This window comes from Ipomoea triloba, chromosome 7 (genome assembly GCF_003576645.1).
Source record: "Ipomoea triloba cultivar NCNSP0323 chromosome 7, ASM357664v1".
Lineage (NCBI taxonomy): Eukaryota > Viridiplantae > Streptophyta > Magnoliopsida > Solanales > Convolvulaceae > Ipomoea > Ipomoea triloba.
The window spans coordinates 27,589,614-27,656,258 of record NC_044922.1 but is presented as its reverse complement, the minus strand read 5'-3'; the positions used below and the strand labels follow the sequence as shown (position 1 = coordinate 27,656,258).

Below are 66,645 nucleotides of genomic sequence, written 5' to 3'. Positions count from 1 at the left end.
AAAACCCCCCCTTTTTTTTTTTTTTTTTTTTTTTTTTTTTTTTTTTTTTTTTTTTTTTTAATTTACTCTATTTTTGTATAGGAAAAAAAAATTCTTATGTCTTTCTTATTCTTGTTTCGTGGTAAAATACCTAAACAAAAAAAAAAAAATCGTGGTTGGGAAGGTTAGAGTAGCAAAAGCAATTGGAATTTTTATTTTATACATTGGAAAAATCTGTTTTGTTAGTTATAGACTTATAGTAGTTGAAGATAGAGTAAATAAAATAATAGCTGAAAGAAAAAAAAAGAGTTATTCAAAAAAGTTACATTTATCCATGACCAGAATTAAACGGGGATATATAGTTCGGAGACGCCAAACAAAAATGCACTTCCTTGCTTCAAGTTTTCGAGGGGCTCATTCAAGGCTTACTCGAACTATGACTCAATAGGGAAAAAGAGCTTTGGCTTCAGCTCATCGGGATAGGGATAGGCAAAAGAGAGATTGAATCACTCAGATAAACACACTAATTCGCGAAAGAGGAGTATCCTATAGTTATAGGAAATTCATACACGATTTGTACAAGAACCAATTGCTTCTTAACTGTAAAATACTTGCAAATAGCTATATCAAATAGGAAATGTCTTTATACGATTTCGAGATCATATATATATATATATATATATATATATATATATATATATAAAAGATTGTAAAGAATCCAACGAAATATTTTCAATGGAATTCCCGGAGAATGAACTATAGGAAGGTAGAGTAGAAATTACGATGATCAAATATGATAAAATAGTAAAATGCATTCAATCCAAAAAGATTTCTGATTCATTTTCTCTTATAACACGATAATCAAATATAGATTCATGGATTTTTCGAGCAAAACACCAATCCACATTTGAGTTCGGATTGGAATTATGATTCAAGTGAAGTAAGACTATTTTTTTTATTTGGAATTTTTCGTTCTTTTGATCTTTATTTTGATTTCTAGCTTTCAAAGCATTTGTTCTAGCGGTCGACTCGCTTATTTGAAATCCTTTCCTTTTAAAGGGTAACAAAGATAAAATACGAGCTTGTTTTATCGCACGAGTAATTAATTGTTGTTGTTTCAAGGTCAATCTTTTAAAGGGTAACAAAGATAAACTATCTTATTCTGCATGTGCGATGAATGAATTTGGATTTGGGATTTGTAACAACATGACTTGGAAGGTTGTCATGTGATTAGAAATCCATTCTTTATGTTTAGAAATCCATTCTTTATGTGGTGACGAGAAAGACCAAAATTATTACTGAATTAAAAATTCATAACCAAATTATGAGATAACGAATACATTAATCTTGAAATGGAAAAAAAAAATAGAGTGCGAAAACTCTTTTCAACAACAATATTAGAGTAGGATGGCGGGCGGCAATAAATAAATTTAAAAAAAAATGGAAGTGACAAAGGAAAAGCAAAATAATGGAACATACATATACTTAAAAGAAGAAAAAGAGCAATCCAGAATTATTTGGTAACTGTTGGAAAAGATTTTGCTGTGCCCGTTGGCCTTTAGCTCCTAACCGTGAAGGATAAATTGCAATGATGTATAAACTACTATAACAAAGGGAATGTAGACAAAGAGATAAGGGAAGCATTCTCATTCATCAGTCTTCATAGTACAAGGGATGTTTATATAATTACAGATGTAACTGAAAGGAATAATAGATACATAAATACAATGGCCGTTACAACAGTTATATAATCCACTCATAATATCCACACTAAATAATAATTATAACACTTCCCCTTGGACATTATTTTATCACAATCATGCCTCGTTAAAAACTTGCTAGGAAAACCCTGTGGGAAAAACCTAGACAATAAAATATACTCATGTCTCGTTAAAAACTTCACTAGGAAAATCACGTGGAAAAAACCTAGTTGAAGAAAATAGTACATGATGTTTATAAACTCATATATAGTCCTGGTTGACTCATTAAAAACCTTATACTAAGAAAACCCAGTCGGAAAAAAACTTAGTTAAGGAAAAGAGTACAACCATAACTTTTTCTGCGTTTAATCTTCAGGATTTGGTGGTCTTCTGGACCAATAATTTATGTATGTTGTTGCTCCCCCTAAAGACAACGACCTTCCTGATTGCCTCGTTAAAAACCTTAACTTAAGAAAACCCGGTGGGAAAAACTTAGTTAAGGGAAAAAGAGTACAATCATGAGCCTTCGGGGCATGATCTTTAGGATTTCAGGTTCGTCTATTTAAGTATTTATTTGCAACTTTCTTCCCGTTTATTATATCACATTTAGCAATTATACGCCCATTTACAACTCAATAAAGAACACTTATGGTACATGTTATCCCTTCTAAATGAGGGTAATAACTCCATTCGCAATCCTCTAAAGAATTCATAATGACACGTAATTCCTTCTTCAAAAGAGAGAATTACTTAGTCAATCATTTAGGTCATATAAAGACCATAATATTTTTCATGTTGTGAATTTCACTTTCTTTATATTGTTCAATGACCCATTATCATGTGGTCACGACATTCATTAGTTGCATATCTAAGTTTATTCTGCCATTTATCTTGTATAGCGGAACTTAATATCATCGTGCATGAGAGATTTGATTAAAGTCAATCAAGAGTATCTGCGTGAACCCATGTGCTACAAACACTCGCTTATTATACCACCTTATCATTTTCATTTCTCTTTCATACAACACTCATTTGTAACCAACAGGGTTAATATTCAATAGTGTACGCTTTATCAAGAGAATCTATTTTAGCGAGTCGAACTATGCCTTAATTGCTCCTTTAAATATTAAATAATGAGGATGCATTTGGCACCTCACCTGGATCCAGTTTATTTAAATGAGCAATTATATAGGCGTGTGTTGTCGACAACTATAATATATAATAATTTTCTCCCAAATTCATGATAATTTTTAAATTAATCAGATCGTTGACATTTCCCAAATATTAAGATCTGTCCGTTCCGCATCCCTAGTATTATATTTGTTTGGTGCACCTTACTAGGGTTTCGTCGTCTTGATAAATAATTCTTTTTAAGACAAGAGTGATAATGCTTATTTACTAGATCTAGTATTCATATCTCTTAAAACGATATATCTCCTTACACTACTGGCGTCAAGGAGTATCGAGATATATATTATTTGGTCCAATTTGGGGATTATATATTGGACCTTGCCACTCTTTTTTGATCAACATGATCAGTGTATATATACGTTATCGGTATATATATTTGGCAGATTATTTGCTAATATCGCAAATAGATTATCTTCTGAACTTCTAGTTCAATCTCACTAGTACGTGGATTATAATGAAGATCATTCCATTTCATGGGATTTCTCGACATTTAAATTCGGGTACATCTCCCCCTAATGCCGTGAAACAGATCTTCAGTATGCAATCAGCGTACAAAGATACGCAATGTGGTGATATAACAATTGGATTGCACACTGAAAACAGAAACGCAGATTGGGAAATGTTTACACGTACCAGGTTTTGTGCAATTTGCCTAAATTTAAGCAGCTTGAGTACTATATTTCCCCAACAAGTATTCGGCACATTGGAGTTTTTGAAAAAATAACTAACAAGAGCGTTTGCTTTAGACAAGACATCTTGGTTGAATCATCATTGTGATGTGTATTTAGGTTCCAACAAAATGTTTCGGGGTCTGATACACATGTGACAAACGCCTTTTACACCCACACTTGGAGCATACTTGTTGATGGGCCAAAGTTAGTAAGTTGGATTATAATTTTTCATAAGGGCAAATTAAGGTTTAGTAACAACATGTGTAACCTAACAAAATCATGTTATCGTTTTGTGGTATGCAACCCTAAGAATAAGATACCAACTCTTTGTCAATATATTCGAGAAGCTCACTCACTTCATGACCTATAGCATAAGTATTACCAACGAGAAATACTATGATGGTCCACATGACCATAAATTAAAGCAAATTTGAGGAAATATATGTTCTCAAGTTTGGACAAGAGGATTGAAATTATGCAATTGCGAGCAAAAAAAAATGAGGATCTACTTTTAAAAATAATGATTTGCAGAAGACGTTTTTTGAGGACCAAGTGGGGGTCTGCTTCCATCGGTCAATCCCTAGATATAGGGGCGAGGCTATGTCGTAGTCTTTCTTTTTTCTTTCGGGTTTATACCCTCTCTCTCTATCCAAAAAAAAAAAAGAAGCTGCATAGTAATCAAATTTGATATTATGCGAATTGAATATAATGTGCAGATTGCACAATAATAATAATTAAATATATGAGTAAGTATAGATTTAAGGTTAATACAAATGGTTCAAGAATCAAAAAGGCCCAAAATTAATGGATCCAGCAAAATAATCCATCACCTTGATTTGTTAATTGAGCCTAACAACAATAATAGGTCCAATTTTGCAATTAATAAGCCCATATTTTGGTAAAAATATCAAGAATATCTTTATTATTCCACAGTTAACCTCGATGTAATATGATTTAGGAGGAATAATAGACCCAAAATAATGAATATTATAAGGGCTAAAGAAAAATAGGCCCAAGAATGCTTATCGAAATTCGAGGGCCCATTCATGTAATACTTTATAATTTACATAATCAACACTATAGATTATGCTATATGACAGAATATGCATAAGATCTATTTGAAACAAATAAATTGCATAATAATAAATTTAATTATGAGCATATTCAATAATAAAATTCAAATATAAATTGAATGGCAAATTGAAAACAATATAGTTCTTAATTTTGTAAAAGGAAATGCTGGCCCAAATCAATTTATACATGTAAGTGACAGATCCAAATAAAACATGTTGATAAATATATCACACAACAATAAAATGGCCTATGGTCCATCAAAATAGACCCAAATGCATTATTATCTTTAGATGGACCAGGTTAGGCCAAGAAAATGGGCCAACACCCGGCCGAACCCACTAAAGGATATATCCACCATCTCCATCTCACATTTCAGCAAAACCTAGCAGCCGAGAGGAAAAAAAATTATGCGAGAGGGAGACAGATGCGGAGAGGAAGGGAGGCCGGAGCCGATTCCGCGTCGTCGTTATCCGCCGACTAACGTAGGGATACACCACCGGCGTCGCCGCCGGAAAGGCGACACAGGGCCGCCGCTGCCACGGGCCTCCAGCCGTCATCACGGCCGGAGCCGTCTCCGATCGAGTCGGAGATCGTCGTGTGAAGAGGCTGAGAGGTCGCCGATCGTCTCTAGCGACGCACGGAGTCGCCTTCGAATCGCGCCGTCAACCGTCCGGGATCGTCGAACAGTGTGACCACTGTCGCCTACTGCCGGAGCGTTGTTGCGGCCACGAGCCACCGTCGCACTCTGCCGGAGTGCTGGGCGGTCTTCACCGCAAAGAGAGCGAAGAGTGATGCCGGCGACAACCAGCATCCGGGGTGCAGATCGAAGGCAGATTCGGCAAAAAAGGTTCTCTTTTTTTATGTTTTTTTTTTTCGAAAAAAAGCACATACAAATATGTTGGCACATTGTTGACAATTTTTCGAAAAAAAAAACGATATTGTATACGAGATTACATATATATGATATGTGTATGTCGAAGTTTGTGTATATATATTTATATATATAAGCATTTACATATACATAATATGTAGACGGGAAAAAAATATATTTATATATATTTCGAACAATATATTTGATCACATAAATCAACTGAAACAGAAACAATATATATTTCAGATTGATATAGACTAAAAAAATACATATAGACGGAGAATATACATATATTACAGGATATGAAAAAAAATATATGTATGTATATGTATGAACAGTAGGCAAATATATTTATACAAATATGAGCATACCGTTCGTTCGTTCATCGGAGGAGAAGTAAATTGAGAGCGTGTTGATAACGTGTTGGAAAAGATTTTGCTATGCCAGTTGGCCTTTAGCTCCTAACCGTGAAGGTAAATTGCAATGATGTATAAACTACTATAACAAAGGGAATGTAGACAGAGAGACAAGGGAAGCATTCTCATTCATCAGTCTTCATAGTCAAGGGATGTTTATATAATTACAAATGTAACTGAAAGGAATAATTGATACATAAATACAATCTTCATCTTCATAGTACAAGGGATGTTTATATAATTACAGATGTAACTGAAAAGGAATAATGACAATGACCGTTACAACAGTTATATAATCCACACATAATATCCACACTAAATCTCTATCTCTTCTCTATCTCTATCTCTATCTCTATCTCTATATATAAAATAGCAACAAGAGCAGCATTAAATGCAGTTTTCGCCAAGTTCCCGCCCACTTAGAAACGGCGACGTTTTGCATGACTATTCTGAGCAGCTTTAAAAAATTCGGCTCTAGAAGTATTAAAGGCAACAAAAGTAGATATTTAGGACAATAATCTAAAGGAATTAATTGTAATTTCTTAGGAAATCGAATCGTCAACTTCGAGAATCAAGGAAACCATTATCGGGAATTCAAAACTAATTAATATACATCTAGAACTCTTTCACTCTCAGACTTATATTACACACATTATATAAAGGCTTAACTATCAGTGTAAAACCCTCCCAAAATTTTTTATTTGCTTTCATTTGCATTATTGCTTTCGACGATGGGAATGTAATGTCTGGCGAATCAGGAGTGCTATGAAGGTTAGAGCCATACTTCGGTCGTGGAAAGGGAAGGCTCTTCCGAAAAAAGGAGCAAATAAGTCATCTTCCACGATGAACGGGTAAGATATTTTTTTTTCCCATTAATCTGCAAAGTGAAGGCATTCTGATTAATATATCAGGAGTGCTATGAATGTTAGAGCCATACTTCGGTCGTGGAAAGGGAAGGCTCTTCCGAAAAAAAGAGCAAAGAAGTCATCTTTCATGACGAACAGGTAAGATTTTTTTTCCATTAATCTGCAAAAATGAAGGCATTTTGATTAATAAATCATGAGTGCTATGAAGGTTAGAGCCATACTTTGGTTGTGGAAAGGGAAGGCTCTTCCGAAAAAAAGAGCAAAGAAGTCATCTTCCACGACGAACATGTAAGATTTTTTTCCCATTAATCTGCAAAAATGAAGGCATTTTGATTAATAATTCAGGAGTGCTATGAAGGTTAGAGCCATACTTCGGTTGTGGAAAGGGAAGGCTCTTCCGAAAAAAAAGAGCAAAGAAATCATCTTCCACGACGAACAGGTAAGAATTTTTTTCCATAAATCTACAAAAATGAAGGCATTCTGATTAAAATATAGAGACCAGCAACGTAAATCGACATTTCAAATGGTAACAATTCATATTAACAGGGCAGTGTCATTCATACTCTTATACCAAAAGATTTCTAAATGATTTGTAGAACAAAATGGAGACATCTTACGGTTTTAAATGATTTGCTTTCTGTTCTTATTTTTTACCCTATATGTTTTTAGGGTTATATTATGTGTATGATTTTTTTCTATTCTTTTTTGCAGGAATCGAGCTACATAACAGAGTAGTATGTACCAGTTGATATGTTGAAGGTTATCTCTATATTCCACAATAAAAAAGAGTATCCAGTAAAGGTCCATTGTATGTATCAGTTTCTTTGTTGAATTAAGTTCATTGTTCATATTAAATGAACTATTGAAAATATGAATATGTTCGTGATTTTTTTCTTTATGTTTTTTTTTTCTTTATGTTATGTCCATTGTTCATATAACAAAGTAGCATGTACCAGGTTTTGTTTCTTTAACTGTGTAGTTTAAGAAAAAGTTGTGGTTCTTCTCCTTTTCAAGTTTGGTTTGAACTTTAAGTGTTGTTGTAATAGCTTTAAAAAATGAAACCAGTAAAAAACACTCTAATTCACATCAAACCTCAATATTAAAGCTAACCACAAAACATATAACTGGAAAGGCATGATAAATGAATGTATAAAATATAATTTAAGTGCTTAAGAGCACATACCTACAGAATGTGGGAATGCTGGTATGTTACTCACTCTGCAAGATGTAATTAAAAATGAGCTTAAATTCACCTTTAACAGAACCTTTTATAGTGTAAAGTGATTCAACTGCATATAGTAATGAATAAGATACTCAGGTGAATTATTTTCCTATATTACAACTGCAAATGTAAGATCTACTGTACGTCTTACATTTAGTCTTAGCCATATGTCTTACATTTGTGGGTTAGAGTCAATTTTTCATAGGAATCAATTAATATGCATCCTCTAAGTTGAGGAATTATTCTAACACTTGAGTTCAATCTAATTGTTTTTAAAAAACAAACTCTGTTTGGAGCTCATAAGTATGTGGTAGTCTGAAATGTGGAGATTACAGGTACAAATAATGTGTAATGAACAACATGTGGACTATTGGCATGAACAATAATTTATAGTAAATAGACTTAATAAATGATTAACTACACATACTTGACACCATGTGGACTATAGGCATGAACAATAATGTACTGGAATTGGTATATGAAGACCTATTCTAATAGGTCTAATTTAATTTTAGCTATTTCCTTACATGTTATGTGTGTAGTTGTATTTTATTTCCAGGGATCAAGCTTAGCAGTGCATACAGGTGGAAGAATATTCAAGGTTTACATTCCACTGGAAGAAGGCATTCCTATGTTATGGGATATAGGTCACCAAATGCGTACTAGAAGAAATTGTAAAGTTTATCAAAACTACAGTTGTTAGAATTGTGTTTTCAGAAGTTATGTGTAGGGTATAATAAATTTGAAAAGTAACATGATAAAAAGCAGATTTCTAGGAATGAACGAGTTGTTTATAGATATTACCTTTTAGTCTTCCAACACGAATTTGAATTCAAAATTCCACACCTCTTGATTCATATAAAGTTTCATATGTTTTCACCTTCAGCATTTATCTCAGTTCTGAACACAAATTTCAGCATTTAGCTTTATAATTTTCATTGGGATATCTGCATTTAGCTTTATAATCTGCAGCTGCAAGTAAAATACAATATAAATACACAGTTAAAACTTTTTTAGGTAAGTAAATCAATATAAAACCCTCATCTGCAGAATAGATCAAAGTATAGTCACATTCAAATAAACAGAAATAATTAAAAACTCATCTTTCTTCAAATTTATGAACTCAACTTTTGAATCTTCATCTGTTACAAACGTACACAAAAAATCCAGAGTTAGAAATGTTCATCTAACTATAGGTAAACAAATTAATTCAATATAGTAAATCTACAACACTTTACAGTACATGCAACTCACCATTTCTTTAAAAAACCCTACATAGACGATTGACTCATTTTAGCCCTTAATTTTTATAGATATCAGTACAAAACTGTCTCTCGGTTAATAAATTGAAGGAAAATTAACAGATTATCTTAGCATCAATTCAACTAATTACATACAAAAACAAGAACACAAAAAGTAGAAACGAGAACCTACCTCGGTCGACATTGTACCCGTGCAGATGCTAAAAATTAGTGAGAGACTAGACGACGCAAATTCACTCCATCTGGAAGCCCACGCAAATTCACTTCAAAATAGAGAAAGACAAGACGACCGAGAGATAGAGAGTATCATATACAAATCTGAGTGATTTCATTTCCGGTAAGCAACACACGCGATCGGAAATTTCAGAGAGAAGCATAGCTACCGAGAGAAGTGAGAGATGAGGAAATGGGGAAATGGGAAATTGGGAATGAATGATGCGCAGATGCGGTAAGTCTACTGCTGCTTTTGTTTTATTTTTTTAATTATTATATTATATATTATTATTACATTATTACATTATATTATTCATAATTAGATTAGTAATTACGTAATTATATTATTTGCATTAACTTTAGATTACACTATATAATTAGATAAGAATATTATTATTAATAAATTTATTATTTAGTAGTATTAACATTTATTTTGCATTTATGTCTGATTTTTACTTTTAATAAAATATATACAAATTATTTGGATATTATTTAGTGTGTGTGTATGTGTGTGTGTATAATATTTCTTTATTTATATTTAATCGTAATATATAAATAGTTGTAATAATTTTTTACCCTTTCGTCTTAAAAAATGAAAATCCATAACCAATTCCCACTGTTAGTTCAACTCACTGTCACATCGATGTGCAAAATAACATTCGGGAGCAAAGAATTGTCAGCTAGGGCTTAACTGTGAACACACTAAAAAGTCAACGTAATCGGGTTTGGGCTTTAGTTTTGGGCCATTGTTGTGGGCTATATATATATATATATATATATATATTTATTTATTTATTTATATATATGTGACCGGTAACAATGCTGGACAAATTGTGTTGATACCAAGGATGTCAATGACCCCCACTAATACAAGATTGCCGTTCAAATTTCAAAGAAGACAATTCCCGTTAGTGTTGGCATATGCAATGACCATTAACAAAAGTCAGGACCAAATGTTAAAGCAGGTTGGGTTACTCCTAAGGAAACCAGTCTTTGTTCATTGTCAAACTATATGTTGCTGCTTCAAGGATTAGCAACCCTAAAGGGTTAAGAATTTTAATACCTAATGATGGTGGAGAGAGTAGTAATTATACTACGAATGTTGTGTACTATGAAGTTTTTAATAATTTGTAAATGTGTAATATTAAAGAATAAATTTCTTTTAATAAACGTTTTGCATCATTTATTCCATTGCAATTGATTGAAAAGTAAATTATTACATAATAGCATCAAATACATCCGTGCAACGCGCGGGTACAATACTAGTAATAATTATAACAGTAATCATACAACAAAAGCTCAAAACCTTTTATAAATGAAACTGCGAGTACGACATTGGCGCGTAGGGTGGTTACAATAGATCAACGTAGCAGCTCTTGCGTTGAAGCACAGTCTAAGTTCTACTAGATATGCTTGGCCTCGATGAGACTCGCATATCAAGTTGGGATTCACCCCTAGTCTATTTTCAATACAAGTAACAAATGTCCTAGGGGTTTGAAGATGATAGGAACTGGGGATAATCCCACAACTTGATAAGATATCCCTAATATTGTAGTGCTGGTAAAGGCGGAGGGTTCTCCTAAAGTAGTTAACCTGATTGAACAGGTTATTGGTAATAACGCCGTGGGCATCCCACTCGTGTTTCCACAACGATTCATCAGATCGACCCAGTTCATAATTGGGCCAATCCACGGCCAGCTGATGTTTCAAACCCTGAGACATCTATATCCAAAAAACATTATTCAGAGTATATATATAGTAATATATAAAAAGAAATTAAGAAAATAAAAAATAAATAAAAGAAAAAAAGACATACCCATCCATATTGATATTGATATCTACGATGTATTCTTGGACTTTGACCGCTACTAGTGTAGGGCCATAGTCCATGAATAGTGAATTCATTTTTGACTTTGTGTCGATCACAAATTCCTTTAACCTTACAGTAGCCAGGCGGCCACAGCATGGCTAATGAGAATCCCCGTAATGAATGACTAGAGCCGCGAGCATTGGGCCAATTGCCCACCATCGTTTTATTATTTTTAGGTACAGCTCCAGTATGTACTGAACTCATAGCTGTAATATTATTTTTTGGTGCAGCAGCTTCAGTATGTACTGAAGGTTTACTCGTGAGTAAACATATTATAACTTCATTTTTCTGCTCAAGTAGTTGGATGTATAGATTATAATGTATCCAATGTGCCTTGTATAGATTATAGTGTCTTGTATAGATTATAATGTATCCACTGTGCGTTATATAAGCATTTTTGCACCCTAAATTTAACACAATTATAGCATAGCATAACAAACTGAAATTAAAGTTGTTGAAGACGGAATGATCTGTAGACATACATAACACACACTTGCATTAAAAAATAGGAACCACAATCCCCACGTCACTGTTACGTTAAACACACAATTTAAGTCAACTTTATGATAAACTCTCCCTATGTAATGGCTCTAACTATCGGCGCACACACGATACACACACTCAAATACAAGTCTAAAATCCACTCAAAATATACTGAAGGTTCATTTTGAAAAAATATAACATTTAGTGTACTAAAATTAAAATATAATTAGTATATTTAAAATATATAGTAGCTGCCAAAGGCCTTGTGGTCAAGCGACATGAAGTGATTCTCCCAAGTGGGAGGTCATGGGTTCGAGCCTCAGTGTAGTATATATATATAGTAGCTTAAGTTTTCCGTTAATATTCCGTTAACTTTTAACTTACCCATTAATTTCTATAAGAAAGATCTTAGGTTCGAACATCATCTCAATCAAATTTGAAATAATTAAGTTTCTCACTCTATTTACTCTTATTAAATTAAATAAATTAGTAGCTACAACAAAAAATGATACATATGTATTTCTATAATTTAGAATTATGTGTCTACAATACCTTTATTTGAAAAAATTATTCATTATCAAAAAATTAAATTAAATAAGAGAAATAATTTCATTAGTTATATTGTCTTTATTTTCTCTCATGCAAAGATTCTTTACATTCAAATTTATCAATTGATATTCATTACATTGTCTATTATCTTATTTTTACAATATCTTGTAATTAAATATCAAAGTTATAGTACAAAATAATGTTATATATTTATTTACCAAGTATTTTATTAATACTATGAAAAAAATTTAAAATAATATGAAGCTAATTATATTAACTACTTGGGGATTGGTTGACAAAGATAGTACCCAAATAACCCAACAAATTGAAGCGGAATCGCTCTATTTTACTCTTATTGAATTAAATAAATTAGTAGTTTTTTTCAAAAAGAAAAATAAATTAGTAGTTACACCAACAAATTATACATATGTATTTTTTTAATACCATGAAAAAAATAAAAAAAGAATAGTTTGAAACCAATCATATTAACTACTTGGGAGATTTGTTGACAATGAAAGTACTCAAATAACCCATTACCCCGCAAATTGAATCGAGAAACTACCTGTTAATATCTTTGGAATATATAACATTTTAAATTTTCAAATTTTTATTAATTTATTTAATCTTTTTTCTTAAACTAGGGATTTCTTTATCCATAACTCATTCAACAATAATAGTTGAACCAAATGAACCCCAAGCAGAACACCTAAAGGAAAGTCCATAACTCCTATATCATAATCTCATTGCATGACGTTGTCATCTATGCTACCAACAATAACCGAATTGCAAATAACACACTATCAACAAAAAGGAATAGAACAAATAGTAAAGATAAAGACAATAACAATGTTACTCAAAAGAGAATTAAGAACACTTAGAAAAATTCTAATGAAAAGTAGTATTTATTTAGACTATCTTTTTTAGACCAAATATTTAGACTATCGATTTTACAAGGTTGCAAACATTTATTTTAGTAATAATTATAATGAATTTTCTATATTATCTTGGGTTCATATACTTTGAGTTAGATATTTAAATAAAAAAATTTGACATTCAATTACTCATGTATAAACTTTTCCTATATAATCTTGCATTGATATACTTTCAAATATTTATTCAAATATAAAGATTGGGCATCAACCCATACGCGCAATGCGCGTATAAAACTAGTATATATAATAAGATGGATGACAGTGCATGGTATAATGATTATTATATTGTTTGTTTAGAGTGCCTAATTAAAGCGTATCAAATTAAATCCTTTGAAGCCTTAACGGAATATGTTATATATACATACGTACACGGTACACACACTCAAATACGTACAAGCCTTAACATTATATTCATCCCCATCCCGTGTTCTCTGAGGTTGTTGGAGGCATAAACAACGCCAATACAAGGTTGTTGGAGGCATAAACAACGCCAATACAAGGTCGTTGGAGGCATAAACAAGCAATCATAGATTGTATTGTAAACGTAGATTATAATGAATGTTGGAGAGCATTAGGAATTTGGAACGCTTGTATTTCTAGACACTACACTGCGGGGGATTTTCAAGTTTACAACAAAAGGAATATTGATATAACAGAAGAATGGGAACACAATATCTTTAGACGGGGGGAATATATGCTCGAGTTTATGATGAAAGTCTACATTTTCTGTAAGAATGACATAGTTAGAGATTGTTAATTCAACCTTGTGCGCGGGGTTTTGTGATATTGGAGTAAGATGTATAATACTTTTTCTATGCATTATAAAAGTGATATTCCTGACCTATGATTTGTAGTTTCATTAATGTTGGTGTGATTTATTAGTCCAATTATTATTATTATTATTGTTGTTGTTGTTTTAAATTATGAACTCCCTTACCTTGAATTGTGCTTTTGCAATCTTGGAGATCATATGTTTGTTCACATCTTTTGAAAAGGAAGAATAGGAAAAATGATAAAGTATTTTATTTTATTAAAGATGGATATAATTTATATTTACACTAAATAAAATTTAAATTACCAGCAATTCAACCATCAAATTGATCACAAAATTGCACAATATGAAAGTATTACTATGATGTATTAGATGAATATAATACAAAAATTTCTCTAGCGAAATCCGTAAGTTGATGGAGGTACGTAATAGGCCGATTGACAACTTGATGAAACTAATTGAATTTGAGCTTCTTAATACTTGGCTTGATTAGCTCGCAAGTTTAATCAAACTCTTTTTTTTTAAAAAATCTATTCATCTATAGTATATATATATATATATATATATATATATATATATATATGATATAAAATGGCATAATTATATGATTTTTGTTAAAATATTTTGTTGTAACTTGATGTAAAGGGGATTCATAATTTGATTAAAGTTTGCGTAAGACAGATGGTTAAAAAAAATTATAGAGAGGTTAGGCACATTTACAAGGAGCACAATAAAAGCTACAGCCGACATGACGAGACTCTCATTTGACTAAATTGAAATAAAGTAAGAATTCAAGTTATATCCTCTTGTTATATTAAAGCCAGGCATTTTTGAAAAATAAATTGCTAAGTAATATTTTTTCTGCCCAACGACTTTGTGGCTTTGTGCATTACAGAAGTCAAAATGTTGCCCATTTAATTATGCAAGGAAAACTTACGGTATGCATGGTAGGAGCCTCATGAGCTAATCTGGGTATCCCCTCCACTGGAAGAAAAAAAAAATGGTAGGAGCCTTTTCATATTCCAAGCGTGATTGATTACATTAGATTAAAGTAGATCAATTATGGCTATTTTTTTTTTGAAAGGATTAATTATTCCTCTTTAGTTGTGCCAAACCATACTTTATATATATGAAGTGAAAGGCTGAGTGAATGGGATAGAATGGAAGAAGGAACTCCACTCATTATTAAACTCTATCATATCCCTCTATTGTGTATAAAGTTTATGGTTTCCATTGGTGCAAATCCAATTACCTCAATTGAAGATGAGAATAAATTCTCCATTGGTAGCAAATGGTTATCCATTAAGCGGAGGAAATCCTATTTAAAAAACATAACGATTAGGCTCCCACTCTGGCAAGAACGGACTAACAGGGCCAGCTACCCCAGCTAACTTTCATACTTAAATACCGTTACTTTATAAGTAGATCTCGTTGTGAAAGACCTATTACTGGAAAATTCATGGGTAGAGCCAAAGAATGTGAACTATACAAGTTCCCAATAACGTTGATTAGTTGATTAAATGAAGTGAAAGGCTCCGGTGTATAGAGAAGACCTCACCGTTTCAGAAGTAACCATAGAAACGAAGGAACCCCACTATTTCTTTATCTAGTTTTATTTATTTATTTTTTTTACTCTATTTTTTATAGGAAAATAAAATTTCTTATGTCTTTCTTATTCTTGTTTCGTGGTAAAATACCTAAACAAAAAAAGAAAAATCGTGGTTGGGAAGGTTATAGTAGCAAAAGCCATTGGAATTTTTATTTTATACATTGGAGAAATCCGTTTTGTTAGTTTTTGTTAGTTATAGTAATAGAAGACAGAGTAAATAAAAGAATAGCTGAAAGAAAGAAAAAATGAGTTATTCGAAAAAGTTTCATTTATTCCATGACCAGAATTAAACGGGGATATATAGCTCGGAGACGCCGAACAAAAATGCATTTCTTTGCATCAAGTTTTCGAGGGGCTCATTCAAGGCTTACTCGAACTATGACTCAACAGGAAAAAAGAGCTTTGGCTTCAGCTCATCGGGATAGGGATAGGCAAAAGAGAGATTTTCGTCGGTTGTGGATCACTCGGATAAACGCAGTAATTCGCGAAAGAGGAGTATCCTATAGTTATAGTAAATTCATACACGATCTGTACAAGAACCAATTGCTTCTTAACCGTAAAATACTTGCGCAAATAGCTATATCAAATAGGAAATGTCTTTATATGATTTCGAACGAGATCATATAAAAAAAAAGTAGATTGTAAAGAATCCAACGGAATATTTTCAATGGAGTTCCCGGAGAATGAACTCCGGGAAGGTAGAGTAGAAATTACGATGATCAAATCTGATCAAATAGTAAAACACGTTCAATCCAAAAAGATTTCTGATTCATTTTTTTCTTATGACACGATAATCAAATATAGATTCACGGATTTTTCGAGCAAAACACCAATCCGCATTTGAGTTCGGATTGGAATTATGATTCAAGTGAAGTAAGCCTATTTCTTTTTTTTATTTATTTGGAATTTTTCTTTCTTTTGATCTTTATTTTGATTTCTAGCTTTCAAAGCATTAGTTCTAGCGGTCGACTCGCTTATTTGAAATCCTTTCCTTTTAAAGGGTAACAAAGATAAAATACGAGCTTGTTTTATCGCAAGAGTAATTAATCGTTGTTGTTTCAAGGTCAATCTATTCACTCGTCTAGATAATATTTTTCCTTGTTCACTAATAAATCGGCTAATTAAGCTCATGTTTCTATAATCAATTCGATCCCCCGATTGAATCGGGGGCAAACGCCTACGAAAAGATCGCTTGGATTTAAGAAAAGGTATATATATATATATATATATATATATATATATATATATATATATATATATATATATTTATATATATATATATATATATATATTTATATATATATATATAAATTAGTTATGAACAGATGCTGCATTGTAACAGTGTCAGTACTAAAAAAAATTACATTTGACCATGATGGTGTAAATAGTAATATTTTCACTCTAATTGCTATTTACACCACGTATAAAATTTGTAACCTTTTTAAAATTTCAAAGTTATTTACACCCAAGATAGTATAAATAGCAACACCCTTGTATACTGCACCATACCTAAGAAAAAATGACTGAAAATTATTGTGTTTACATCTAAAGTTGTTACATTGTAAATTGTAGCAATAAATTGTTTACATTGGAAATAAAAAATAACGTTGGCTGAAAAATGAATTCAGTCTACTCATGGGTCACATTAAAGGAAAAAAATGAATGCTGAATATTTTTTCCGATCTACACGCAACCATATACCAAAGGAATACAAACAGTCATCATTAGTCTTGCATTAAATATAAACGACAACGTATTACCTTGAAAGTGTGATTACCAGCCATACTCCAAACGTCGCCGTTTTCTTGAGCGGGAAAACATTTCACTAAGGGTCCGTTTGGAAAGCAGGAAAATGACTTCTGGAAAATATTTTCTAGAAAATGAGTCATTTTTCAGAAAACAGTTTCATTTCCAGTATTTGGATGTATTATGGAAAACTGTTTTTGTGTGTTTGGTTCATTTTCTGGAAAATGGATAAAATTGTATAATTAAACATTGTAATTGTTTTATTTAAAATATAAAAAATTATAATAGTTATTAAAATAATGGTATTTAATAAAAAATATAATTTATAAAAAAATAAAAAAATTTAAAAAAATTTTAAAAAATGTAGAAAAAGGTTTTTGGTGGTTTTCCCACCTCTTTGGTCCATTGTCATGGGTGATATGGCTTGGTTTTGGTAGAAAACATGCGAAACAGCTATTCTGGCGATTACGTAAAACGACATACGGAAAAAAATTCTGGCGATTATGTATCTATTACAATTAACATATTATATATGCATGCACCATTAACATATTATGTGTCTGCAGCTAATAAATTATGTGCATGCAGTTAAATCTTCAATTTATTTATAAGTACATAATTTGTTAACTAAATGCACATAATAGATTAACTGGCACATAATCTGAACATTATTTTGAACTAACACCTTCAATGCAAAGTAGACCCTAACCATGGTATAATTTGCGCTAGCAGGCCATCCCTTACTCGATTATGGCAAATTATGCTATGGACCCGAGTCCGGCCTAGGTCTAAAAAGTGTGTCTGGAATAACAGTTGAATATAAAGTTCTGTAATTGTGAATATAAAGTTCAAAAATTGTGAATTTAGATTAAAAAATTGTGTTATACTGTTGAATATAGAATTCTGTAATTAATTGCGAATATAAAGTTATGAAGTTGTGAATAAAGAGTTCAAAAATTGTGAATATAGAGTTCAATTGTGAATATCAAATTCTGTAATTTTGTACATTGAGATATAAAAGTGTGAATATTCAGTTCTAAAATTGTACATTGGGATATAAAATTGTGAATATTCAGTTCTAAAATTGTGAATATAAAATAACGAATTACGAAGACAAATAGTACGTTAACGACGAGGAAGGAAATGTTTTTTTTTTTTTTAATTTAAATTTCAAACGGCGTTTAAAACGACGCCGTTTTGGACCCAGATCCACCTTGCAAGGTAGTCCGGGTCCATGACATAATAACCGTTCAATTGATTGGTTTGGGCCATCTTAAATTATTATTTTATATATATACATACATGCGGACACTCAAATACAAGTCTTCAACCCACCAAACATCACATTCTTCCCTATTCTCTATTCTCACTTCTCAGATCTCCGTCACCGCCAATACGAGGTTGATGCCATTGAAGTTGCTGTAGATCCTTCCCCTATTGCTGGAAGCATTGAATTGTTCGATCGTTGAAAATGGATCGGGTCCTGAAAATGGGAAATTACAAATTACCAATGGATCTGGTGATTGAGATTTTGGCGAGATTACCGGTAAAGTCTCTTATGCGATTCAAATGTGTTTGCAAATTCTTTTATGATTTGATAAAAAGTGATAACCAATTCAAGGACAAACACTATGGAATTAGCAAAGCAAAATCTGATTGTGTTGTTTTAGAGACATGAGGAGCAGATGTTAGAGAATATTTTTTTGTTCACAGAGAATCTGAGAGTAATGAGATTGGATGCACATACCTAGACATCCCAAAGAGACCAATACATTGGATTAAGTGTTGTCAAGGTATGTTATGTATGATTTCTAGCAAGACGGATCGGATTCAACTTGTTGATGTTGATTACCTGTTTTACGATATTTTGATATGGAACCCATCCATTAGGAAAGTTAAAGCCTTACCCTCTATTACTTTTCCAAACAAACTACCTAATGGTACGGTTGTGACTACTGAATTTGGATTTGGGATTTCTAACGACATGACTTGGAAGGTTGTTATGTTATTAGAAATTGGTAATCTAGGTGAGGGTGAGAGAAAATTTGACCAAATTACAATGGTTTATAGCCAGGTTCATGGTGATTCATGGAGTTTGAGACAGATTAATTCGGTTCCATTTGTTCCGCCTGTTCAAGGTCACGCTAATGATTTTTATTTAAAAGGGAGGTACTATTGGAATGACGTCAAAAGTTACTATAATCATCCTTACAATGAAGAGCTTTTGTTTGACATCGATCATTATAAAGTTCTCAATAAGCGATACTTGATTTGGTTTGACATGGACGATGAGGTTTTTGGGACGATTGAGCTTCCATCTAATTTTGGTTATAATAAGGTTCGTTCAATCACAATTATGAATGAGACTATTGCTTTAGTTGTAAGACCAAGTATGGAGGATTCCGAAGGTTATTGCATTGATATTTGGTTAATGATTGAAAATGACAACAATACTTATTGGCATAAACAAGCATGTATTGTAAACATAGATCATTGTGGTGATTATCCCAGAACACTGGGAATTTGGAATGTGGGTAGTCAATTGCTTGTGTTTCCGGACGAGGGATTGGAGGCTATTTCTTGGTAAAAGAAATATACCCTATTTCATATCTATTGATTTGGTGACTCGGGAAAAGAAGACGTTCTATATAAGTAGAAAAAGGAAAAGTATTAATAATATTGATTCAAATGTTGATGGCTATCTTCAAGTTTACAACAAGAGAAATATTCATATCAAAGAAGAGTGGAAATTTAGTATATTTATGTTTCATTCAATTCATACTCGAGTGTTCAGCGAGAGTTTATATTTACTTTAAGAAGTAAAATAATTGTTTTATTTATGCGTACTTCTATGCAAGGAGCTATGTGTCAGTAGAGTAAGATTGATGACACTTTTTTTTTAATATAGTTTCTTTTATTGGTTTCTATTTTATTATACTTTTGTTTGTTTATTTATTTATTATTATTTTTTAAAATTATGAATTCCCTTCACTTCAAGTGTGCTTTTGCAATCTTGGAGATTATACATTTATTCACATCTTTTATAAATCTTTCATAGATGGCATGAACTACTCGATCTATAATATCACACATTAAAATGAGCTTTGATATTTAGAGTATTATAATTTCAATCTACTACACTACATTGTTTTTGTTTTGGCTTGTAGTTTTATACATAAGGGTGTTTATTTGATTAATAACCAAATTATTTTTTTTTGGAAGGAATAATCAAACTAAATTAACCAAATTTGCAAAGTGACTAAACCATTAATTGATGTAATCCGAGGGCGTGTTATGAAGACTTAAGAACAATCAATGGGGTGTTGTACGACAATAATTACCGGGATGCATGTTATGTACTAGGGCTATTGGAAGACGACAAAAAATATATTGATGGAATTGTGGAAGCAAGTCAGTGGGCAACTACAGGAGAGTTAAGAAATTTATTCACAACATTATTATCCTCAAATTGTTTAAGCCGTCCGAAAGTGGTTTGGGACAAATGTTGGACATATATGTCCAATTATATTCTGTACAAACAACGGAACATATTGAACTTCCAAGGTATGGTATGTATTTATCCATTTGCTTTAATATTTTATTTCATGTCTAATATTATTAGTTCCAAGATGGTGATACTTTTCTAACATATATTGTTTAATATTTTTTAAATTTAGTCTTCAGTGTTGATGAAATAAAAAATCAAGCATTAGTTGAGATTGAGAAATTGTTGAAAAGATGTGGAAAGAGCCTACATGATTACCAACAAATGTCAATTCCAGATCTTGACTGTTCGGCCAGTTTGATGAATAGGTTGGTGTATGATGAGATGTGTTATGACAAAGCAGAACTTAAAGAAGAGCACAAAAAGTTGGTATCAAATCAATGAGGAGTTTTTTTTTGCCTACGATTATGGAGGAACTGGAAAGACATTAGTTTGGAGAACTCTTTCGGCATCATTGAGATCAAAGGGAGAAATAATTCTTAATGTTGCTTCAAGTGGTATAGTTTCTCTATTATTACCCGGCGGAAGGATTGCGCATTCAAGGTTTGCAATTCCCCTAAACCTAAATGAGGATTCAACATGTAATATCAAACAAGGTAGTCATCTTGCAGAACTCATTATTAAGTGCAAACTTATAATTTGGATGAAGCACCAATGATGCATTAGCATTGCTTTGAAGCACTTGATAGAAGTATGTGTGCTGTATTGCATTTTTGCAATCTAAAAAGTTTAGAGATGCCTTTCGGAGGGAAAACTATTGTATTTAGCGGAGACTTTCGACAAATTTTGCCAGTTATCCCAAAAGGAAGTAGGCATGATATTGTTAATGCAACAATAAATGCATCTTACTTGTGGTCATACTGTAAAGTGTTACGTCTGACAAAAAGTATGCGACTTCAAAGCTCATCCTCAAATAGTGATTATGAAAAGCTAAAGCAATTCTCATAATGGATTGCGAACTGATAAGTACAAGAGATGCTACAATTGTAAGGTCAATCTCGGGTCGCATTGCATGTATTTACTAGCATTTGAGATTGATTTGCCCTTTTATTGCATTAGAATACTTGATTTTGTCATTAAACCCCATTCCACACTTGGCTAATTGTTTTTCAGGTAAAAAAGTTGCGCAAAGTGGTGAAAAAGGGCATGGATTTCAAAGATTGATTCGAGAACCAAATTGGAAACAAAAGGACCGACCGGACGCGCCTTGGACGCGCGCCCGCCCAGGCGTCCACGTCCCAGGTCCACAAAGTGCAAAGCAGTACGCAGCGGACGCCAGCCGGACGCTACCGGACACGCCGCGTCCGAAAAAAATCACTCTCTGAAGTTTGCAAGGTCTGCTTAGGACGCGTAGAGGACGCACGTCGGACGCCGCGTCCGATTCCCACTTCCCGCGCCGAAGATTTGAACAAGCGCGTAAAGAATCCCGCTGGACGCGTAGAGGACGCGCGTCCAGTCGGGCGTCCGATACAGTTTATTTTGGCGGTTGGCGCGATTTAAATAGGGAATTGGGGCATTTTTCAGGGGATCCCCCATTCATTTTTCCAGATTAGTCTAGCCTAAAATTCTCTCTCTAGAATTAGGTTGAAATTCTCTCCCAATTCACTTCAATTCCATTCATACTTCCATTCAATTAGCTAGATTTGGAGAAGATTGTGGACAACAACTTGCAATTGATCAAGATTTGTAGAAGATTTCCATTTGCAATCAAGTAATCTTTCAATTTCTTCTATTGTTCTTCAATTTTTATATTTTTTTTTAATTGCTCTATTGTTTTGTTTAGTGATTTGATCTTGAATTTTGTCCTTGATATTGAATTGCATTTTGATTTTGATTCTAGTTTTCCTTTTTGTGTTTTGTTTTGTTGAATTGAGTAATGCTTTGAATTGAGTTGAATTGCTTTGTTGATTTGGTTTGAGCTTTGTACTGAGCTTTGCTTTCAATCCTTAGAGCTTAAATTTGTTAAGATGCTTTGAGAATGCTTAGTCTAGTTATGTGTGGCTAGTTACCTAGGGATTAGGACTAGTTGAACATACGTTTTGCTCTTGAGCTCTTATGTCTTGAATCTAGGGGAGATTAATGCCTTTTGGATAGCTTGATAGTGGTTGGGATGTTTGTATGATCTCTTTTCCGATTAGGCCAATTGGACTTGAGGATTAGTGTGTTCGCTTTCACCTATGAGAATAGGGATTGCTTGAGACCTCACCAACCTCTTTTCCTTCTCACCTTTGAGAAAAGGGAGTAGGAAGGCAAGATGCACATTAAGTGTTTGTGGTAATGCCTCTTCTAGCCTAAGGTTCACAAGTATGGCTTTATGGTCTAGTAGTGAGTCCATTGACCACGAGAGTGGCGGTGGTGCTAGTGACCTTGTCTCTTGTTAGTACGTTGAGCGTTTTTCACATCCCTAGTACCCTAGAAAATCAAGAGTTGCATGTGTGGTAGACTAGTCCCAATCCTTCTTTCCTAAAATTGTTCACAACACCTTTTGTTTTAAGGGTTTGATATATTCTTAGAATGACATACACAAACCTTTCGATAGGACTAGTTTTTGAAATCTAGGAACTCTTGTGACTATTCCCTTGTCTACCAAATCCTTTTCTACCATTCCTTGAGACCGACACTCGGGAACTTCTTCCCGTTTTATTCACCTACACTCTTTCCACCTCCCGCTAGAACACAAGTCATCACGAACATATGAGATGGAGAAATTTAGGGGCAAACAATTGGATGTGAAACCATTACTATACAGAAGAGAATTTTTTGAAATGTTCTAGAGATCCCATTGCTACTATTGTGGAAAGTACATATCCATTAGACTCCAATATTTTTTATGATCCAACATACTTGAGAAAGAGGGCAATATTGGCTCCAACACTTGATGTGGTTGACTCTATCAATGAATATATGACTTCTTTAAACACATATGAAGGAAATATATATTTCAGCTTTGAAAGTGCTTGCAAATCAGATTCAAATGTTGATCTATTAGCTTATGTGCACAGGCCTGAATTTTTAAATGGGATTAAGTGTTCTGGTGTGCCTAATCATGAACTCAGGCTGAAAGTAGGTACTCCAGTTATGCTTTGAAAATATTGACCACTCAGTTGGTTTGTGTAATGGGACAATGATGGTTATTACTAAACTTGGAAATCATGTTTTAGAAGCAAATGTATTATCTGGAAGTAGTGCATATCATAAAATCTTGATTCAAATAATGTCATTAACTCCTTCAGATTTGAGATTGCCTTTTAAATTTCAAAGAAGACAATTCCCTCTAATCGTCTACCTCTTATGCAATGACGATTAACAAGAGTCAAAGGTCAATCACTTATGCCACTTTTTGAAAAGACCATTATTTAGTCATGGAAAATTTTATGTTGCTGCTTCAAGAGTCACCAACCCAAATGGATTGAAGATTTTAATTTGTGATAAGGCGAACACCCAAAGTAATTCCACAACAAACATTGTATACAAATAAGTTTTTAAAAATTTGTAAAATGTTATTATAATATTTCATCATAGTTTCATTCATACAATTCTACAATGATTTTCCATTTTGTAAATTTCTCTCTTAACTCATCATATCATAATTGTTGCCGTGCATCGCACGGGTAAAATACTAGTTATTACTATTACGAGCACCACTATACTCGTAATAGAGGTTCGTAATAAAAAGCATCAAAAAGTCAGTTTTGCTATTACGAACTACGTATAAAAAGTCATTATTACTATTAAAGCATGTCAAATTAAATCCTTTGAAGCCTTAACGGAATGTTATATATACATACATAGTACACACACTCAAATAAAGTCTTAAATCCACCAAGCATTATATATATTCATCCCTATCCTGTAGTGTTCTCAGATCTCAGATCGCCAATACGAGGTTGTTGCCGTTGATGTTGCTGCAGATTTATTGACGGTTGAAGGCACAACCTATATATCCTTCCCCTATTGCTAGAAGGATTGAATTGTTAGATCTTTGCAACCCCATCTCGGCTGGAAAATGGAAAATTGCAAATTGTCACTAGAGCTGGTGGTTGATATTTTAGCGAGATTACGGGTAAAGTCTCTTATGCGATTTAAATGTGTTTGTAAATTTTTCTATGATTTGATTACAAGTGATCGCCATTTTCAGCACAAACACTATGGAATTAGCAAAGCAAAAACAGATTGCGTTCTTTTAGAGGTTGGTTACGATACTAGAGAATATTATTTGCTTTACAAAGGATCTGAGATTGAATGCATATACCTAGACATCCCAATAATCCCAAGCGCACAGTGGGTTAAGTGTTGTCAAGGTATGTTATGCCTGATTTCGACTAGGAAAGATATGATTAACCTTGGTCCTAGTGATGATCTTATTTATGATATTTTGATATGGAACCCATCCACTAGGAAAATTAAAGCCATAGGCCCAATTACCGTCCCTTACAAACTATCTTACCCTGCATATGCGATTAACGAATTTGGATTTGGGATTTGTAACAACATGACTTGGAAGGTTGTCATGCGATTAGAAATCCATTCTTTATATGGTGATGGGAGAGATATTGCTGACTACATTACAATGGTTTATAGCCAAGTTCGTGGTGATTCATGGAGTTTGAGTCAAACTAATTCGCCTCTATCATTTTACACTTTTCAATGGGAACACTGTTTGGAAGGGATATCGGAAGATTTTTATTTAAAAGGGAGGTACTATTGGGGGTATAAAAGTCCGAGTAATGATCCTTACTTGCTTTGGTTTGATATGGATGAAGAGGTTTTTGGGACGATTGAGTTGCCATCAAATGTTATCATTGCTTCATTCACAATAATGAATGAGACTATTGCTTTACTTGGATATTCAACTGTGGGGGATTCCAATTTCATTGAGATTTGGTTAATGATTGAAAACGACAACAATACTTATTGGCATAAACAAGCAATCATAGATTGTGTTGTAAATGTAGATAATAATGAACGTTGGAGAGCATTAGGAATTTGGAATGTCGATTATGATTTGCTTGTATTTCTAGACACTACACTTCATTGGGATCCCTTTTTTGATGAAATGGAGGTGCCATACTTCATATCTATTGATTTGGTTACTCAAGAAAGGAAGATGTTCTTTATAAGTAAAGAAAGGAAAAGTATTACTGTGGCTTCAGATCAAGTTGATGGGTATGTTCAAGTTTACAACGAAAGAAATAATATTGATATAACCGAAGAATGGAAACTCAATTGTTTTATGCGTGAGGGAATATATGCTCGAGTTTATGGTGAAAGTCTACATTCACTGTAATAATGAAATAATTGTACATTATTTACGTAATTCCATCTTTATTTGCACCTTGTGCGAAGAGCTCTGTGATTGTGAAGTAAGAGCATCTCCAACGTATCTTTAAAACGTCATTCTCCAGCGCCATCCCACCATCTCTCCATTTTTTTTGCTCCAACTAGCGGCAAAAGGCAAAATATTTGCCACGGGTGAACAGTGCCGCGTCATATATGGGAGAAGAGGAATACATTTACCATTATGCCCTTGCTCATTTTAATAATTCCAAATATATCATTTATTTGTTTTATATTTATTTTCTTATTTTGTTATATATTTATATATAACGTTTGTATTATTAAATATAAATTATGTACGTCATTGTAAAGATCTCATTGAGACGATCGACAGTTTGTTGTTCATGGCAACAATTATTTATTGTGCTCATCATAGAGTTGTTTTTTCATCTTTTCCTTCTTCCTTCTCTTAGGGCATTCATCTACCTTGTTCATTTCATTACAATGATCATAAGTTTCAAAATCATCATTCAAATCAACAGCAAATGAGCATGAGCCTAAAGATTGTGGTTGCGATCCTTCCGTACTTCTCTTCCGACCTCCAACGTTTGGCCAATTTTTCAAAATGTATGCATGTCTTTCACAATGTGCCATACATGACCAAATTTAAATCCCTTTCTGTATTTGGGTTCTTGCATTAGTAGCTCCTTTGCTTTATCAAGTTATTTTATAAACAAAATATAATTCAAATTAAACAACGCAAGTAAATAACACAAATCTACAAGATATTTACAATTAACTTTTTCATAAAAGTGTGCTTTTGCAATCTTGGAAATCATATTTTTATTTACATCTTCTTCTTCTTCGATCTTCTTCTTCTTCGATCTTCTTCTTCTTCTTTTTTTAAATATTTCATAGATGGCATCAATTATTCGATCTATACTATCTAACATTAAAGTCAGTTTCTAAATTACATCAAATATGTCATACCATAACTTAGTCAGAAAGAATGAATAGTTAAAACGATATTTTAATTTATTAAGGACGGATATAATTTATATTTACAGTACTGAATAAAAAATAAATTACCAGCAATTCAACAAACAAATTGATCATAGAACACAATATAAAAATATTACTCTGACGTATTAGATGAATATAATAGAAGTACAATTTCTCCATTTTGTACTTGGGGCATGTTTAATTGCTTTTTTTTTAAAACAACTTCAAAAGAGATTTATGTAAATACTCGAACTTGAGAAAATATAAATTTTTTATCTTATTACTAGAGAAAATAGAACAACTAGTCGATTGTATATAATAGTTTTTTTGGCCCGTATGAACAGCTCAGTTGGTCACGGAGATGAAGTTTAATTTAGAAAGAAAGATCAGCGATCGAGTCTCACCATTGGCAGTGGGGAGCATCTAGCATGCTCGAAAGAAAATAGTTTCATTTATTGGTTTTTATATATTGCTAGCATCAATATTTTCCCAAAAGGTTGAATCCGGCAAATTATTCTGTGGTGTCAGGTTCACCTTGCGAATGGTTAACATATATGTAATTGATTACCTTGTTTTGTATTCACAATTTTCTTTCAAATACTGCAGTCACACAATATTAACATATTAGGATTTGATTACGACCCTGTATTGTATTTACAAAATTCCTTTTACAGTTGTTATGTGTTTTGACTTAGAAACACAATTTATATCTTAAAAGTTCCCAATTTGAATATAAAAAATACACAATTTAATCTTTTCAAGGTGGATCCTGGGACATGATATAACTGTCCGTTGAATCTTCAACCCCACGTCCCGATCCAACAGAGCATTTGGAAGAATGTAAAAGGGTGAATTAATTTGTGTCATGCTCTGAGCCTCTGAGTTGCACTGAGGAACCTTAATTTCATCCCTCATTCAGTCCTTCAACACCCTTAAATTTAGATAAAATTATTAAGGTAAGAGAAAAGGATCAAATAAGCTCCTAAACTTTACACCAAAAGTCAATTAGGCACCTAAATTTTTAAAATGTACAATTAAACTCTCAAACATGTCAAATTGAGACAACAAAGCTAAAAAATAAGTAAACGACATGTTATTACAGGTCATTTGTATCCGTCCGACGACCGGGGACGAGTTCCGGCAAGCAACGACGAATTTCTGGTGACTACGTACCGATTTGTCGTCAGTTGCCATCTACGACGGCGGCTAAAAGGTCGCCTTCTCCGTAGAAGGCGACCAGATCGATTTGGTCGCCTTCCGCCATATCTAGTTTGTTTTATTGGTTTCAATCACAGTAGTTTCATGTATTAATAGAGTAAGATTGATGACAATTTTTGTATCTAGTTTCTTTTATTGGTTTCTAGTAGTTTTATATTTATTTATTATGAATTCTTTTCCCTTCAAGTGTGCTTTTACACATTAAAGTGAGCTTCGATATTCGAAATACACATAAAGTCTTCCGTTTGGATGATGAAAAAAATTTGACAAAATTTTCAATGAGACCGTTTAATTTCATAGATCCTCCACCATGAATGGATCAGATTTTTTTTTATAAGTTTTACACTTTTCATCATAATTGTTATAATTTTTCTTATAAGTAACTCTTCAACTCTTAATATTACATTTGGATTTAAAAATAATACATGTTTCATTAAAATGATCATATTTTTGCTCATAAGTATTACATTTTTTTTCTCAAAAGTGAGAATCAATCAATTTATCAGTGATTACATTTTTTGTCATAAATAATTGTTCAATCTTTAAAGATTACATTTTGATTTAAAATATATAATACTCCGTACATTTTTTCTTAAAAAAATATTACACTTTCCGTGATGGCGTTAAGTGTTGTCAAAGCTAAGTATGTTATGTTTGACTTCTAGCAAAAATGATTAGATTGAACTTGATAGCGTTGATTACCCAATTTACTATGTTCTGATAAGGAATCCATTCATTAGAAAAGTTAAAGCCTTAGCCTCCCTTACCCTCTATCCCCATCCATTACAAACTACCTAACAATGTATTTGCAATTAGAAATTCGTGCTCAACGTGAGGGTGGGAGAAAAATGTTCACCAAATCACAATGGTTTGTTTTTATTTAAAAGGGAGTACCATTTTTATTTTTTTATTTTGAAATGAAAAACATTCATTCTTAAGCGTCAGGTAGGGGTCGAACCTATGACTTTCTGCTTAGGAAACAAACGCTCTATCCACTGAACTACAAACACACTTATGAATGTTGATTTCCAGAGATTCTATTTAAAGTTAACAAATTAATACAATATAAATAATAGACATAGTTTATATATACTTTACAAGCTACATATTCCTGCAAACAAATACTCTTTTATTATTAAAAAAAAAAAAAAATTATCAATTTTATTCCATCCCCATCACTACTTTAATAAATGTATCAATTATTGTTATTTCTTAAATTTGTTACTCGACTTTTAATTTCTCCAAAATCAATCGTCTTTCTACACAACAACAACAACAACAACAAAAACGATAAATAAAAGTATCGATTAAACTCCCAATTAGTGTAATACACCTTACAACATCTCCAATTACAACAGCACGGCAAACGGGCTTTGAACCGAGCAATCACTTCAGAAGACGACGACTAAAATGCCAAAGAAATAGGTTGGTGCAAGAGACAAGAATACAACATTTACATATGTATGCAAGAATAACAAATAAAGCAAATACACAAAAACTTGTTACTCTCTTAGTTGCCAGCAGAAGTGCTGTTTTGGGGGCAGGTCCTTCTATTATGCCCTTCTTCTCCACATATTCTGCAATGAAGATTCTTTATCATAGTTCTCCTAGGTACAACCAGTTTTGGCCTCGGGGGCGTTCTTCGTCTGTTGTTATGTCCCGTTTCCATGTATTTGCTTCTTTCGGGACATGTTCTGCTGTTGTGCCCTTTGGTGACACACAAGCTGCAGGTATACGGTTTCTTAGTCGAGGCAGCAGAGCTGATGCTCGTGGCTGATCCAGTCGAGTCTAGGTCAGTTTTCTCAGGGCATGTCCTTCTGTTATGCCCTCTTTCTCCACATGTTGTGCAATGGAGATTCTTTTTCACCTTTCTCTTAGGTATGCTTAGTTTCGACTTTGGGCAGGTTCGTCTGTTATGTCCCTTTTCCCCACATACACGACACCTAAAACGTCGGTCCAGGTTCTTAATATCTGGACAGTAGTTGATCCTATGCCCTTCTTTCCCGCAGTTTCTGCAGAAGAATCTCGCTCCTGCATAGGAACGAGAGAGCTGTTAGGTAAAACGACACACCAGGTGAACACAAAGTGGACCGAACAAGCCCTGATACCCTGGGGCAAACCACACTAAAAGACATAATCCAATCCCATGGCCTTAGAAACCCGTATGTTTCTCTTATTTTCCAATGTAGACTCTTAACAACAACAAACAAAGATGTTTTGGTTATAACCGTTAAGGAGGAGGAGAAGAAGAAGAAGAAATGGACCTTTCATGGAGAGACTTCTCTTGCGACGGTTTTCTGGATCTCGAAAGTAGTTTTTCATAGCGTCCGAAGCACGTTTCCTAGCAGCAGCTGTTCCTTTGGCCTTCTGCATAGACAAAAGTTCTTCAAACACAACCTCTGAGGTCTGGTTCATTAGCTCGAGACAGTTGAGACGTTAATCATCAAACCTTAATAGCAGCCACTCTCTGTGCATGAAGCGTGGGATCGCCATGGATAATTTTCATCCTCTTACTAAACAGTCCAGTTTTGGCATTCAGGCTCTGCAATCATCCAGTTTTGGCTCGATCTATCATAAATTAGATATTAACAGCCAATGAACCACAAGATCGTAAAGTCTGAAACTGAAACGGCCAATAGCAATTCAAACAATCCCGCAATGTAGAAATGTAGAGTATATATCATGTAACAAAAACGAGCCAGTAACCTCACTATACAAGGGAAATGAATGAAGTTATGATTGCAGAATTTTGAGCAAGGACTAGGGTAAAGTTAAGAGGGAAAAAGTTAACGAACTTTTAATGACCGGCTGATCTTCAAATTAACTTCTGGCCTCGGAGATTGATATACACGCTTGGTTTTCCTCTTCGCGTCTAGCTTTATATCTAAATTATCTACCTCGTCATCCTCCTTCATTTTAAACGGCGATCTGCAAAAAGGCTCGTGGGAAACTTCATTCTTCAAAAGCTATGCATTCTTAGATAAACTCATCTTTCTCGATCCATGCAATACACAAATTCTGCAATCTAGTTATAGTTTAAGCGGGATTGACTTACATTGATTGAGCTTTCTCCCATGGTCTTTCATCAATAGACTCTTCCCAAATAACGCAATCCCCCAAGCACTGATGGCAAGTAATTATACCCTGAGATAAATGGGAACCCTAAATTAATCATGAGGCTCAAAAGCCAAAGATCCAAAATAAACACACTTTTATCACTACCTTTCCAGTACATAGAGAACAGTCCAGCCTAGATCTCTCGATTCCACATTCGGTACATGGGGTATAACCCCTTCCTCTGCAGCTTGGGCAAGGCAATTCTCTTATATACTGTCCATTCGGGCCAAACCACGATCTCGGTTTTGAAGCACCAGAAACAACTTCTCTGAAAGATAAAAAAGGCAAATTGAACAAACTCAACTAACTCTGCTTACATTTGTCAATTCCTAATTAAGGTTTTTTGTCAGTCCAAAACATTTCCTTCCCAAAGACTAACACAGATATAGCATAAGCCCTCTCAAATTTCCACCATGTTTGACAGAATCTTTGTCAGTGTAATGTTCATTGAAGCTGAACTAAACCTTCAACACCATAAAACTAATGGCTATCACTTGTGAAATAATTGGTCATCACATTTGTGAATAATGCTCAATAGGGGTGACAGTAAACCAATAGCAAAGACTATAGAACTAAAAACCTAAGATTTAGGACCCTGATTTCAATATAATCTTTGGCATCTTTACTTAACAGTTAACACCAAAGTTCATAAATTCAGCCCACATGGACAACTCAGTTGGTTGGTTCCTAGGCGATAGATTGTTGGCAAGGACACAGGATTGAACCTGACCACCGTAGTATAGGAGTTACACACAATTGGTACCGCCATTTCTAGGCGGTAGATTGTGGGCAAGGGCACAGATCGAGCCCTGACCCCATAGTGTTAGAGTTATATCCAGATTGTGGGCAAGAACACAGTATCGAGCCTTTACCACCGCAATATGGGAGTTACACCTAATGTACCTAAGCCACCGTGATTTACTCTTCCACTATTCCATTAGGCCGGGACTTAGGGGCGCGAGAATTTCACTCAAAAATCATGCTATAGGCCGCTAAGTCACGGTCATTTACCTTGTCATGGGTGTGGGGCTTGGGGCAACGGAATTTTCCTTTTTGTGGGCAAGAGTTCATAAATTCACTCATAAGCAGATAAGCTTCATTTTATCAAGAAAGACTAGAAATCAAATACCTTGGGTGCAAATCAGATGCCAGTCCAAAGAGCTCCTCTGAAGGATCATAGCCAGTAGTCTGTGAGAAACAACCTTAAAGATTCATCCTTTACAATCACATTGTTCAAGAATGTCATTAAAATCTTCTTTTAACTGAACTAAAATCTTTGCAAAATTACCTGGCTTTGTTTGGTGGGCGAGGGAGAATCTTCTTCATGGCTAAAAGAAGAGAACCCAAGCTTTCTCCTGGAATGCGACAATGCCCAGTAACACAAATTCTTATTAATGTGCTTCCAATGGGGTTGAAGAGCCACCATTACCCGGAAATTGAACGATGAACATACTGAAGACATGTATAATAAAGTCAGTTTCTTTGGTTGCAGAGAGGGAGAGAACAAGAGGTTGAAGAAAATGGAATTTCAAGAATTTTACCCATACACCCAAAAAAAAAAAAAAACTAAAAATAATTTGTGGATACGATGAGGACAAGAAGTCGGATATTCTTCTTATCCAGTTGTGGTCTGAAGTTCAGTGTCCATGGCGCCATGAAAGATTTCTTGGCCGTGTTCTTCGGATTGTGTAATCAAAGTCAAGGCCCAAATAAAAGCTTGAAAGCCCAATATATAGACCACTGTACATTTGGATAACACTGGGAGATCGTCTCACGGGTCTCAATCCGAGACCTGTAAAATGGGTCGAATTTAATAATTGATCATCATTAATCAAATATTCGACTCGTCTTATGGATTGAGAACCGTGAGCCGATCTCACACAAATTTTTGCCTATATATTTTTGTTTTAATGTAAAAATTTTATATAATGTCGACCCAGCATTTTGGGGAAGTTGATAAGCAAGCTATACGATGGGAGGATTGTATATATGTTGTGTTAAAGAGTCAAAGTCAAATTTTATAGGTATGGCACGAATGGTAAGTTGAATCTCATTAGTTTTATAATGGTGAAAATATCACTGCAAAATAAACTCAATAACCAAATGTTGTAATATTATAATATTCAGAAAACAAAAAATGACTAACAAGTCTTCAAAATTTTATTATTAGTAATAATCTTGAAGAAGATTAAGCAATAATTCAATTGCGAATTATTTGATATAAAAAAGAATTACAGATAGTTCAACTAAAGGAGAACATGGTGTATGCAACAACGCCTTGTGAGTCACTCTTCAATGGAGTCTGACCTAGACTCGACCGGATCAATCTCATCCTACAAAATACGAATATCAGTACAATATGAAAAACAAAACAAAAAAAAGGGTACATGATCAAACCTGGATAATGGATAGGATGGTGGAAAATAGATCTACAGGGGCGACCTGAGAACACATGATGCATTATTTATAAAAGGCCACATGTGCTCTCATGCCGACCCTATTGAACTATTCCACCTTTAATCAAATGCTTTTCCTCAAATCAAGGTAGACAATGAGGACGGATAACCTCAACCGAGTTGGTCAAGTTGACTGACTTGGTAATCACAAAGTTACAAGTTCGAATTCGACTTTGGGCTTACAATGAATATGATTCCATTCTTTCATCCAGTATATATATAAATACAAGACAGGCAAAATGATAATGGGTAACAATGTGCAGTACCATGTTAGTACATAGGCTATGCACAACATGGGTTGTGAAGAAGTACAAGATTGTACATGTGTACTCCCACACATGATATCCCTTCTGTTTGTACTACAATTGGGTGAGATAGACTAACAATTAGACAGAAGACAGCAAGATTATGACTGGGTAAGATTCCTTCTGGGATTTTTGGGTCAAGAATATGAATAAGAATTAAGAACCCAATAAAGTTTTACCTTGTTCTAAAATCAGGCCCAAGCTCCAAAAACCAGAAATAGCTGAGAATGGTCAAGATCCAAAAGCACCAGTTTGAGCCCAACAATTAGTTGGACATCATTGTTTTTTTTTTTTTTTTTTGGGTGTAGCCCAGGATTTTCACCATCAAACACAATGACTAATCCCCTCGCTGCATTGTAGACACTTCTATTGGGTGGGACAGCTGGAGATTAATCCCACCAAAAATCGAGGACTTCATACAGACAGAGGAATTTTGGTGGGTGATAGAGCTGCAGGTGTAGCTAGCTCGCCTCCTCGGTTTCTTTGATCAAGACTTAGACTTTCTGCCCAAGAAATGCTTGGTTGGATAAGTTTTTGCTGGTGTCTGCTAGAGTAGCTATCCATAGCTATCCATTGTCACAGACTCACAGAGAGACATTTGGGCAAGTCTGGTTTTTTATGCCACTCCTATCAAGCTATAGCCAGGTAGTTTCTTTAAGCCTTTCTCATTTATTGTCTCTCTGATTCTTTCAGCCTCATTCCACTTTCCTTGGCCAGCATATAGATTGGATAAGATTACCAATGGAATAGGACTCCCAGGCTCTAACTCCATGAGTTTTCGAGCCATTTCTTCCCCGAGATTTGGATGTGAATGACACTCAGAAGCCCCGAGCAGCGTGGCAAAAACTGGAGCAGAAGGCACGGGTATTTTCTGGAGTAGCTCTCTTGCTTCATCCAGTTGTCCGGAACGAGCAAGGAGATCAATCAGAATATTAAGTTGTTTGGAAGTTGGGGTCAAGCCGAAATCCATTATCATCGTTCTAAAGAGTTCCCATCCTTTGTTAGTTTGGCCGGTATGACTGCACACAGATAAAATGCAATTGAAAGTGGCTAAGCTCGGCTTTACTTTCTCCTGCAGCATCCGATTAAACGTTCCAAAAGCAGCTTCGCTTTGATTATTCGTTCCATACCCCGAGATCATCACATTCCAGAGGGCAGGGTCATCGCGCTTGTGCTCAAACTCGTCAAAAACCTTGCACGCCAAAGAAACTTGCCCGCATTTCATGTACACATCGATCACTGCTGTCGTAAGAAACGCATCTGTGCTGCAGCCAGTCCTGATGGAATATCCATGAATCTGTTTTCCAGAGCCGAGCATGCACAGCGCAGAACACGCTGTCAAAAGACTGGTCACTAGTTTCTCGCTCGGCTTGACACCTGCAGACACCATTTTTCTAAAGAACATAACAGCTTCTGCTGCTTTACCAAGCTGCGAAAATCCAATGATCATAGTGTTCCATGTTGCTAAATCAGGCTTTAATCCTTCACTTTCCAACCGTGTGAAAAGCTCAACGGCGTTCTCACTTCGACCATTGAGCATCGCTCCTGCAATCATCGAATTCCAAGTAACCAAGCTCCTTTCACTATCAAGTTCTTCAAACACTGCAAATGCACACTGCCAAGAACCACATTTAGAATACATATCCACAAGGGCAGTGGCAACCATAGTATGAATTTCATCAGTTTTTACAGCAGACCCATGAACTTGCATGCCAAACTTCAGATTCTTGAGTTCTGCACAAGCAGAAAGAACAGAAACCAAGGTCACAGAATTAGGCCCTTCATCTGATGATCTCTTCATCTCCTCAAACAAAACCAAGACAGTCCCAGACACACCATTCTGCAATAAACAGGTCAAATATGCATTATAGCAAACCACATTTTTGTTCTCAACTAACCCAAACAACTTTGTGGCTGAAACCACATCACCAGAACTGGAATACATAGTCAGAAGCGAGGTTGCAACATACACACACATCTCAACCCCAATCTTTACAGCCCAGCAATGCATTTGCCCACCATGTATAACACTCTCACATCCTGACACAACCCCAGCTATAGTAACCGAATCCGGCCGGAGATTCCAAGAATCAAGTAACCCAAACGTCCTAAAGGACTCTCCGTAATACCCATTCTGAGAAAACCCAGAAATGAAGGCGTTCATCGAATCGATGGTTGGCTCGCGAATTTCGTCGAACACCTTGAGTGCACAACCCAAGCTGTTGATTTTCATGTATAGGTGGGTGAGGGCAGTGGCTGCGTAGATATCGGACTGGAACCCAGTCTTGACGAGGTGGGTGTGGATCATTTGGGCTTGAGGAATCGCCCTAAGCTTGGCACAGGCTTTGAGAAGTGCTGGGAAGGTGAATCCATTGCGAAGTGAAGAAGATGAAGAGTGGAGGTGTGAGTAGAGCGTAAGGGCTTCTCTGTAGAGTCCATCTCTTACCAATTCTGCTATCTGCCGCCTCATGGATTGCTTTCATTCATCAGAAAACATCCAAATGCTCTTATTACAGTCCTCTGTGGGCAAATTATAGCTTTCGGGCACGTTTAAAATCAATAAAGTTCATAGTTTTGTGTAGCTATAGCATCGTGGTCGTGTTCTAAGAGTATGGTTGTGTTTGGCAGAGCTTATTTAGGAGCTTATAGCTTATTTTAAGCTACTAATAAGCTATAAGCTTTGTTTGGTAATGTTTCTAAAATAAGTTAGTAGCTTAAAATAAGAGCTTATTTTTGAACACTATCTAAGGTAGCGTTTCAAAATAAGCTAGTAGCTTCCTAACTTTTGTTCCATCTTTAACCTTATTATTTTAAAGAAATGACATCATTTACCCTTCCCAATTAAAACCTTTTTCGCTAAACCTTTTTGACTTTTTTCTCTTATGTTTGGTCGTAATTTCAATTTGACATTTGTGTTTGAACCTTGATTTTTGTATGAACTAATCTTATAAATTATAAACATTTTGTTTTACTTTATATGTTTTCAAATATATGTTCTTACTTTATATTTTATTAAAATATATTGATTTCACTATTTTATATTTTAATATATAAACAAACCTATTTAAAATTAAAACTACTGAAATTGTATGAAGATGTCCTTTTTAGTCTTTTTACGTTTATCAACATATCAAAAAGCTAATTTTACCAAACACTTTTAAGAATAACAGCTAGCTTAACAGCTCTTCAGATTTCAGCTTCGAACTTATAGCTTTTCAGTTTTCAGCTACTTTTCAGCTTTCAGCTACCTTTTCAGCTAGGTTTGCCAAACATAGCCTATATAAATCTACCTGTTTTCAAAAAAACAAAGAGTATAAATCTACCTAATACCCCAATTGGCAAACCGCCGAAAAATAAATTATGATGACTCAATAACATTTAAATGAAAAAAATATAATTTTGACACTATAGTTTGTCCTTGGCCACAATCTAGAATCAACTTAACTATTTTATATTTCTGACATTATAGTTGTCAGGTCTCAATATTACGCTCTAGGTTATATAACTTATTGTCACATATTAATATTTCTGATGTAGTATATACGAACGATATTAACTACGAGATATGGTGCTAAGGTCGGTTCCGATTGCTGACCCTTTACCTTATTTGCTTGTTGGTTTAAATTACGGAGTTCAAGTTTCGAGACAATGAGTCATAAGTTCCCAAGCTTATATATAGCATCTAGAAATAGTCAAAAGTCCCTCTCATAGCAATAAATGCGATATTATTTATAGGAAAGAAGAGGGTGCATACTCCGATCTCGCAGCATGTATGGCACGTGGAGTCCATGCTAAAGGTATTGCATTCTGCTGATGGGATTACGTTGGTATGTCAGTCCCAACCTGTAAGGGTTGGGGTGCAAATATCACAGAGGCAAATGTGTCTGTGGTCTTTAACCGAGCTCGGTTGATAAGGGGATCGAGAGAGTATGAGAGGGCGGTTGGCGTGGATCGGACCTGGTCCAGCTCGCGCATAGGGTTCGCTACCGACCACAACTCAAGCTTGATTATCAGGGATTTATTATCCCCATCAATTTCCATAATTTTTAGATTTGATAATTTAAAACTCCATATATAATTTACATAGGAAATTTAAGAAATTAAATAATTGTGAATCTAAACCAAAATCGTATACGGAATGAAAGGTTGAATAGGCCGAGCAGACGTTTTACAATGCAGTATCTGTTCATAACTACTTTCTCAACCTATTGAAGCACAAGAATCAGGGAAGGGTTTGATGCCACTAGACCACAAGATCCTTGGTTAAGTTTACTTAATATGCAGACTTTTAAGTGAAATATAATTTTCATATTAAAATATCACGAGTTCAATTATTATTAATACCTAACTTAATTTTATTGAATTATAGATTACATAATGGAATATTTTTAAAGATTTAATTAACTTGGCCTTTTAATGCAGAAGGCAAAGAGTTCCTTCCCACTAGTCCAAGTAGGGTGGAATAACTTAGCCAGGCCAACGGAATATCCAGTGCCGATAAACACGCAGCCATAGCTCCAGGACGCGCCGCCGTATATGGTGGCTCCGGTGTTAAATGACCACACTATTTCTCCGGTGGCGGCGTCCATTGCGTAAAGAGGGCCGTTGGGAGCCACCGAACCGGCGAAAAGAACTCCGTTGACTAATGTGACCGGGCCGGGAGCCGTTTCGTTGCTAGGATTCGCGGTGGTCCAGAGAATCTCGCCGGTGCTAGCGTCCAGCGCCACCCATCCACCGGCGGTGGTTGTTTGGTTCGTCGGTGCCAGCCTGAACGGAACCCTATCGCCGTTGACTATGTTTGTGTAGACTCGAGACTTGCCGTCGGTGGCTGCTCCCCATATCCCTCCTCCTTCCAAGCTGCCCGGTCCAGCTTTCTACACCCATATACATATACTCAATAGTTAATAAACAAACTTAGACTATGAATCTATGATACATATAAGTCAAACCCACAACCAGCTTAACTGAAAAGGTAGAATTGACCTGGTGACTTTTTACTATAAGAATCACGGTTTTTCGTTTTATCATTCTTTCAATTTATAGAAAAACTATCATCTTTTCTTAAATGTGTACTCTGCGTAAAGGCGTGAAGCCTATCTTGCAACTCTAGTTAGTAAAGGGTTGACAAAGGGGTAACTAATCAGCTCAAACTGAAAAGACTAATAGGTTGCTCTGACCAGCTCAATTAGAGTTGTCCACGTTTAATCACTCATTTCAAGACTAATCAATTACCTATTTTGCCCTATGATTAATTAATGTGGAGTTAACTATATTAATTGTGTATATTTATGCAATTGGTAAGCTACAATTGTACCGTAATACAAATTACGATGAGACTAATAGTATTCAGTTCAATCATAATTCATAACAGGGTATGAAGATTATATTGAATACTACTCCCTCTGTCCCGTATTCATTGTCTTACTTTGATTTTGCACGCACTTTTAGGAAACAATGAAAAGAATACTAAATTTCTTATTTTGCCCCCAATATCTCATGTGCTGATTTGACTATTCTTACCCTTTATACTCAATAAAGTAGGTGGACCCAGCATAGATATTAAATAATAAGATGTTGTGCGTGAATTTGGGCATTGGGGCAATAAATTTAGTGAAAAGTATGAAGTACATGTAAGGGCAAAATTAGAAAAATAGAATGATAGTGGTGTTTATTTTAAAAAAGTGGACAATATTATGGGACAAACTAAAAAAGAAAGTAAGACAGGTAAAATGGGACGGATGGAGTATTAACTTCTCGTGATCAGAGAAAAGGTTATGTTGTAACTTACTTTAAACCATACTATGCCACCATTGTCACGATCAAGAGCCCAAGCAAACCCACTTTTCTGCACTGCCACCACAACATCTCTAAGCCTTCTCTTCTCCCATATGGTAACCAACATTGGAGCCTCACCAAAGTCAGCATCCAAGTTCGGGCCGGGCGGGCAATCCGGGTTGTTGGGAACCAAACAGACAAAATAGAAAACATCATAGCCCCCTAGCTGCCTAGCCCAAACAATCTCTCCTGTACTGATCTTCAAAGCCATGATAGAATCGAAGTGAACATCCGGCCCGAAACATTGGTCCGGCCCGGTCGGAGGGCCCGTTCGATTATTCTGAGCCGCCTGACACTGAAGAACCTCCTCCGGAGCGTTGTACAAATTTCCGGTGCCAACATAAACCCATCCTCTACGTATGTCGACGGCGGGGCTGCTTCCCCAGATGGCGGCGCCGGAGTAGCCTCCCAGTTTTCCGCCGTTGTCCGGAAGTGTATAAGTTTGCCATAGAATTTTACCGCTTTTTATGTCTAGCTTCACTAGGCTTCCCCGGAAAGTGCAGCATTGATCTGCCGGCAGAGTAACTTCTAGTGACGATACCCCCACTAAACATATCCTATTATAAGAAATTTTAAAATAATTATTTTTTTTGGTTGACAAGGAAATAACAGCCACTAGAGTTGTGTATTTGATAAATTTCATGACATTAGCTAACAACTTCGAGAAAGTAAAATAATCTAAATTTTTTAGATTGACCAATTCAAATTAAGAATATCAATAAGTCACTCTTATTGAGAGTCAAATTTAGATTGACTCAAATTAAAAAGACCAATCAGTCACTTTTACGAAAGTCGAAATAAGATTGGTTCAAATTTAAAAGGTCAATATCACCCACCAACAAAAGAAATTTTAAAGGTCAATCATCAAAACTTGAACTTAAAACAAACCGAAACTAAAAAGACCAATAAGCTGTTAAGGCTAGTCTATTTAAAATAGTTTAAAAGATAAGCAAAATACTAACCCTGCAAGGTCGACGCAAGATGCAGAAGCAGTGATAAGGGCGAGAGGGCGAGGGTCAAGCTTAGTAGCCCACACAAGCTCTCCGGTGGAACGTTTCACGGCTATCACAACGGCGGGCAAATAAATTCCGACCATCAGATAATCTCCGGCTACCGCCGGAGTTGATCTCGAGACAGTGGCATTCACGCCGCTCACCACATTTGCCGGTGGAATTCCCGTTAACTGTCCAAGATTTTGTTCCCAGACAAGTTTTCCTGTACTTGCCTTCACTGCATACAAATTCCCATTCCAAGACGGAAAATACACCACCCCATCGGCGACGGCCGGCGTCGCCGTAATATCGAAACCGGCGGCGAATTTCCATTCAAATTGCAACCTCTGCGCCACCGATTTTGGGTTGATCAGTAGCTCTCCCTCTGCATACCTTCTGTTGGTTATGTCCTTTCCATGAGTAATCCACTGAATAAAAAAAAAAGTCACAGAAATACATTAGAAAACAATTATAAATAAATACAATAAGTATTTGTAATACATAAAAATGTTTATTCTTGAAACTAATAGAGAGTTGGACATACTTCAGAAGTTGTGTTATGTATAATCATGGTAAAGGTTGCAACAAAAAGAACAAGAATATTGCCATTCTTGATCTTAATACATTTCAAATCCATGAAGAGTAGTGTAAATTATAAGGTTGTAACATACACATATATAGGGGATTATCTGAAGGTGACTAGCAATTTTCTAAGTAAATGATCACAAATTGTCCAACTAGTTAGGTTGGGGGTTGCTTCCAGTATTGTTAATTAGTAATGTTTTTCAATGATATTTGCTACAATCATGTATTGTATAATTAAGGTATTATTAATGCTCGCACGAACAATTCAGTTGGTTCCTAGGTAGTTCATTATGTACATAATATTATTGATAATAGTCATGTTTGGTAACACAGTTAGCTTATCAACCAATTTTGACTTATCTAACGACTATTAGTTGTTTGACTTGTTTAAACAATTAATATGAGTGTTTGATTAATTAGTTTATTTTTATTTATTTATTTTTTTTTGTAATATAGCTTAATTATATGGTTCCAAATGCTAAAATTCAAAAAGGTGCGCAAAAGCAGTTTTTTCAATCAACTTTTTTAGAAAGTCATTTTTGCGTGTAATCAACTATCAGCTAACATCTAAATTACCAAACACTTTTCTACAATCAGCTAATGTTATCAACTAGTCAAACTCACTAACTCATAGCTAACAACTATTTACCAAACACCCCCAATAATTTTTAATGATATCTTATACAATCTTTAAAATTTATTTTATTAATATTCGGTATAATCATGTTTCATCAGAATGAACAATTTGGCCATGCATAAATGAGCCAAGCCTTACACAATTAGTACTCCAAAATTATATAGTCTCAAAGATCTGACTTCCTTTTTTTTCTTTTAAATAATAATAAATTAAGTCTTGTTAGTCATGTTTAATAGTTTACCTTACTGTAGTACGTCTGTACATCATCAATTTTAAAGTTTGTTCGTACGCATAGTCAATTGATTCTATGGTAATAGTTTGTTCACAAGGACACACAATTGAGTCTTGATAATTATAATGTGAAAGTTACACCCAATTAATGTGATGAGTTTTTTTTGGTATTGAGCATTGATCCTTCCACATAAAATATTAATTACTAGGTCACCGTGATTTACCTCTCTACTATTACGTCGACCCGGAATGTGAAGGCCCTGAGGACGAGAGAATTTTTCTTTTCTTGGGCAATTAGGGCAAGTTACTGTATGGACCATGGTCTACACAACACTGCGTGGATTATAACAAAAAGTACATTTTTAATATACTAAAATTACATTATTTGTATACTAAATATATATTATACAAAATAATGTACTTTCCACTGAATACAATGTACATCTTTAATATACTAAAAGTACATTATTTTGTATATTAAATGTACATTATTTGATAGTATAGTCCATACAATTATATGCACCATGGTCCACACAATGATTACGCAATTTGTGCAAAGTTTAAAAGTTATGAAAATAGCTCCGAAACATTTTTCAAAGTTTTTGGTGGGCAACTTCTTGAGAACGTGTAGATAAGTATAACATTTATAATAATATAATAATGTCATAAGAGGAACTTGTTCGAAAGGTAAAAATACTTGGTCAACTTCTTAATTGAGAACGTGTAGATAAGTACAATTTTGACATTATTAATAATAGTGTCATAAATTTAAAAAAAAATGATTACTAATAATAATTTAATATTATAAATATAAATTCAAATAAAAATTAAATAAATATAAATATCATAACAACCAATAACTATTAAGGATAAAAGTTTAAATAGAAAATATAATCAGTCAATACTAAAAAGCTACTTTATATAACTTTTTTCATTTTAATAAATTAAAGCTCAAATTAAAAGTTATTCACAAAATACTCATTTTTGTTATTCGATCAAACCAAATAAATAAAATTGGTTAAGTCAACTAAAAATTGATTGATAAGTTATTTATCAACTAGAGAAGACTTTAATGAATTTTGTAATTAATTAATTAAGCTCGCTGTCTTAAATAGATCCTTGATTAAGTTATGGGGGCCAAAATTAATTGCATATATCAGTGGCTATGAGCCTATGATGCTTGTCATTAATTAGCTCAGTATGTAGCTGGATGAACTGGTCAATTATTTAAAATAGTTTTATAAATTTAGTCATGGACAATTTAGTTAGGGTCGGACCAACACCAATTGTGGTGAGAATTGCAGATTAAATTCACTATTACCTTATAATTGAATATTTTTATTATTCTAATTAATTAGTTGAAATATAATATACAGCTAATACCAAAATGATCATCTGACTATGTATGTCATAATTTTTAAATTGATTGGTCCTCAATTATTAATTTGCACAAAATGGATGGTCCCTTATTTATGTAAAATTTATTCACTTTAGCCCTCCGATACTTATATTGAGGATTAATTTAAGTAAATTTTTACATGTGATTGATAGATCATTTTAGGTGAATTAATAGATGAGGACCATTTTGAGAATTATGAGATAGTCAATGAACTTTTTTGGTATGATATCTATAATATATTTATTGGAAGTTTGAAAGTTTTTTTTTTTAATGTATAAATTATAATGACTCGGCTCAAGCAACAAATGCAAAGTTAAGGGCAGTCTCCTAAAGCCTATAGTAAGATGTACATCGGCAAATTATACTATGGACCAGTGTTTAACTTGTATTGTAGGTTCTGGTTTAAAAATAATCTTCAGATTTTGTATTTGTAGTTGACACATTTTATACTTACAATTGATAGTATCTGTACATGTAGCTATCATATTATGTGTCAGCAATTATTTGTTTGCATGTACAAAAACTGTTAACTATAGATACAAAATGTGTTAATTAAAAATATAGAATTTTTGTATCAGGGTTCACAATGTAATATGAACCCTGGTCCACGGTATAACCATTGATATACATCATTGCCAAACTTTGTTGCTAATAAAAGAGAAGTAGCTAGGAAACTATGAGAGGTACATATTAGGTTTAACTCGAGACGTAATTGCATATTAATAAGTCTATTAGAGTTTGTCCGTTATATTGTGAATCAGGGTCCATCATGTATATACATTGCGGTTGTTATGTTATGGACTCGGATCTACCTTACAAGGTGGACCCAAGTCCATGTCCACAATTTTAGAACTCTGAGTTCATAATTTTAGAACTTTATATTCACAATTTTTGAATTCTATATATATTCACAATTACAAAATTTTATGTTTACAATTTCAAAACTATATGTTCACAATTTCAAAACTATATGTTCACAATTTCAAAACTCTATATCCAATAATCAATAGTATAACACGAAATTTGAATCTATATAACAAATTGTGAATATAGAGTTCAAAAATTGTGAATATTGAGTAATGTAATTTTATATATTGAGATCTAAAATTATGAATATAGAGTTCTAAAATTGTGAACATATAATTTTAAAATTGTAGGTCCATAGCATAATTTGCCTATACATTGTGCACCTTATTGTCCAGATCATTTGCTTGCAATTAACTTATTATATGTACATGTTGCAGTTTTTGTTCTCGCAATAAACCTTCATCAAGTACATAATGTTAATTGCATGCATATAATCTAAATTAAAGTTCAGAAAATGCATGGTGAACCCTGATTCACAATGTAATTTGTGGAGTTTACATAAATCACGACCCGTGATGATTTTTGTTTAAAAGAAAAAGGTTGTGCACACTTACTTCTGCAAGGGACTGATCCATTAGAAGCCATAATGCCTGTAGGACAAAGAAACACCAAAGATAGCTTGGCTTGGACATGGAATCTCTGCTTGCTTCAATTTAAAGAGGAAAAAAAGCAAGAAGCTATATGGAAACAATGTATGTATACATATGGATATATAGCTAGTTCCCAAAATGAAAAATACAATATCTCCGTATGTAGATGGGAGATGTTATTATTTGTCTGTATGTGCGGTTTTGTCCGGAGTATGTCAAGAGTATGATGTAGGTGTATATGGATATTCATCAACTTTTTTGCATATTTTTAGCCAGAAAGTAATCGGAATTTGTGCCTTTTGTTATTTATAATATATATAGGAACAAGCTCTAGTATATATATAAAAGTTATGTAAAAAATTACCAATAGTGTTAATAAATGCATATAAAAAAATGTACTAATGTACTACAAAACAAACCACACACAAAAAAATGCACCACATCTCACAATATCTAATGGTGCATTTTCAAACACTATGTGGTGCGTACGTTTATGCTTACTTAATGGTGCGTTTTGTGGTACGTGATGCCTACTTAATGGTGCGTTTTTTGATGCATTGGTGCATTTTTTGTATGTTTTTAAACACTATTTGTGCGTTTTTGCATAACTAATAATGGTGCAATCGCACCATCTGCATGTTAAGAAATGGCCGCATTTAAGCTAACATAATATGTATATATATATATATATATATATATATATATATATATACATATATAATGTGTGTGTGTGAAAGTAAAGTTGATTGTAGTTTTGATTGAAGTTGAGCCTCTAACAATTTTATGGGTCAGAATTGTGACGATATGACACGATTATAAGAGCATCCTTATCAATGGAGTTTATTCGCGGTTTTTGAGGAATTTTTGTAAATGTGATTAGGAAAGAGAATATGGGAGGGAAGAAAAAAATAAATTAAATATAATTTTTTAAAAAAAAAAATAATAAAAATAACAGAAAGTCAGGTGCCCCTGACGCGTGCGGCACGCGCCTGCTGGGCGCCTGCTCTGGCCTCCACGCACATTTCTTGCGATTGATTTTGGATTGCATGCAGTGATTTTACTGTGCCAATAACTCCACTTTGCATAAGCTTCAATTTCACTCTTTACATTTCTCTTTCTTGCCATGTGTAATATCTCCTGACATAAACTCAATATTATCCCATAGTAGGGATGCTCTAATCACATTCACATCTTTTTAGGCATTGACATGCCCATATATTCTGCCAAAAGAAAGAGAGAAAAAAAAAAAAACTCTTCCTCTACATGCGTGCAATGCACCATCTAGATGGGGAAGAGGGGAGAGATCAGATAAGAGAGAAAGGTAGCTCGTGTGGTTTGATTTGATTTGATTTGTTATAATTCTAATGTCCACAATAAAATCAAATTTTTATATATTTTATAATAATTGATATGTATAAAATTATGTACCTTATATCAACGACAAAGTAAATGTTATGAACTTATTTTTATAGAATTATAGATTACATATTGCTTAAAATTTTAAAGCCTTCATCTAATGCAGAAGACAAAGAGATACTTTCCATTGGTCCAAGTAGGGTGGAATGACTTAAGAAGGCCAACCGAATATCCATGGCCAATATAAACGCAACCGTCGCTCACTGATGCACCGCCGTAGATGGTGGCTCCGGTGTTAAATGACCACATTATTTTCCCGGTGGCGGCGTGGATTGCGTAAATAGGGCCATTAGGAGTCGGCGAAGCGGCGAAAAGAACTTCGTTGGCTAATGTGACCGGGCCGGGAGCCGTTTCGTTGCTAGGATTTGCGGTGGTCCAAATAATCCGGCCTGTGCTAGCATCCAAAGCCACCCACCCACCGGCGGTTGTTGTTTGATTTGTCGGTGCCAGTCTGAATGGAAGCCTATCGCCGTTGACTATGTTTGTGTATATTCGAGACCTCCCGTCGGTGGCGGCACCCCATGACCCGCCCCCTTCAATGCTTCCCGGTCCAGCTTTCTATGAATAAAACCAACTTATAATTGCACTTTTTTTTAAATGACGGAAAATCGAGTCATTACCTGAGGGTTTGCATTAAATGAATCATGTGTTACCAGAAAAATTAAGAATGTGTTGACAAGAATTGAACTTGTGACATTATGGTATGAGAATCATACTCTACTCACCACCATCCCTTTCAGGGTAATTGTATATGTGCCCACACAGGTAGAACACGTACTTAATCCCTAAGTGATGAATTGCGAAAATGGCTTCTTGTGAACACTAGGTTCTACTACAATCCTATTAGGCCAGGGTGTAGTGACTTATGAGGAGAATGATTTCGTCTTTTGTGAGTAATGATGTAGGACGCGGTGTCCGGCCATCCACAATGAAGTGTTGGGACCCTTAGGACGAGGGGTTTCACCTTTCTGTGAGCAAGGATAATTGTACTTTTTGTTTTTCTGGATGATCTAAATGGGCAAAACTAAAAAATTTAATGATGTGTTTTTTCCCAAAAATTTATGTTGCTTACCTTAAACCAAACAATATCACCATTATCACGATCAAGAGCCCAAGCAAACCCACTTTTCTGCACTGCCACCACAACATCTCTAAACCTTTTCTTCTCCCATATGGTAACCAACATTGGAGCCTCACCAAAATCAGCTTCCATGTTCGGGCCGGGCGGACAATCCGGGTTGTTAGGAACCAAACATGCAAAATAGGAAACATCATAGCCCCCTAGCTGCCTAGCCCAAACAATCTCTCCTGTCCTCATCTTCAAAGCCATGATGGAATTGAAGTGAGCATCTGGCCCGAAACATTGGTCCGGCCCTGTCGGAGGGCCCGTTCGATTATTCTGTGCCGCCTGACACCGCAGAACCTCCTCCGGAGCGTTGTACAAGTTTCCGGTGCCGACATAAACCCAACCCCTACGCTTATCCACGGCGGGGCTGCTTCCCCAGATGGCGGCGCCAGAGTAGCCTCCCACCTTTCCACAATTATCTGGTAGTGTATACGTTTGCCATAGAATTTTACCTCTTTTGATGTCTACCTTCACTAAGCTCCCCCGGAAAGTGCAGCATTCTCCGGCCGGTAGAACTACTTCCAGCGATGATACTCCCACATAACATACCCTATTATAAGAAATTTTAAAATATTTATTTTAAAATCATATAAAAATTTAAAATTGTTTGTGTTAATGATATTGGTTGAGCAAAGAAACCCGCAACCACTATTTATGGGCGTGCATTGCATTACGGCTGACCCTAAACTGCAATAAAAAATAAGAGATAAATCAGTCTAAGTTGTTTATTGCTTATTGAATCGATCAAATGGTAATAGGTTGCTCCAGCTAGAGTCGAACTTGTAAGTTTTTTTGAGTACTACAGACTCTGTTATAATGTAGTATCTGTTTATAGCTACTTTCTCAACCTACTAAAGCACAAAAAGTCAACTTGTAAGTTAAAATCATATAAAAATTATTGTGTTAATGATATTACAGCCTAATTCGTTGAGCCCCCAATTATGCCATTTGCTTGAAAGGAATTGCAATTCCACAGCCTAATTCGGTGGTATTGCAATTCCCTCTTTTTGAATTGGAATTCATAGGGCTCCCCCTATGAATTCCAATTCAGTACAACATGGAAAAAGAAAACAATATGGAATTACAAGATCACCCTAGATGATTAGTATCATTAATACTATTACCAAGTTTTAGTCTTTTCATTTCAATTCCCATAAATTCTATTCTTGTTTACCAAACAATGTAATTTGACATGCTTTATTCCACCTTATTCTTTTTCCACCGAATTACAATTCATTTCCTTCATAATTCCTTCATTCCAACCAAACGCGGTATTAGTGTCTTTTGAGTGACAGGAAAAACTAACAATTTTTTTAGTGACAAGAGAAATGCATTGGATAAATTCACTTTTCGATCCTAGTTGGTAATGGACCGAGGTAAACCTAACTTATAGCTGATGGGCTAAAAGTAAGAAAGTCAATAAACATCTTAAACGGTTGAAAGTCAAATTTGAAATTTGTAAAGTTTAACCTTATTGTTATCAAGCTAATAACGAGAGAGTATAATCTTGTAAAATACGAACCCTGCAGGGACGTCGACGCAAGTTGCTGAGGCAGTAATAACGGCCAGAGGGCGAGGGTCAAGCTGAGATGCCCACACAAGCTCTCCCGTGGAGCGTTTCACGGCAATCATCACGGCAGGGCCATAAATCCCGAGGACCAAATATTTTCCGGCCACCGCCGGAGTAGATCTCGAGACAGTGACATTCAGGTTCCTCTCACTTGACGCCGTCGGCTGCAAGCCCGTTAACTCTCCAAGATTTTGTTCCCAAACAAGTTCTCCTGTGCTTGCATTCACTGCATACAAATTCCCATTCCATGACGGAAAATACACCACCCCATCGGCGACGGCCGGCGTCGCCGTAATATCGAAACCGGCGGCGAATTTCCATTTTAATTTCAGCATCTGCGACACCGTTTTTGGGTTGATCAGTCGCTCTCCCTCTGCATATCTTCTATTGGTTATGTCCCTTCCATGAGTAATCCACTGAATATTAAAAAAAAACATTAATTATACATAAATAAGAATTTGCTACTACAATAAGTATTTATAACAAAGTTTATTCTTAAAACTAAATATTAAGAGAGGGTTGGGCATACTTCAGAGGTTGTGTTGTGTATAATATTTAAGGTTAAGATAGCAACAAAGAGAACAAGAATATTTCCATTCTTGATCATAGTAAATTTGGGATTTATGAAGAGTGTAAATTATAGGGATATTGAAAGTGGTAAAATTAAATACACGAATATATATAAGGAAATTCTATATTGTCGTGACGTCAATCATATTCACTAAAATTATGTATTAGAGCAAATGGTTGAATTTAATTTTGAATTTTTTGTCAAGTAAATGTGCCAAGTAGGGGAGAAAAAAAAAAAAGTCAAGGGGCAGTCACCCTTTCAAGATGCCTTGGTGGTGAAATGGTAGACACGCAAGGCTCAAAATCTCGTGCTAAAGAGCAGGCATAATATTGAGCATGCTAATGAGCAATTCAATAAGAGAGCTCGAGTCTGCTTTTGAGCATTCTAATTGAATGAGCAATTCAATAAGAGAGCTCGAGTATGCTTTCAAATTGAAAATCGTCCGCCATGCACCCACACCCAGTCAATTGTGTGACGATGTCTCCTAACTTGGATGGAGCAATGTCTCCTCACATAATATGGATCCAAACATTCATGATCTGGATGTGAAAGAAAGTTCTATTAGAAATATTCTTGTTATTATATTGCTTTGACTCATATTCTCCAAAAAGTGGATCCCGCTTTCATAGCTCCGAACAAATTCAATACGTGCATTAAGTTATGAAGGCTTCTTATTCCACAATAACGAAAGTACTTTTTCACTCTTTCATATACTAGGAGATTTCACTTGAAAAAGAAAATGTTCCATACTAACGGATTCGGTTCCATATAACCATGGGGCCCAATGCACGAGATCTTGTAGCACTTACCAATGAGGTCCTATCGATTAGTATTACACAGAAGAAATCAATTATAGACACTAATACAATTAGATCCGCTCTTCATAGACAAACTTGGGATTTGCGATCCCAGGTAAGATCGGTCCATGATAGGCCTAGCAAGCACGTGTGTTGCATGCACCTATATCGCAACGCTGGTGCGCGTTGCGTGCATCGACTTAAAAGCTTTTCAAAAATCAAGGAAAAAAATTAGATTTTAACTTTTAACACGAAGGGCATGTTTGGTTGTTGGCGGATTTCGCCAAAATTTTAATGATCAAACCGCCAAAGTAGTTGTTTGGTCAACCAACAGTTTGGAGCAGCGGATTGCTTCAAACCACTAGCTAGAATCTCAAACACGTTTGAGATTGATATTTTAGGAAAAATTCAAAACGCTTACTTTTAATTTTTTTTAAAAATTAACTATTGAAGAGCCTTTAAGGCTCCATTTATGAGGAGCCTTACTTAAAGGCTCTTCATTGCGGTGCTCGGATGGGCATGGCTAAAATTAATGGAGCCTTGAGGCTCGTTTTATAGGGGCCTCAAGACTCTTTTCTCACTTCTCCCAACGATGTATCATAATACATATATTATAATATATAGTTGTACATACATAGAATAATCATATTGGTCCCCATAATAGGACTTGTATAGATAATGTACCATTCTTTAAGTTGGCTAAAAAGTATACCGCGCATAGATGTGCCAACCTTTACGAAATCTGACTTTCAATAACTTAGGGCTTTTTTTTTTGATTAAATAATAAATATAACTTAGGGCTTTAATTAGTTTGTAATTAGCATATTTGATGACTTGATTTCGTTTGTACACCAAAAACCAAAACCAAAAATTAAAAACACAAAACATTAAAAAAAAAAAAAAAAAAAAGAGCAATTGTTATACTATGGACCACAATTCATATTGCATTGTGAACTTTTATATAAAAATTTTGTACCTTCAGTTAACACATTTTGTACCTACCGTTAATTACAGTTTCTATACATGTAAACAAATAATTTGATAATTGCTGACACATAATAATATGATAGCTACATGCACAACAACTGTCTAAGTGTGGGTACAGAATGTGTCAACTACATACACAGAATCTGAATGTTATTTTTGGACCCGATTCTCGAGAGGAAGATTTGACTCAGGACACAAGATCGAATCTTGACAGAGACAGTGTGGGAGTCCGGGCTAAATATGAAAACATATGCTTAAAAGTAGAAACTATGAGAATATATATATATACACACAATACAAGTTGGGCTCTAGTTTCTGATGATCAAAGCAAAAACAGAATGCAGATTCTCTAAGCCCANGACGATATCGATATTGATGATAGTGACAATATTGATGCTAGTGACGATATCGATCGTGACCTTGATACGGAGCTGGAACTGCTAACTTGGATGAATGCGCTAACTATGGATAAGGAGATGATGGCGGAAATAAACCGATTGTCTATCACCCTTCAATTCGAATTAGCAAGAGCAATGTCTCCTTGCATAATATGGATCCCAAACATTCATGATCTGGATGTGAATGAGTCGAATTACTTATCCCTCGGTCTATTAGTGAACCATCTCTCCAGGGATTGTGAAAGATGTTCTACTAGAAATATTCTTGTTATTGCTTCGACTCATATTCCCCAAAAAGTGGATCCCGCTCTCATAGCTCCGAACAAATTCAATACGTGCATTAAGTTACGAAGGCTTCTTATTCCACAACAACGAAAGTACTTTTTCACTCTTTCATATACTAGGGGATTTCACTTGGAAAAGAAAATGTTCCATACTAACGGATTCGGGTCCATAACCATGGGGCCCAATGCACGAGATCTTGTAGCACTTACCAATGAGGTCCTATCGATTAGTATTACACAGAAGAAATCAATTATAGACACTAATACAATTAGATCCGCTCTTCATAGACAAACTTGGGATTTGCGATCCCAGGTAAGATCGGTCCATGATAGGCCTAGCAAGCACGTGTGTTGCATGCACCTATATCGCAACGCTGGTGCGCGTTGCGTGCATCGACTTAAAAGCTTTTCAAAAATCAAGGAAAAAAATTAGATTTTAACTTTTAACACGAAGGGCATGTTTGGTTGTTGGCGGATTTCGCCAAAATTTTAATGATCAAACCGCCAAAGTAGTTGTTTGGTCAACCAACAGTTTGGAGCAGCGGATTGCTTCAAACCACTAGCTAGAATCTCAAACACGTTTGAGATTGATATTTTAGGAAAAATTCAAAACGCTTACTTTTAATTTTTTTTAAAAATTAACTATTGAAGAGCCTTTAAGGCTCCATTTATGAGGAGCCTTACTTAAAGGCTCTTCATTGCGGTGCTCGGATGGGCATGGCTAAAATTAATGGAGCCTTGAGGCTCGTTTTATAGGGGCCTCAAGACTCTTTTCTCACTTCTCCCAACGATGTATCATAATACATATATTATAATATATAGTTGTACATACATAGAATAATCATATTGGTCCCCATAATAGGACTTGTATAGATAATGTACCATTCTTTAAGTTGGCTAAAAAGTATACCGCGCATAGATGTGCCAACCTTTACGAAATCTGACTTTCAATAACTTAGGGCTTTTTTTTTTGATTAAATAATAAATATAACTTAGGGCTTTAATTAGTTTGTAATTAGCATATTTGATGACTTGATTTCGTTTGTACACCAAAAACCAAAACCAAAAATTAAAAACACAAAAAATTAAAAAAAAAAAAAAAAAAAAGAGCAATTGTTATACTATGGACCACAATTCATATTGCATTGTGAACTTTTATATAAAAATTTTGTACCTTCAGTTAACACATTTTGTACCTACCGTTAATTACAGTTTCTATACATGTAAACAAATAATTTGATAATTGCTGACACATAATAATATGATAGCTACATGCACAACAACTGTCTAAGTGTGGGTACAGAATGTGTCAACTACATACACAGAATCTGAATGTTATTTTTGGACCCGATTCTCGAGAGGAAGATTTGACTCAGGACACAAGATCGAATCTTGACAGAGACAGTGTGGGAGTCCGGGCTAAATATGAAAACATATGCTTAAAAGTAGAAACTATGAGAATATATATATATACACACAATACAAGTTGGGCTCTAGTTTCTGATGATCAAAGCAAAAACAGAATGCAGATTCTCTAAGCCCAACTACCATCCAGACATCCAGTACAACCTTGTCCAATCCAATGTTTCAATGAACTTGTCTAGGCTCTAAGTAGTACTTCAAAATTTGCATGGAAATGTTAGGGAAAAGGAACTCACTCTGCCTTGTCTAAGGGTGTCAAAAGTGAACTAAAACCCGCAGGCCAGCCCTAAACCGTCCTATAGTGGGGCGGGATAGCGCTTATCTTACTCGTGGCGACTTCTTGTGGGAAGGCAGAGGAGACGCGTGGGGGGGCGTCAAGTTCCGAGGGGAGTGATGATGCTTAACTGCTGCAGCTGACATTCTAACGCGGGCGGGAGTAGTACCCGGATGCTCGGGTTGTTGGAGTTTGGACGAGCCTTTTGGCGCTTGGATTTGCTCGAGCTCGGCCAGAACTTCGGACATGCGCGGCCTGAGTTTGTGTTCGGTGCTTAGACATTGCAGCGCGAGGTTTGCTGCTCTGAGTGCTCCTTTCTGAGGGTACTGGCCCTCGAGTTTCGTGTCCATAATCCGGAATAGCTTCCGCTTGTCTCCCAAATACGGTTTAGCCCAATCCACGAGATGCTGCTCCACACCGAGCTTGGTTTTGTCGACAGCATGACGCCCAGATAGTAGCTCGAGCAGCACAACCCCGAAGCTATAAACGTCACTCTTCGCAGTCAACCGACCCGTAGCAACATATTCTGGCGCTGCGTACCCGTGCGTGCCCATTACTTGAGTCGACACGTGAGTGCGATCGCCAGTGGGCCCCGCCTTAGCCAAACCAAAATCCGACAACTTGGCATTAAATTCCTGCAGCCAATGGAGCAAAAACACCACATTTGAGACAGTTCAGAACAGCAATTTAAGCACCTAGGGCGCATCTGTCCCATCATTTCTCGGGCATTTAGTCCTCGTTGTAACTAGTTGCAGTTAATGTAACGAGATTGTAATTGTAAATTCATACTCATCTTTTCGAAAAAAAAACAAGAACAATTTAAGCAAAGTCAAGGCAACAGTGACAATTTAGTTAACAAAACAAAAACATACCGCATCTAAAAGAATGTTAGATGCCTTGAAATCGCGATATATAACTGGTTCTTTAGCATCGTGCAAGAACGCAAGCCCTCTTGCAGCACCGATAGCTACCTTGATCCTCGTAGCCCAAGTCAGGGGCTGTGACCCTCCTATTAAGCAAACACAAGATTGCGGGTCAGTTAGCAATTTTAGATATTTGACAGCACGGGGACAATTAAAGATAAAACGTTTCATTCTCTGCTCGGTCTTGCTTTGTGCAGATTCTATACAAAGAGTCGAAGACTCAAAGAGCCTTCACATAACAAACGAGGTGAGGTATGGATATGAAGGTGTGTAATAATAAAGCTAGAAGCGAGAAAAATGGACAAGAAACAAATTAAATTATGACGAAACACGAACAATAAAGGATCGTTTTAGGTGGAAACGTACTTCTAAAAAGATGATTTTCCAAGCTGCCTTTAGGCATGAACTCGTACACCAAGAGCCGGTTGTCACCATCCGAGGAGTATCCAATAAGTTTAACGAGGTTTGGATGATGAAGTTGCCCGAGATAATTAACTTCGGTCTACAAACCATTGATTGTTAATTAAAAGGGAAAAAAACAAAGGATAAGAAGAGTAAGCTCGTAACAGGGAATTGAATACACGAAGCATACCAGCCATTCTTTATGACCTTGAAAACCTTCCGGTTTCAACTTTTTAACCGCAATGACCATCCCGAATCCAGGTCTCGTAGGGGTAAGAGAATGCTCATCGATCCATCCTTTGAAAACATAACCGAATCCTCCTTCACCTAGAAGACTATCGGGTCTAAAGTTTCTCGTCGCACTCTTCAGCTCGTGAAATGTGAAGGCTTTAACATTTGGGGATGGTAATATTTCGCCTTCAGATCGCGGCGTAGGAAAGCTGTCCACACTGCTTCTTCTACTATAAGACGGAATACTTAAGCTAGAAGGAATAGAAAAGTTGCTCGCTTTGCTGGGAGCTTTCGAGGCTTCAGAAGCTATAGGAAACACAAAAGCACAAGAAAAAACTTTAGCTATTCACTTGCATATACCCTTATCTCCCAAATTTAAATGAATTAACAAAAACGAAAAAGACTCTTAAACACCAAAAAGAAAGAAACTTTTTTGTTCCCTTTGGTGGTTAACATCATCCATTCCTGTATTCTACTCTAATTAAATTGGTTTGTCCTCTTGCAAATGAAAACTAGACAGGACAAAAAGAAAGCAGTAATCTTTGCAATCGAAAACCAGATTGCACTCAAAAGTTAATTCCAAAACATCATTTCACTAATAAGTATGCAGTAAAGTTCATTTTAACACAATCAAAGTAACAATCCCACAAAGATTATGGAACAAACTGAACTAATTGCCCTCTAGAAATCCATTTCAAGGCCAAAGATACCAAGTTTAAGCCTCTAATTCCACATTAACTAAAATTCATTTCAGGGACAAAGATACCAACTTTAAGCCTCTAATTACACATTAACTAAAACCCAACCTAATAAAATTCATTTCAGGGACAAAGATACCAACTTTAAGCCTCTAATTACACATTAATTATAACCCAAACTAATCACCCTCTAAAATTCATTTCAAGGCCAAAGACACCAACTTTAAGCCTCTAATTACACATTAATTAAAACCCAACCTAATCACCCTCTAAAATTCATTTCAAGGCCAAAGATACCAACTTTAAGCCTCTAATTACACATTAAAACCCAACCTAATCACCCTCTAAAATTCATTTCAAGGCCAAAGACACCAACTTTAAGCCTCTAATTACACAATAATTAAAACCCAATCTAAATCAAACAGAGCACAGCATAAATAAAACACAGACCCATCTTAAAGCAAAGCAAGAAAACCCCAACAACCACACAAAATTTCTCTCCTTCAAAACTCAAAAGATCTCTGAAACACAGCAGAAAGAGAGAGATGGGAGGTACCAGAAGCGGTGTGGGAGCTCAAAGTGGCATCAACTCTCGCTGAAGAACCAAAGCAATTACCCATCAAGATAAACGAAATCCAGCTACAACAAAAATCAGGGCTTCAAGGAAAACAATAAAAATACTGCTAAAGATTGCAAGGAATCAAGGATCTTGGTGGGGAAATGCCTGAAACTAGAGAATATAAGCATATATACATAAATATCTAGGTGTAAAGATAAGGGAGGACTACTAGTCAGCTAGCTAGATTTCTTGAGAAGTTTGGTAATAGAACAGCAATGGAAAAAAAAAAAAAACAAATGGTTTTCAAGAAATGAAAAGAAAACGTGGGAAAACAAGGAAAGAAGAGGGGCAGTGAAGGACATAAAGAAATGGTGGATTACCTTCCTTCTGCTTTCACAATGACTTATGTTATTTTTATTTTTATTTATTTTTATTTTTGGTGCGGCTATGGCATATGCCATATGGGTCCAGAAAACGACAGACAACGTATAGGCCACTTCTGCGGACGTGAACAAATGACTCGGTTTAGCTTGCCAGCCCTTCACTCGTTTTTGGTTTTTGTACTGTGAAGTAAAACCTACTCATCTAGACCTTCACATTTTTTAATGGTTTTTTTTTTTTTTTTATAGATTTATAAATAAGACCAACACGCAATTGTGACATTCATGTAATGGATGTGAAGTCTTTCATAATAACAAATTAACAATGGAAATGTTTGGTAAATAGTGTTAGCAGATTGAGTTAATGGATTTCACTAGTTAATACTATTAGCTGATTGTATAAAGATGTTTGGTAAATTAGTTGTTAACTGATAGCTGATTACATACAAAGTGACTTTCTCAGAAATCTGATTGAAAAATTGTTTTAAGCAACTTTTTAAATTTTAGCGTTTTGGAGCAATAAGCTGTTACAAAAAGCTAATTAATCAAACATTTATATTATTCGCTTAACCAAGTCAAACAGCTAATAATGATCAAATAAGTTAAAATTGGCTAATAAACTAACTATGTTACCATTTACCAAACAAAGCCAATGTTTTCTTTCATAAAACAAAGGATTATCACAACAATAAAACATCACAATGTCCCTTCTAATGTTTTCTGATCACTATGTAGTATGTATGCGTTTTTTTAGGTGACGAATAAAATTTGTAGTTAATAATGTAAATAAGATAAACTTCATTTTTGTATAACAACTCGTAGCATGCACGAGGAACTTGATTGGGAAGATTTTGGCAATGTGTTTTCTTTTATTTAACATGAATTGTATACCCTTTTGCAAGCTTATTTATTTATTTATTTATTTTGTATGTTTATAACGCAGTCTGGCGTTGTTCATGTTTTTCACCTTGTTGTATAGAACTTTTTGATTAATATTTTTTATTTTGTTGTTTTGAAAAAATATTACTTTCTAAAAAAAGGCAATATGGCATGATTGATGGTTTAATAGGGTTCTCACTAAAAGTTGTTGGTTTAGTGCCCAGACAGTAGAATATATTAATTCCAAACAATAATTATAAAAATCCTATCATTTACACCGTCAAACGAGCACGCAATGAAATATTTATAAATATATAATTTTCCTAGTTATTGTACGAAATTATCTATTTTGCTTGTAAATGAATGATCGAGTAGATAGAACATGATTCTTGTACTAAAATTTACGAGTTCGGTTATTTCTAACATCTTTTTTATTAGACCCAAAATATAAGATATTTCTAGTGCGATTTACTTATCCAGCATGATTTGTTGGCTGTTATGCAATAGTGGATTAAGGTATTTGTCGGAGTATGATTAGAATTTGTCGTCATTATTCGATGATAAACACAGGTAAAATCACCGATTTGGAACTAAAATTTAATAGAGGTAATGTATATGTAGACTTTTCCATATTTTTAAAAAAATTATTTAAATAAAATTGGAGACCAACTATTTGAAACTTAAAAAATGTGAAATAGTGGAGAATTTTTGGCCACTTGCCCATTTTGAGTGGTAACTCTTGGACTTATAGACCAAACAATGGTAGCATGCCACACTATATGATTTGACTTTTTAGTAAAATATGATATGATGTAATCGTCTACTATGTTATGCATGTACTCTTCTTTTGTTTTTTTTTTTTTAAATATATATATATATATATATATATATATATATATATATATATATATATATTATTAATATGACATATTTTAAATTAAAAAAGTGAGTTATAATTTTTATTCCTTTATTTTTTCTTCATTTAATAAAATCTGAACTTGCGATAGAAGTTTTATTAAAGAATAGTGTTATAATTTTTTTATTCTTTTATTTTCTTTATCGTCTAATAAAATCTGAACATGTGATTCGAAGTTTATTTATTTATTTATTTATTTTGCGAATACACTTAGGGGTGTTTGGTTGGATGAAAAAGTTTTTCCGATCCAATGAAAATATTTTCCTAAAAGTAGAGGAAAATGTTGTTTGTTGGTGTTTGGTTCAATGGAATTCGATCATTTTTCATTGGGAAATGAATTCCTCACATTTGAGGAAAACAAAATCCTAGGTAGGATATGAGATTTTGTAGGATTTTGTTATCCATGAGAGTTGGGGAGAAAAAAAATTGAGATGGAATGACTATTTTACCATTGTCATTCTTTTTTAATTATTATTACTTTTATTATTATTAATATTATGTATGGCGTATAGCTGTATAGGTCTTTATCCTCATTATTCCTTACAATTCCAAATTTAACCGAACAATATAATCAATATTTTCAGTAATTTATTTTTCATCAACCAAACAATGAAATCCATCTTCCTAATAATTGATTTTCCATGAAATTTTAATTCCATTCCCCTCAAATATTTTCCGCGAACCAATGGGCCTTATTATTTTTCTTTGATAAAAGAAAATAAACCCTTTTCATCCTTAAATTATAGAGAAATAACACTTTTCTCTCAGTACGTTTTGACATTTTTCGTGCAGCAATGTTTCCGGAGTGGTTTTTTATTTTTATTTTTATTTTTTAAATTTAATTTAAATCTCGGAGTTCAATTAACTTATTAAGGTTGGATTTTAAAAGTTATTTTGTAAATAATTGAGAGACGATAAAAAAAAAAAAAGTCAATTCGCAGACCATTAAACAAGAAAAAGTATATTTTTTCATTGATAAATTAATGGCTCAAATGAATTCTTTAAGCTAGTTAGAATTGGAATGATGATTCCGTTTTAGACTTTCCGATTATCTTTTTTCTTCTTTTTTCTTTTTTGACTTTTTATCAATATTTTAAGAAATAAAAAAATCTATAAATATCATCCATAGAATTATGTTTTGAAATATTCTTTGACAAGTTTTTAGACTTTACATAGGAGTGAGATTTACATAATGCGTACGCACATATAATGCGTACGCACATATAGTGATTGCGAATTTTCTTCGTTACTCAAAAATATATTCTTGGACAATGTTATGATGCTGGTAAGCCGGAATTAATGTTGATGGTGAGAGTAAACCAAATATATTAAATGGAGATATAAATGGAAAAGACTGAAACAGGTATAGTATGCTCGGAGCATTTAATATAGCCAATCTCAAGGATACAATGAATTGTACGATGTTTGGTATATATTTATATAGACTAGTTTTAACGGTAAACAAATGGTACAATAATTGTAAGGATGATAATAGATTGCAAATAGATCGGAATTAGCTACATTCATTACCAGACTCATTATATATTTTTTCCATTCACCCCACTCCCGAGTCAATTGTTATACCCTGCACCACAGTGCACATAGCAATGTACACCATGTACGTAAAACGACGTCGTTTTGGTGTTAGTAGACGCGGACGCGAATGACTCAGGGAATTCAGTATCTATAATACACATAATCATTATCTATAATACACAGAACGTTTGCCTAGAATACACAGAATGTTTGTCTAGAATACACAGAATATTGACACAAAATACACAGATGTTAGTGGACGCGAATGACTCCAGGGAATTCATTATCTATAATACACATAATCATTATCTATAATACACAGAACGGTTGCCTANGAATACACATAATATTTACACAAAATACACAGAACTCATCCTCCTAAACATTCGAATGCACAAACACATCACAACATGTGTTACTAACATGAAATCATAACATGTGTTACTAACATGAATACACATAACGGTTGCCTATAATACACAGAACGGTTGCCTAGAATACACAGAATATTAACATAAATACAGAGATCGGCCGAAACGGGAAACGTAATTTCGAAAAAAAACGGACGATTAGTTTACAATGCTCAAAACGACGTCGTTTAGGTATGTGGTGCACATTGCTATGTGCACCGTGGTGCACAGTATAATTTGCCCTCCCGAGTCCCGACGTATTATTGGTAGACTTTTTCAAAACGCACTAAGACAAATATCTAACTGAAAAGTTTCTTTTGTTAAAAAATAATAATATTAAAATTATTTACTCATAATAAAATACAGAGTAATAAAATTCACTAATTATATTAAAACATAAAATAATAAAAATTCAAATATAATAACTAAATTGTTAATTTTTCTCATATAAACTAATTAATTTGAAACTAAAAATAGTAAAGAATTAATGACATTTGATCTGCAATTTTTGTTATTTACTTACGTTTAATATTCGACTATATATATGGTTTCAATGTCATATTTTATCATACGTAAAATTTGTATTTAGCAACGTAACCATTAACTTTGCTTAGGGCATGTAGTGGTTCTCTCATATGGGAGCTCACGAGATCGAGTTTCAGTGGAGGCAATACTAACTCTCTTTGTGCTTCAACAGGTTAAGAAAGTATGCATGAACAGATACTACAATAGAGTTAGTTGTATTAAAAACAAAAAAAGCAACAACCATTAACTTTGTGAGCTACTAATTAGGCAAGGAATTATTATTATTATTCCAGAGTTTACTTTGAAACTTCACAATTAAATTGAGTTGTACAGCTGCGACAAAAGTACCTCATCCATGAAGTAAGCAATTACACCATGCATGACGTTACATGGCTTGCTTAGAAAATTATTTCCCATAAAAAGCAACATTTTATTAACACATTCACCAACTTTTATAGGTGATAATACTCCATTTTTAGTCTCACACACAAACTTTTCATACTTGGGAAAACAACAAAAATTATTAAAACGTTAAACAAATTAAATCTAGACCAAAGAATGCAACCTCTAGAGCATTTGCCAGATTCAGACTCGAAACTCTTATTCCAACATATAAATCTGAGAGAACATTGATAATGTTTTTTTTTTTGAAAACAGAGAATATTGATAATGTTAAGAATTAGTCTTTAGTTTGTTTTATTTATGTTTAGTTGTTTTCTTTCTACCTAGTCTTGAGGAACAGCTCATCTTTCTGTAGCCTTGTACGTTATTTAAAGCTCTGTGCCAATATTGAATAAACACTGAATATCAGATTCTCACATGGTATCAGAGCCTTAAACTCTAGCGAGAAAAATTGTTCCCCCTTCCTTTTCATTTTTTCCTTTCCGTTCATGGCAGCTACCAACTCCTCAACCATTGTTCATATTCATGCTCTAACTCATCTTCCAATTAAATTAACGTCCTCAAACTTCCCTATCTGGAAGAAACAAATTGAATCCACCCTCATAGGCCTGGACCTTTTGGGTTATGTCACAGGCACCACTAAAGCTCTGGGCCAATATTCTGAGAGACGTTACCTCAAACGTAACACATGGGAGGCGACTCCAAACTACACCATTGCTTGCAACACTCAATGATTATTCTCATCGNGAATACACATAATATTTACACAAAATACACAGAACTCATCCTCCTAAACATTCGAATGCACAAACACATCACAACATGTGTTACTAACATGAAATCATAACATGTGTTACTAACATGAATACACATAACGGTTGCCTATAATACACAGAACGGTTGCCTAGAATACACAGAATATTAACATAAATACAGAGATCGGCCGAAACGGGAAACGTAATTTCGAAAAAAAACGGACGATTAGTTTACAATGCTCAAAACGACGTCGTTTAGGTATGTGGTGCACATTGCTATGTGCACCGTGGTGCACAGTATAATTTGCCCTCCCGAGTCCCGACGTATTATTGGTAGACTTTTTCAAAACGCACTAAGACAAATATCTAACTGAAAAGTTTCTTTTGTTAAAAAATAATAATATTAAAATTATTTACTCATAATAAAATACAGAGTAATAAAATTCACTAATTATATTAAAACATAAAATAATAAAAATTCAAATATAATAACTAAATTGTTAATTTTTCTCATATAAACTAATTAATTTGAAACTAAAAATAGTAAAGAATTAATGACATTTGATCTGCAATTTTTGTTATTTACTTACGTTTAATATTCGACTATATATATGGTTTCAATGTCATATTTTATCATACGTAAAATTTGTATTTAGCAACGTAACCATTAACTTTGCTTAGGGCATGTAGTGGTTCTCTCATATGGGAGCTCACGAGATCGAGTTTCAGTGGAGGCAATACTAACTCTCTTTGTGCTTCAACAGGTTAAGAAAGTATGCATGAACAGATACTACAATAGAGTTAGTTGTATTAAAAACAAAAAAAGCAACAACCATTAACTTTGTGAGCTACTAATTAGGCAAGGAATTATTATTATTATTCCAGAGTTTACTTTGAAACTTCACAATTAAATTGAGTTGTACAGCTGCGACAAAAGTACCTCATCCATGAAGTAAGCAATTACACCATGCATGACGTTACATGGCTTGCTTAGAAAATTATTTCCCATAAAAAGCAACATTTTATTAACACATTCACCAACTTTTATAGGTGATAATACTCCATTTTTAGTCTCACACACAAACTTTTCATACTTGGGAAAACAACAAAAATTATTAAAACGTTAAACAAATTAAATCTAGACCAAAGAATGCAACCTCTAGAGCATTTGCCAGATTCAGACTCGAAACTCTTATTCCAACATATAAATCTGAGAGAACATTGATAATGTTTTTTTTTTTGAAAACAGAGAATATTGATAATGTTAAGAATTAGTCTTTAGTTTGTTTTATTTATGTTTAGTTGTTTTCTTTCTACCTAGTCTTGAGGAACAGCTCATCTTTCTGTAGCCTTGTACGTTATTTAAAGCTCTGTGCCAATATTGAATAAACACTGAATATCAGATTCTCACATGGTATCAGAGCCTTAAACTCTAGCGAGAAAAATTGTTCCCCCTTCCTTTTCATTTTTTCCTTTCCGTTCATGGCAGCTACCAACTCCTCAACCATTGTTCATATTCATGCTCTAACTCATCTTCCAATTAAATTAACGTCCTCAAACTTCCCTATCTGGAAGAAACAAATTGAATCCACCCTCATAGGCCTGGACCTTTTGGGTTATGTCACAGGCACCACTAAAGCTCTGGGCCAATATTCTGAGAGACGTTACCTCAAACGTAACACATGGGAGGCGACTCCAAACTACACCATTGCTTGCAACACTCAATGATTATTCTCATCGGTAAATCGTTGTGATACGCCCATAATTTTATAATAAACATAGGAATAAATTGTGTAGCTTAATTACGGAAAGTTTGAAAGGAAAGAATCAATTAGAGTGTATAATTAGAGATGATTGATTAGTAGGAAGAAATGATGTATAATCATTACCTCGTATAGTTAGTATAATTTTAGTAGGTTAATTATTATATATACTAGTAATTTAGCATAAATAGATATACATTGTAAATGAGGATTAGGAAGTGCTACCTTATTCTACTCTTTTAGTTATTATTATTGAAATTCTCACCACTCGAAATGTGAAATTGAAATTTGCTGTGATTCGAATACAGTTAAAAACAAGAAACTTGTTCGATAGATTTCTTCCATTACACACTAAATTTCAGTCCCTTTCAACCACCTAGCCACTTCTTTAATCCATGCCCATTCCAAACCTTTTAACACCGGTCATATATCCCTCCAATTAATATACAAATACCACCTCCAATTAAAAACAAACAAGTAAATATGGTTGGGCCCTCGCACATAAACGTCCATGCTCTTGGGACACAAGTAAAGATCCATTATTTGTCAGTGCACGGTACTAAACAAATACCAAGTCAACAGGGCAGTAGATGATGGGACCATATATATATCAAGAAATCACATAACGCCTGTCTCATCTCACTAACTTAGTTGATTGGACTGATTATCTTAAAATTTTACTCATACAATAATATAAATCATTGCTATAAGAGGTAATGAAGACCCCTTGTGGACAAAGTATAAAAGTAAGAGGTGGAAACTGATGAGACGATTAGAGATTTACCTTCTCTAGTGACTTTTAAGTAAAAGTTTTAGAGGTTTAAAATTAATTTGATGGTAAGTTGGAAAATTTAATGTATGTATAAAAAAATCACATAAAATTAAAGAGACATCTATCGTTGAAAGCGTCGAGCATTTCAGCGTACGTGCGACAGAGTTTTCCCCAACCTAAGACGTCAATGTCGTGGACTCGGCCCTGGCTATGCTGGCTTCATCTCTCCATGAATATGATAGGTGAAGGTATCAAAATCAGTGTTTTAATGTTAATTTCCAGAAGATTTGAGAGAATCCTGCATGGGCCTCGACAGCTCAACAGTTTATTTGCTTCTTCATAATAGACTTATTCCATATGATTAGACAGGGTGTGATCAGGTGAGAATGGACACGTACGTTGTTGGAATTTTATGCCAATATTTCGTCTAATCTTCTGACTTGATTGCTCGAAAGTCTACTGTTCGGTACCGAACAGTTGATTGCTTGTACTTAACTTTCTTGCAACTCTTTGTAAGTACTAGTACTCTTCAAAATACTATTCTAGATAACGTTAATTCTGATTGGTAAAAATTAATTTTCTATTTATTTTTAGGAATTAACAATCGTAATAGTTGTGTTAAAATTCAAATTAAGTTGTTTGTTAAGAAGGTTACAAAGCTGAATTTGTTTAAGTTCTTAATGTCATGGTTTAATGCTATTAAATCATTCTTCTCCTATAAAAGCTTTGGTGTTAGTAGACTTTTTGACTTGCTGGTTTTTACATGGAAATTTCTTTGGTTTTTCTCTCTTCCTCTATCAAAGTCGTTTTCTTACAAAAAAAATTTCACACTTCCGTTAAAGGAACGAAGTGATTGCCTGTTGTTTTTGATTGCTCAAACGTTAAATCGTAATCAATTATCCTAGGAGACTTGACGCTACTAATGCTCTTAGCACTCTCGATAAGTAGCGAATCAATTTTAAAGAAAGTGTGTATTACACACGACTCAAATTTCTCCTGATTTTTTCCTCTTTCGTTGGGTTCATTTTCAAATTATAAAACCCCTATTTTCGTTATTCATTTATTGTATATAAATAAATATCTTGGTTTCGTACCGAGCTTTGGTTGAAATTAATTTTCTAAAAATTAAATTTTATTTTTGGATATATATATATATATATATATATATATATATATATATATATATATATATATATATATATATATA

The 66,645-nt window shown here is 34.5% G+C and overlaps 7 protein-coding genes and 2 long non-coding RNA genes across 12 annotated transcripts; 3 read left to right on the top strand and 6 right to left on the bottom strand.

The window, feature by feature from the left end:
• Positions 1 to 6,091: 6,091 nt before the first annotated feature.
• Positions 6,092 to 9,668, bottom strand: LOC116026274. 2 transcript variants are annotated; one of them, XR_004099806.1, is made up of 6 exons: positions 9,425 to 9,668; positions 9,119 to 9,132; positions 8,795 to 8,962; positions 7,952 to 7,986; positions 6,990 to 7,078; positions 6,092 to 6,779 (listed from the first exon to the last, which is right to left on the bottom strand). It is a non-coding gene; the product is annotated as an uncharacterized LOC116026274 (long non-coding RNA). The 2 variants fall into 2 exon arrangements; XR_004099805.1 differs by having other exon boundaries at positions 8,795 to 9,132.
• Positions 7,065 to 7,778, top strand: LOC116026275. Its single transcript, XR_004099807.1, has 2 exons — positions 7,065 to 7,207; positions 7,480 to 7,778. It is a non-coding gene; the product is annotated as an uncharacterized LOC116026275 (long non-coding RNA).
• Positions 9,669 to 19,230: 9,562 nt separating the features above from the next.
• On the top strand, positions 19,231 to 20,013 carry LOC116024460. The gene has a single exon (XM_031265354.1). It carries the CDS (start codon positions 19,231 to 19,233, stop codon positions 20,011 to 20,013), a length of 783 nt encoding a protein of 260 aa, XP_031121214.1.
• A 4,924-nt stretch (positions 20,014 to 24,937) lies between these two features.
• LOC116024459 (putative F-box protein At3g52320) lies at positions 24,938 to 26,218 on the top strand. Its single transcript, XM_031265353.1, has one exon. The coding sequence runs from the start codon at positions 24,938 to 24,940 to the stop codon at positions 26,216 to 26,218; it is 1,281 nt and encodes a 426-aa protein (XP_031121213.1).
• Positions 26,219 to 29,712: 3,494 nt separating this feature from the next.
• On the bottom strand, positions 29,713 to 33,386 carry LOC116025122. Of its 2 annotated transcripts, XM_031266219.1 has the most exons (9): positions 33,087 to 33,386; positions 32,834 to 32,997; positions 32,675 to 32,733; positions 31,651 to 31,813; positions 31,484 to 31,572; positions 31,224 to 31,356; positions 30,878 to 30,970; positions 30,693 to 30,795; positions 29,713 to 30,459 (listed from the first exon to the last, which is right to left on the bottom strand). In XM_031266219.1, exons 1-9 carry the CDS (start codon positions 33,088 to 33,090, stop codon positions 29,939 to 29,941), a joined length of 1,329 nt encoding a protein of 442 aa, XP_031122079.1. In that variant the 5' UTR covers positions 33,091 to 33,386; the 3' UTR covers positions 29,713 to 29,938. The 2 variants fall into 2 exon arrangements, with proteins under 2 accessions (XP_031122079.1, XP_031122078.1); XM_031266218.1 differs by having other exon boundaries at positions 32,834 to 33,384.
• Positions 33,387 to 33,641: 255 nt separating this feature from the next.
• On the bottom strand, positions 33,642 to 36,882 carry LOC116025117 (pentatricopeptide repeat-containing protein At2g02750). The gene is made up of 2 exons (XM_031266212.1): positions 33,943 to 36,882; positions 33,642 to 33,878 (listed from the first exon to the last, which is right to left on the bottom strand). The coding sequence occupies exon 1, from the start codon at positions 36,774 to 36,776 to the stop codon at positions 34,923 to 34,925; it is 1,854 nt and encodes a 617-aa protein (XP_031122072.1). The 5' UTR covers positions 36,777 to 36,882; the 3' UTR covers positions 33,642 to 33,878; positions 33,943 to 34,922.
• A 1,749-nt stretch (positions 36,883 to 38,631) lies between these two features.
• On the bottom strand, positions 38,632 to 41,770 carry LOC116024458 (polyvinylalcohol dehydrogenase-like). The gene is made up of 4 exons (XM_031265352.1): positions 41,678 to 41,770; positions 41,104 to 41,561; positions 40,095 to 40,698; positions 38,632 to 39,180 (listed from the first exon to the last, which is right to left on the bottom strand). The coding sequence occupies exons 1-4, from the start codon at positions 41,768 to 41,770 to the stop codon at positions 38,707 to 38,709; spliced, it is 1,629 nt and encodes a 542-aa protein (XP_031121212.1). The 3' UTR covers positions 38,632 to 38,706.
• A 5,142-nt stretch (positions 41,771 to 46,912) lies between these two features.
• Positions 46,913 to 50,161, bottom strand: LOC116024457 (polyvinylalcohol dehydrogenase-like). Its single transcript, XM_031265350.1, has 4 exons — positions 50,084 to 50,161; positions 49,507 to 49,970; positions 47,931 to 48,534; positions 46,913 to 47,416 (listed from the first exon to the last, which is right to left on the bottom strand). The coding sequence occupies exons 1-4, from the start codon at positions 50,159 to 50,161 to the stop codon at positions 46,952 to 46,954; spliced, it is 1,611 nt and encodes a 536-aa protein (XP_031121210.1). The 3' UTR covers positions 46,913 to 46,951.
• A 3,850-nt stretch (positions 50,162 to 54,011) lies between these two features.
• On the bottom strand, positions 54,012 to 57,451 carry LOC116025123 (probable serine/threonine-protein kinase PBL3). Of its 2 annotated transcripts, none has more exons than XM_031266220.1 (5): positions 57,098 to 57,451; positions 55,803 to 56,152; positions 55,577 to 55,712; positions 55,160 to 55,296; positions 54,012 to 54,922 (listed from the first exon to the last, which is right to left on the bottom strand). In XM_031266220.1, the coding sequence occupies exons 1-5, from the start codon at positions 57,159 to 57,161 to the stop codon at positions 54,332 to 54,334; spliced, it is 1,278 nt and encodes a 425-aa protein (XP_031122080.1). In that variant the 5' UTR covers positions 57,162 to 57,451; the 3' UTR covers positions 54,012 to 54,331. The 2 variants fall into 2 exon arrangements, with proteins under 2 accessions (XP_031122080.1, XP_031122081.1); XM_031266221.1 differs by having other exon boundaries at positions 55,803 to 56,149; positions 57,098 to 57,449.
• Between the last annotated feature and the right edge of the window lie 9,194 nt (positions 57,452 to 66,645).

Bases quoted from the DNA above. Each gene is read 5' to 3' on its own strand.
- LOC116024460 (XM_031265354.1), top strand. From the start codon at position 19,231: ATGATTTCTAGCAAGACGGATCGGATTCAACTTGTTGATGTTGATTAC.
- LOC116025122 (XM_031266218.1), bottom strand. From the start codon at position 33,007: ATGTCTTCAGTATGTTCATCGTTCAATTTCCGGGTAATGGTGGCTCTT. The intron at 31,573-31,650 runs GTAGTGATAAAA...CATTTATCTCAG, and splicing joins GTTCTCTATGTACTGGAAAG to GGTATAATTACTTGCCATCA. The intron at 31,357-31,483 runs GTAAGTCAATCC...GCCTTTTTGCAG, and splicing joins TGGGAGAAAGCTCAATCAAT to ATCGCCGTTTAAAATGAAGG.
- LOC116024458 (XM_031265352.1), bottom strand. From the start codon at position 41,770: ATGGATTTGAAATGTATTAAGATCAAGAATGGCAATATTCTTGTTCTT. The intron at 40,699-41,103 runs GTTAGTATTTTG...TTCTTATAATAG, and splicing joins TCTTGCGTCGACCTTGCAGG to GATATGTTTAGTGGGGGTAT. The intron at 39,181-40,094 runs GTAAGTTACAAC...ATATGGGTGTAG, and splicing joins GTGGCATAGTATGGTTTAAA to AAAGCTGGACCGGGCAGCTT.
- LOC116025123 (XM_031266220.1), bottom strand. From the start codon at position 57,161: ATGGGTAATTGCTTTGGTTCTTCAGCGAGAGTTGATGCCACTTTGAGC. The intron at 55,297-55,576 runs GTACGTTTCCAC...TTTGCTTAATAG, and splicing joins GGAAAATCATCTTTTTAGAA to GAGGGTCACAGCCCCTGACT. The intron at 54,923-55,159 runs GTATGTTTTTGT...CATTGGCTGCAG, and splicing joins CTAACATTCTTTTAGATGCG to GAATTTAATGCCAAGTTGTC.
- LOC116024459 (XM_031265353.1), top strand. From the start codon at position 24,938: ATGGAAAATTGCAAATTGTCACTAGAGCTGGTGGTTGATATTTTAGCG.
- LOC116025117 (XM_031266212.1), bottom strand. From the start codon at position 36,776: ATGAGGCGGCAGATAGCAGAATTGGTAAGAGATGGACTCTACAGAGAA.
- LOC116024457 (XM_031265350.1), bottom strand. From the start codon at position 50,161: ATGATCAAGAATGGAAATATTCTTGTTCTCTTTGTTGCTATCTTAACC. The intron at 49,971-50,083 runs GTATGCCCAACC...TTTAATATTCAG, and splicing joins TACACAACACAACCTCTGAA to TGGATTACTCATGGAAGGGA. The intron at 47,417-47,930 runs GTAAGCAACATA...TTTTATTCATAG, and splicing joins GTGATATTGTTTGGTTTAAG to AAAGCTGGACCGGGAAGCAT.